This window comes from Protomyctophum parallelum, assembly GCF_964188405.1.
Source record: "Protomyctophum parallelum genome assembly, chromosome: 2".
Taxonomy (NCBI): Eukaryota; Metazoa; Chordata; class Actinopteri; order Myctophiformes; family Myctophidae; genus Protomyctophum; species Protomyctophum parallelum.
The window spans coordinates 53,385,891-53,457,979 of NC_139699.1; the positions used below are offsets into that span (position 1 = coordinate 53,385,891).

Here is a 72,089-nt window from a genome sequence, read left to right on the forward strand (position 1 = left end):
TTACTGCTTCCACCCAACAGTCCATGTTGACAGGTGCCACGTAGGAGTACTTGCAGTGACAAATATCACCCTCCCTACCCAGCTTCCCAACACCAATTATGTTCGTTTAGACACTCGACAAAGACGTATGGACCGTGGTGTATTTGCCACTGCACCACCCAAGCACGATCAGTCTAGTGGTTGATGCTAACGAACTAGCTTGCTATACCCTGGAGTTGTATGGTACTCTGGGTTGAAACACCCAGAAACTAGAAAGGTGTGTTTTGTGATGACAGTGCAGGCTGCATGCTGGTCTAGTTGTTTGACTGTAGCAGGTGTTTGCTGTGCTGTTGATGTGCAACAGTTATGGAACCAATTGCTTTAATTGATTACAATAAATTAGAGCTACACGGCCATCACACTTAAGTCGCACTGCTGATCTGATCTCTGAGTCATATAGTGTTGGGGGCTTTGTCAGAGTACCCATTGTAGTGACTGTACCCATCTGTCTGTGCCCATATATGGAGATACCTGATGTCATCAGTATATGCCCACATTGGAATGCCCATACATGGGCATATTGGTTGGATCGGCGGTTCTGGACAGATGGATTTCCAAACTATTCGATTGCGGGCACCGCAATCCCTCCAGTCCTTGCTGCTGAAGATCAACGGCCCCATACTGTACTGTATGAGATTGATAGATTTTCACTATATTTCCGCATAACACCAATCTGGGAACTCATTAGCATTTCTCTTAACCCATTCTGACCGGGCACCCATTTTGGTGTCAGCATCATGTTATGCTTTAGCTATTTAAAAATAGCAGATCTACAAGCTCATATCGCGCCACCGAGTGGCGCGATACGAGCTTGTAGGTCTGCTATTTTTGAAAAATCTAAGAGCGACTGACATTTTTAGAATCTGATCTCAGGTCAGAATGGTTTCATCAGACCAGTGTGTGTCCGGCGGAAACCTCGTATGAATCTGATCTCAGGCCAGAATGGGTTAAAACAGCGCCCTGTTTGGGGTGCCTATGTTTTCATTCCCAGTAACAACATTTTAGTTGTTGCATCACTAAGTTATTATATATATTATATTATCAGTTATACAACAGGTGTAAGGTAAACCGTACTGGAGCATATTCATATAGGTCGAGTGATTTGATCCTGCAAGTAATATCGGAGATTGGCCAACATTTTCAATATTGCGCATTCCTACTTATAGTAATTTTTTCCAATTACACTTTTCTTTTTTCTTTCTTTTTTAATGGCATTTGTTAATAAAATAAATAAAATCAAAACATGGCCCCCTCACGCATCAGAAGGTTAATATCAGTCACCAGAACCAGGGGTAAATATCTTTGGTCCAACATACTAACAGTCCGACACGCAATAGTCCGACACTCCACCCCTAATCCTAACCTATAACCCTAACCGCACACAGAAGCCGTGGGTGAGTCTTACCCGGCCATGTATGTGTCTTAACCGGCAATGCATGTCGGAGCCACGGGTGAGTCTTGAGGTCTTAGTTCAGTTTTCGGTGAAGAGCTGACCACCGTTGGTGGTTAATAATAACAGAGAGATGTGTTGCGTGAGTGGTGACCACCGTGGCGTGAAGTCACGTTGTAGTTTTCGGTGGTCACCTCTTCACCGAAAACTGGACTATGAATATGCCTTTAACCGTCCACGTATCCGTATGTCGTACTTATTTCTGACTATGCTCCCCCAAAAGTCTTATGGTTAAATGGTTAAACATGGTTAAAATGGAGACGATTTTTGATAAAATTGAATATCAAATATCTAAACATTGAAGCAAGCAGCTTAAAAACTCTGGGGTAGTAGTAGTTAGATTTTCTGCAGAAGTGCTTTCAAGTGAAACACCCCTTTAGGAAAATGTTGATGACCTAGCAACATGCTTAGGAAATGAAAGTGTGATTGTTCTCATCATCTCTTGTTTTATGTTAACTGAGATAAAACCTCATCATACACACACATCATCTGACCAGGGACAGCAGCACGTATTGGCCATCAGCCCTGCTTGACTTATTTTGGCTTCTGTGTATTGAATAATGGGACAAAAGTTGGAGGGAGTATACCGCACACAGCCAGTAGTATATGTGACAACTCTCAGATTGGCGAGGGCCAATCAAAAGCCACACGCCAATCTGTTATCATGGAGAGGGACGGCCCACACAGGTGAGTGAAGGTAGTATTTTTTCCATGGTAAAAGGAATGTTGTTAAAGAACATGAGAATACATATAGCTACAAAGGGTTTGTTTTTATGTCCGGATACCCCGGATAACCTGTATCTACAACAAGTGATATCGTCATCAGTCATGAATAAAATACCTAGGGTCTACTGAGTGAGGTCAGACCTACACAATTACAGGTAAGGGTCTAACCTCCAAATACATCACCCATAAAATCACAGTATTGTTGATCAGGACAAAAACAGGATGGACAAATCTAAAAATCCAGAGACAAAGGCCGATTTGGATGCCCCACAGTTTCTCTGTTATGTCCTCTATGGGTATTTGTTGTTGTTTTTTTTTTTATCACATTTTTTTGTTCAATCTTCCTACTGACACATTTATGCTAACAGGCTCTACACCAATATACTCACTCTGAAGGTCTAGAGGCCTTGAGTATGGGTACAATTTGTGCGCCTAATTATGTTAATTTCGAGAAGATTTATTTCGAGAAGTAAGTAAGTAAGAGAATAACTTTAACCATGTGAAGAATGTATGCCTCGTCCTCCCACAAATTCTGAAGTAAAATAAGCAACTACACTTCAGAAATAAGCCCAAACTATAAAGCAACGGGCAACTATGAATATTAAGCCATGTAACAGGACAACTAGCCCAAAGTCGCTTATAATAAGCAGACCTGGCAACACAACCACCTTACAGTAAGGAGTCGGACAAAGACAGAAACACATTAGTCTCCGAAGAATATGTCACACAATAGATGACTGCATGAATAAATCCAGATGAAACAGCAGTTTATTCAAAAGGGCTACCCGACATAATGGGTTGATTAGGGATTTAATTCACCATTGCAGAAACCCCGGTCTGATCTACTATAAGAGTAAAGAACAGGACAAGTCGATTGTAACTTATTGTAACTTATAACCCCATATTCCTATCACATCTGGTCAGTCTTCAAAAAACATTGGCATTTGCTACAGTCTGGAATGATCACATACAGTACTATCCAATTCCCCCCAGTCTTTTTTTTTAACAAACGTGGGAGAAACGTAAGAGATTCTCTCATCAAAGCAAACTTTTCAAGTGTCAGACCAGCGCAACTCACACAAACCCTACTTCTAAAGAGAATAGGCTTTTTGGATTTGTTGATGTATTCGAAGGTTAGACCCTTGACCCTTGTAATTTACCTTGTCTGATCCTCAATACGTATTTGGATATTATGTCCTCTTGGAACACAGCAATTGCGCTAGTAGTTGTTGATATATCCAATGTTTATATGCTGCCTCATTCAGTAGAGTAGACCCTATAGGTGTATTATTCATGATTGCAATACCTTTTTCTTCTGACTTATTTAATTGTATTTTTGCAGCTATATTTATTCTCATGTTCTTTTAACAACATTCCTTTTACCATGGAAAAAATACCACCTTCACTCACCTGTGTGGGCCGTCCCTCTCCATGGTAACAGATTGGTGTGTGGTGTTTGATTGGCCCTCGCCTCCCTGAGATATCCTGGCTGTGTGCCAGCTGCTTCTTTATGACTGCTGAAGATCCGAGTGACCAAAAGGTTGTACTCCAAATGTTTTTTGTACGTGGAGACAGTGTGCAGGACTCCCTCTCCCCGTTACCTGTTTCACCATTATTCAAGTTCATTACTCTGACTGTCTGTCTCCGTAGGTGTGCAAAAGGATATTTCTCTTCATGGCTTCTGTGTGTTGCTCATTATGCCAGCAGTGGCTCCCTATCGAGGCAAATTATTGGCTTAGGAATGCGACAAAAGAAAAAAGAAATATCCATGAATTCAATCCATTATTTTTGGGGCGAACCATCCCTTTTATTATACGTATTATTTTGAATATTATTTAAATACAAATCTAGATTTAAGGTTATTTTAGCAAATCTATATGGTAGATATACCATAGATAATCTGTAGGGTATCGTACAGTATACAATATAACTAGTACATGTGTTGTGCAGTGTCTGGAGGTGGTCTCCGTATTGTTCCATTGAGACATTTTGGCCCTGGTGTCGGCTAGTAGGGCACCTTACTGGTTGACAATGTCAGTGAAGTTTCTTGAAGCAGACATGGATTGGACACTATATGCTCCACCATCTTTATTGTAGTTCAGACATCGTTGTAACTACGGGGTGTAAGCGGGAGAAGGAGACAATGAACATATAATATAACATATGGATTGCAGCTGCTAACACTGAATAGTCAGATTGCCATAGAAAACAAATACAAATGTGCTTGTTTATATTTGGAATTCATGAGGAATGACAAGGATTTGGGAGAAGTCTTATGACAGTTGGTTGGAGTGCACTTAGCAACCCAGAACCTAAAAATGTATATGAACAGTCTATCTGCTCTATCAGCTGCAATAGGGAGGTCCATTTCACCATATTTATTAGCCATCCATTCTGAGTCAAGTTATAATTTTCAAAAAGACAAAATGGTAGTAATGATAGTGAGTCAAGTGCGTTATTGACAGCCAAAATTGACAGCGGCGTCATGTATATGACAACGTTGGAAGTGCAATTAATTTTCCCATTCATTCACAATCTCCAACAGTTTCCAACATTCTTGTTGATCCACCATTATTGATTCATTTTAACTACTTTTATTTTCTCACAAGAATATGAACTGTTTTTTTATTACTCCTGTGCAACGTTTACACATCTAGTCCAGTCCATCTCAACCTGCTTGCTGCTCCGCCAGGTTGTCACTAGCGGCTGATCGGCAACATGATGCAAGGTGTTTGTAAGCAAACATGGATGGTTCCTTGGTGTCAATCAAATCCGTGGTTCATCGCTTGTCTGCCTTAGAGTGATTCGCTGACTATCAGCTAATCATAGTAACGTAATGCTTATTATAAACTCTGTCATACGACAGTGTGTTGCACGATGAACATAGGCTAGCAGATCTGAAGGCTCACATGTCACGAGCGACACCGTTATACGCTGAAGTACAAATCAATCGGGTTTCACCCTCCCTCAACTTTCATCTTCACTGTATTTTCTCTTAACGTTTCTTATTAGTTTTACCGCATTCTGTTCTATTCTTCCCATCCCCCCCCTCTCCTTCTCTCTTTCTTTCTGTCTTGTGTCTTCTCTCTCTCTCTCTCTCTCTCTCTCTCTCTCTCTCTCTCTCACACACACTCATCCACCCCTCCCCTCACTTTTCAGTTTTTTTCCACCCCCCCACCTCTGTCTCTCTCCATCTTCTCTCTCTTTCATTCGCTCTTCTCCTTGTCAGTCACCTTCCATCTCTCTCTCTCTCTCTCTGTCCTATCACATACTTGTATCAAAGTCTGTGCACGGAACAATCTCCCAATACTTTTCTGTACTATAAACCCCACTTGATAAATGAGAGGGACAGACAGACAGACAGATAGAAATGGGGAGACCGACAGAGTGAGAGAAAGAAAGAGAAGAAAGGCTGAATATATAGACGTACAAGCTGCTTCTTAGAGCTGTAATTTCACTGACTGAAATTATTTTTACTTCATTTCAGTTTTTGTATTGTGTGTGTGTGTGCGCGCGCAACTTTGAGGCGACTTAATCTATCAGTCGGATATCAAGCAGCCGTCCTTATCAGTGATACATGATCTATGTTTTTAAGACGTACTAGTAGTTGAAAGTAAAGCTGTGTGTGTGTGTGTGTGTGTGTCTGTGTGCATGTGCATGCATGCTGCTGTCACTGTGTGGTGAAGGGGGTGGAGTCAGCCACAGGGCCCGCCTCCTCTCCCTCCTCACAGTATATAAATAGGAGTGTAGGAACAGACGCTGTCCTCACTCAGTGCACTTCAACGCCAAAGAATGAGGTCCCTGAAACACCTGAAACACCACAGCAGGCGGAACGGGGTGAGTGAAGGGTTGAGGCGGGCTGGATGGGTGGTCAGGTGGGGGGGGGTCAGTACTGGTGATTGGTAGTTGACAGCTGACAGCTATACTGTAGGAGGAGGCGACAGTAACCCAGATCGTTGTCTTCCACCTCGGGTGACAAAGTTTGAGGTTAAAGAACGAGGTTGTTTGTTTAATTAGTGTTTGTTTTTAAAGAATATGTGACATTGTGGTGGTGTTGTTAACTCGTTGTGACCCCCCCACAGCAGTTCTCAAAGACGTCCCCATTGCTCCCAACTCCTGCGTTGCTGTTCCCTCGTTCACTTCATCACTTCTTTATCTCTCGTTTTGTCTGGCTCTCATTTTGGCATTTTCTGTCTGTCTGTCTGTCTGTCTGTCTGTCTGTCTGTCTGTTTCCTTCTCTCTTTGGTTTTGCTCACTGCTTCTCTCCCTTCTCTCTCTCTCCCCCCTCTCTCCCTCCCCCCTCCCTTCTCTCTCTCTCTCTCTCTCTCCCTCTCCCTCCCTCCCCCCTCCCTTCTCCTCTCTCTCTCTCTCTCTCTCTCTCTCTCTCTCTCTCTCTCTCTCTCTCTCTCTCTCCCTCCCCCCTCCCTTCTCTCTCTCTCTCTCTCTCCCTCCCTCCCCCCTCCCTTTTCTCTCTCTCTCTCCCTCCCTCCCTCCCCCTCCCTCCCCTCTCTCTCTCTCTCTCTCTCTCTCTCTCTCTCTCTCTCTCTCTCTCTCTCTCCCTCCCCCTCCCTACTCTCTTTCTCTCTCCCCCTCCCTTCTCTTTCTCTCTCCCCTCCCTTCTTTCTCCCCCTCTCTCTCTCTCTCTCTCCCCTCCCTTCTCTCTCTCCCCCTCCCCTCTCTCTCTCCCTCTCCCTCCTCTCTTTCTCTGTTTCTCTTGCTCTCCCCCTCCTTTTCGCTTCTCTCCCCTACCCTGTCTGTTTGTCTTTCTGTCTGTCTCTCTCTCTCTTCTCTTGCTCACTGCCTTGCTCTACCCCTCCCTCTCCTCTCTCACTCACTCACCCACCCTCTCTCACTCTTTCATTCTGCCCTCCCTCCCTCTCTCTGCTCTCTCTCTCTCTCTCTCTCTCTCTCTCTCTCTCTCTCTCTCTCTCTCACTCTGCCTCTCCAGTGTCTCTCTCTCACCCAGCCTCCCTCCTCTCTCTCCCCCTCCCTTCCTCTTCTTCCCCTTATCTCTCCTTCACTCTACCTCTTTCTTTTTTTCACTCTCTCCCCCTCCCCTCCACTAGTCTGTCTTGCTTGCTCTAGCTGGTTCTCTCTCTCTCTCTCTCTCTCTCTCTCTCTCTCTCTCTCTCTCTCTCTCTCTCTCTCTCTCTCCCTCCCCCTCCCTTCTCTCTCTCCCCCTCCCTTCTCTCTCTCTCTCTCTCTCTCTCTCTCTCTCTCTCTACCCCTAAGCTGAGCTCTCTCTCAGCTCTCTCATTCTCTTTTTTCTCGCCTTCTCTTCTGTTTTTCCTGTTCTCTATCTGTTCCTCTGCTTTCTTGTCGTTGTCCCCATCTCTCTCTCTCTCTCTCTCTCTCTCTCTCTCTCTCTCTCTCTCTCTCTCTCTCCAATTCTCTTTTTAGTTATTAATCTCATACATTTTCTTATTCACACGTGTGTGTGTGTGTGTTTATCCCACACCAATTAATTGACACAAAACTCTCTCTCGCACACACACACACACACACACACACACACACACACACACACACACACACACACACACACACACACACACACACACACACACACACACACACACACACACACACACACACACACAGATCCACTGTCACTCAAACATACACACATTGCTCCTACTACTGAGTGACTGTGGATTAGGAAGCAGACTGTGTGTCCATGGTCAGATGTGAGTGAGGTCATGGAGGTTGGTTAGGACAGACATCACCTGAACCAATGCCCTGAGAACACACAGTCCTCCTCCCCTCTCTGTCTCTCTACATTTGTCTCAAGCCTGCTTTATGCTTGGTCGTACAACGCTGTCCCGTGGCTGTAGATCAGCTTCTTTTCACCGAGCCACACTGGCGTACGGCGGGACATAAATCAGACATCACTCTCTGTCTCATTGTCCCGCACTCTCTCACTGTCTCTCGACAACTGGCACAGACACACACTATGATTGGACAATGAGCTCAACAACGTGATCCCTATTGGATTAGAAAACATTCCTATTGGAGGACTATGCACTCCACTTCAAAGGGTCCTAATGCTCCATCCACCAGAAGATGCCACATTGACACTAACTGGGACGTTTCTTGACATATCGTCGGATAATGTTTTCGCAGACTTGCGATCCGTCAACAGATTGTCAACGTCAACAAAGACAGACTTGTTTTTTTTCTATGTATCGTAAATGTTTTCGGCAGAACACCTGATAGCTGCAGAGCTCTCCGCCTACCAAACATTAGGGGCCAAGTGCACCACCTCACACTAAGTTCAAACTTAGCCTAGTTATAGCTTAAATGGCTTTTCAAGGTTCAAGGTTTCTTTATTTTGTCTCCCAAGGGAGAAACTTGTCTTGGACCCCAAGGACCCGCCCTGCAGCATACAGATACAATACACAATACAAGACAACAAAGGGACACAGTGACCCTTACAACATTAAAAAACCACACACACCAACATACCTAGTGCAAAAGAGGAAGAACCACTTACAGAGATTAAATGGGGTGCATTTTGCATCCCAAAACGCAGTTTAGAGTTGAGGGACGCAATACAACAACGACCTCTGCATCCACGGGATGCACTACTGTACTACTGTACTGTTTTTTTATTCTAGTTTATTTTGCTAGCTTTAGTTATAATAATAATTTCTTCTTCTGTTTTCTACATGTCACATGAATATAACCACATTATAACCATGTAAAATGAAATTTTAGTTAAATGCTGCAATTTGTAAAAATGGCAAAATATGACTCCTATAACGTCGTTGAAGTGGGACTCATAAAATGTCCCTGGGACTCATCTAAAAGACCACCCCTGCATCCCGGGACTCATTACATTGAAAACCTATTTACATCACTGCATTTAAGATATAACTAGGCTAAGTTAGAACTTAGTGTGTGAGGTGGTGCGACTGGCTCCTAGCCCCTCCTATGCCCAGCTTTGTCTGTTTGTGTGAACACAAACACAATGGTTTGATTGGCTGATCACCCCATAGCGATGATTTTATTGGCTGAGCAAAGTACATATTGAAGATAAAAAGTGAGGGCGAAAGAAAAGTGATTGGCCGGAATGACATTTGTGATGATTTTGATTGGCTGAGCATGGAATGTGATGTATGATGATGAGAGCGCACTTAAAGGAAAACGCTCGCTCATCTCAAGTTGACAGTCTGTGAGGATTCAGGCGTTTGCTGGGTGCAGATTCAGGGAATACAGGACGTCTAGAAAGAGAATAAAATCCTCACTCTCAGTAATAGTAATGTAGTAGAGTCTGAAGATCCACAGCAGCAGTCAAAGTCAAACCAGACAGACGCGTTTTGGCGTGCAGGCCTTTGTCAGTGTCGGAATTACTGATGATAAGAGAGCCCCTCACTTCAAATGAGTGTGATTTATTTTTAAACAGCAGAAGCAATGCAAAAACCTTAGTGCAGTCCCTTGTATTGAGACGCTGACATGATTTGTTGCCGCGTCGTGATTATTGATTTATTTATTTTATTATTATTATTGATTATTTTCCATTGAGTGTGTGTCCTGTGCTCTGTGTTGCAGGAGGAGGCGAGCCGGCGCCTGGGTAGATGTGAGCCCAAGGTAATGGCCAGGCTGGTGGACGCAGGCACACAGACAGATCCCGTGGTCGTGCTGTCCTTGGCCCAGGCCGCCGTGCTAGGTCTTATCTCCCAGAATGAGGTGTTTGGCGCCACCATCGCACCCAACGGATTCTACACCGGCGAGCCCAAAGAGTCCCCCGCGCCACCAGTAGACGGAGTGGACTACGAGTACGCCGACCAGCTCATCGGAGCCAACGGAGACTACCTGGGCGACAACCTGGGCGAGGACGGCGGACAGATGCAGCCCAGTTGCAGCCAGCGCCGCTGGCAGCAGGGTCCCCCGCCGCACCCCGACAGCAAGATGGCGGTCCACCCGGACCGCCACGGGGGCGACGGACCCTCGTCACACATCAAAGGCGAGGGCGCCAACCCTGGCATGACGTCGTGCGGCCACATGCTGAACACCTTGGCCACCAGAGGGAGTCTGGTCCCGGTGGACCCCGCCGCTCTGCGAGGCTCCAACAAGAGCTGCTCCGAATGCGAGCGGAACACGTCCGGTCAGCAGCACGGACATCCCCCTCCCCCCTCGGCGGGCCACCGGGGCGGAGGAGGAGACCCGGTCCACAGGGGGGCCGGGGTACAGGCACAGCAGCAGCGCGGCATGGGGGGCGGAGGCCACGGGGGGCGCGGGGGGGGTAGGGGCAGGGAGGAGGAGGTCATGATGAAGGCCTCCAGCCAGCAGGAGGAGGCCATCAGCAGCTATTTCCAGACCAGCGAGGTGGGAGGCTACGACTCCGGGGAGATGGGGATGGGCGGAGAGTACGAAGACAGCGGACAGGGCATGATGTGGGCCGACGGCAGCGGGGGAGGGGCGGGTGCGGGGGGAGGGGGAGGAGGAGGAGGAGGAGGAGGGGCTGTGGCGGGAGGGGGAGGAGGGGCGGTGTCGGCAGGGGGAGGCGGGCCTCATCAGCCACACCCGCAGCACCCGCAGCACCAGCCCCCGCGGCGGCACGGCGGGCGGCGCGTGGACCGCCTGGACATCAACATCCAGATCGACGAGTCGTACTGCGTGGACGTGGGCGACGGCCTGAAGCGCTGGAAGTGCCGCATGTGCGACAAGTCGTACACGTCCAAGTACAACCTGGTCACGCACATCCTGGGCCACAACGGCATCAAGCCGCACGCCTGCCCGCACTGCGGCAAGCTGTTCAAGCAGCCCAGCCACCTGCAGACCCACCTGCTCACCCACCAGGGCACGCGGCCCCACAAGTGCACCGTGTGCAAGAAGGGCTTCACGCAGACCAGCCACCTGAAGCGCCACATGCTGCAGCACACCGACATCAAGCCCTACAGCTGCCGCTTCTGCCGCCGCGGCTTTGCCTACCCCAGCGAGCTGCGGGCGCACGAGGCCAAGCACGAGCGCGGCCGCTGCCACGTGTGCTCGCAGTGCGGCATGGAGTTCCCCACGTACGCCCACCTGAAGCGGCACCAGACCAGCCACCAGGGGCCGCACACCTTCCAGTGCACCGAGTGCAACAAGTCGTTCGCCTACCGCAGCCAGCTGCAGAACCACCTGCTGAAGCACCAGACGCCGCGGCCGTACACCTGCTCCCAGTGCGGCCTGGAGTTCGTTCAGCTGCACCACCTGCGGCAGCACTCGCTCACCCATAAGGTACTGACCCCGCCGAACCCGGACACCTCGCCTACCGCTCCCACCATCCAGACTCCACCCAGACTGCCGTAGTCACAGAACACACTACCATTACCGCACCATAAACTGTAAATATCAATGTCTAATGTCACATCCTTAGACTGTTTGTAGGGATTTCTTTTTGTTTTTGTCGTGTAAAAACAAAACAAACAAAAGACAGAATGAGTCATTAGTGGAGAGCGAGAGACAGATGTTAAAAAGAGAGGCACTTGTCGGGACGCCAGAGGAGGCTACGACACATTCTCTTTCCTCGGTTCATCTTCTGTCCTTCACCCTCTGAGCTGTGAGTGAAGCAGGCAGGTAAGAGCAACCTCTACCCTGGCAGCCAACCATCCTCCACGCTGCGTCCTTAAAGGAGCACTTCACTCTTCGTATAATTGGTCCCCACTAATGCTCATTAAGATGGCACCATGTCTGTGTCTCAGAGGTGGGCTGTGGACAGTTCAGAAACCTGGTTGATTTCAAACGTATTTTTGAGGGTCACTGTCCAGCTTTTAGTGTGTGTGACTGTGTGTAGACACAAACTTTGTCCTAACACAAACATTAAATGCCATTGATAATGAATGGCCAGTTTTGAGTGTGTAAACGCACTAATGATTGGCCAGAATGAGATGATGTATGACGATACACAGGTGTGATTTTATTCAGTAAGAGATAGTCTGTAGTTTCTATTAGGTTGGAATCCCCATTGATGATGTCATTAAAGTAAGGTTTCTGAACTGTCCACAGTGCACTTCTGAGACACAGAGCAAGCAGTCAGAAATGGTGCAATCTTACGGGGCCGTTCACTCACACCAAGCACTTTAACTATAAAGAATAGAGATATAGTTTTAAAAATCAAGCGGATGGCAGAGCCCATACCAATGGGTGAAGTGCTCCTTTAAAAGAATACTTCACCCTCAAAAATAATTCTATCAATTGCTCACCCCATGAAGCCTTGATATCATAATTATTGTGTTCCTTCACGGTGAATGAAGAATACAAAGAGAATATACTGCATTTGGTGAATTGAAGAAAGATTCAAGCGGAATTAAACTTTAGGCTGATTTTGTTTTCCATTTAGGCCTGACCTCTAAATTAAAAAAAAATCTTCTAAATCCTCCTGTTTTCTGAAATAAATATTTTCACGATTTTTCAAAAATAGCAGACCTACAAGCTCGTAGCGCGCCGCGCGCTATGAGCTTGTAGATCTGCTATTTTTCAATAGCTAAATTATAACATAATGTTTAAAACACCAAAAGGGGTTCCCGCCCAAAATGGGTTAAAAACAACAGCAGTAAGAAGAGTTAAATAATTCCTAGGACGTCTGTGGACGTCATGGGCACAAAATGTGTCAAAGGTATATTCAGTGATTTCACTTAATTCAAATATCACTTTTTTTGATTTGTTGTGATAATCCTCCCTACTATAGAGTGTGCTGACCATATAAGGAGTTCCTCCCTGTCCCCAGTTAACCCCTGGGAATAAAAAACCTTAGGGTTCGTTTTTGGCTAGGTGGCCCAGCCTTCATCCAATCAGGATAGAGAGGTGCCTTCATGATCGAGCGGGGGTGGGCCTTCCTTCTAAATCAAACCGTCTAATTATAAAAAAAAGATCCTGTGTTAGACGTCCCTCCGCTGTCCAGTCGCTAGTTGCGATAGATTTATTCTTACCTCCCGTACATCTAGCTGCTACAGCCACATCCGGAACAACATCCGGTCCGTCTGTGAAAGTGCTCCGTTGCTATAAATCGACTGGGCGCTATAATTTAATGGATTAAATAACCCCGGGTAATTAAGGTGTTAACAGGTGTGTCAGTGCAGATTGGCGCATTTAAATGTAACACACTCATTATTAATGTATCAGCTACCACTGTGTTGATGACATCACAGTGTACTATAAATTCAGTCGTAGGGCATGGTCACGCGTGTACTTCATATGTGTCCGAAGCATCAGCATCCCATTGTGGCGTACTCCAATTAGGCTCTCATAGCCAGACAACTATTCCACAATCTCCGTAATGCTATAGGCCCTCATTTATAAATTGAGTGATCGCAAACAGCTGATCCTTCCTTAATTTCGTTCCGATGTTAATAAATGTGATGGCTGAAATCTATCTGGCACGCCCTATGAAATCAAGCCTCGCCCTCGTTTTTGCGACAAGAACAACTGCAGTACGACCTTGGAAACCATAGTTACATTACATGACGAAAGAAGTCAATAACGTTTCCCCGCCTCACCCCCCCCCCCCCCCCCCCTCAGCTCTCATACACACACAGACGCACACACGCACACGCAACTTGCAAGCCCATGGTGTGTTAAATAAATAAAGAACGAACACCTGCATGAATTAAATAAAGCTGTAGGCCTACCCTATCTGTTTCTCCTCTCGCCTCGCTTGCCTTGATGCCCGCCTCACCCACACACGCACATATCGCAACTTAATTGCAAGAAATTGTCACTGTGTGTCACCGGCGTAGGGTCCATTGGGCCACGGGCCGACAGCTAACCTAACGTGATTTTTGTCCTAGCTCACGTTCAAGTTCAAGGTTTTGCGGAAATGATAAATGCCGGAAATTGCGGGAATTCCGGCGTGCACCCATATTTTGGCGTACGCCGCTTTGATAAATGAGGGCCATAGAGTCTGGAACTACACCTCCCTAAATGCGAGTAATCTGTTCCAAACAGTTCCACAAAAATATATTTTAAAATATATTTTTTATTTCCATTTCTGCTAAGCAGCAAGCTATATATTCTTAGATGATTTGAATTTATATTAGGATACATTTGCGCGACGAAAGGGAAGTGGGGAGGAGGTTTCACTTCCCCTTGTATTGTACTCCTGATCAGAGCTTCCGTGCTCCAGTCTGTATGTATCACGGAACCCATTGAAAATTGGGAGAGGCAACAGTCTGGCAACGCGAGACCACTCCAACCTACAGTAAAACAAACTACACACCAGAAAACCGGCACTCTTGCCTTTGCTGTCCACAACCTGGGAAACTGACACGTCTGAAGTCTCGGCTTCCGTTTGTTTTGAGTCACGATGCATATGAATCTCATTTTGACTGTGCCCTTATGCAGCCAGCCATGTTCTCAATTACCCCTGAACTGGAAAACAAACTTCAAAATCAGCCTATAGTTCATCGCCATTTAACAGCAAAACCATATCAAAATCTGTTTATAAACTCTCACACAACTCTTACAGTATCTTCCAAGTGTAATGTATCCAGTCATACCCTCAGTACTTCCCATACACTGCATTTACTCTCATCAGTACTTAAAAAAGCATTTTCTGTCAAACTTTACTATGTAAAGCTTTTTACTTTCTGTCAAACTTTACTATGTAAAGCTTTTTACTAAGTTAAAGCCATATATTCTGCTAGTAATTATTGCTATATTATAGAGAGTCTCCCTGTCTCTCCAGTTCTTTAATGCACAGAAAATACATTTTCAGGTGGCACATTAATTTTATCCATTCAGAATAAAATCCATTCACAATTATAGTGTGCCAGTTCCAATTTTGTCTGCTGTATGATTTTGTTTTGTCACTTCCAGTTGAACTTGTTTAACATTTATCCTGTATAAACTCATTCTACTGATATGATTAGATTAAATTCTTCTTGTTATTAAAGAGCTGGAGTGATGGGGAGAGGGAGACCCCTGTTATACTCTCTATAGCAACTATTACTATCAGAATATAGTTATTAACACTTATTTTAACAAACAAAGGTTGACACAGAGTGGATTCAAGACACTTGGACAATACTGTGAGAATTGTTTTGGAGTTTACAAACTGATTTCTGACATAGTTTTGCTCCCTATTCTCATCAATATAGGGGGCCAGGATTCATCATTCACCATAAAGGAATGCGACACAAACAATCTCCGACGTATTCAAAGCTTTGTGTGGGAGGTAATGGACAATAACAATTCAGGGGTGAAGTATTCCTTTAAGCCTTAGTTGTGTGCTGAGAAATAGCAGATCTACAAGCTCACTCGTAGATCTGCTATTTTTGGGTTGCGTTGTCCTCTTGGATCGATCGTACTGGAGACGAGATGTCTTACATGGCATTAAGATGAGATATTACAGCTAATGACAATAATTAACACAATAGCATGATTATATCCTATACACTTTTGATCTCAGTCCGTTGAGTCACCATTTGTCACAGTGAATATGTCCTCCCTCAGAACCCAGCCTCTAATCTGATCACAATTTGGCGGCACACCATTGACAGTGAATTGGAGACAGACTTAACATACGGTACTTACAATGTGATTGTGTGTGAGCTTTTGCATCCAAATGAGGACATTTAGTAGCCGCTGAATGTGGCCAAATTCACGCAAAATCACTCACTGGGTATAGTGTCTCCTATTGATGACATCATCAAGGGAGTCACCCAGGGTTCTATACTTGGCCTGCTCCTTATTTCCCTCTGCACTCAATCAAAACATGTCTTGTGAGCTTCTAGATCTGCCAATATCACAGAATATTTACCCCAGAATAGTGCCGCTCGGGTTTGAGTGGTTAAGATAGCAGATACTGTAGTTGGATAACCTGACGTCTCTTCAAGGACAAATTGAATCCTTGTTGATTGATTGAAATTTTAAAAATGTATAATAATAATATTTATTTGACTTAACCCATTTAGGCCTGACGTCAACCTTAGGTTTCTGTATCAGAGGTGCTCAATATTTCATGTCAAGGACCCCAACAATTATATGTAATATGCCTCCGCCCCCACCATCTGAAAATATGTTGTTCCAGGGACCTCCCCAGAAGCAAAGATTTGAGTTAAAATGTTCACTCCATAATGATATATATTCAAAGATTTGAGGCACATTTTCACGATTAAAAAAAAATAGCAGACCTACAAGTTCATAGCGCGGCACTCGTGCCGCACTATGAGCTTGTAGATCTGCCAGCTAAAGTATAACATAATGCTTTAAAACACCAAAATGGGTTACTGCCCAAAATGGGTTAAGTCAGCAAGAACACAAGATGCGTGACAAATGGATGTTTCCTTGTTATGTTTGGAGATAAGAAAGAAAATCCCGAACACCAAACCTTGAGAAATAATTGATCTTCTTTGCTGCAGAGCTGTGCAATTTTTTAACACTTAAACCGCTAGCATTTATATTGATAAATTGTGATGTAATTCACACCAGCATTTTTCCCTGGTCAGCTCTTATTTTGAAGAGCCACATTTCCAGACCGGAAGTGATGAACTTATGATAGGGTGTGTGACGATGCAAGATCTCTTTCTTGTTTAATGTCCGGTCTAATGGAGTCTAATGGAATGCAACCATAGACTGTAAAACAGACAAAGCATTCTCCGGGTCTAATATGGACGTAAGATGAAGCCTGTCAGTCCTTGAATTGTAAATCGCCATCTTTCTAGATCCGTTTGGGCCCAGCTGGCCATTGGCTGGCCCAGACAACGAGGCGGGACTTCCCCCCTTCTTCTTCGTTGGTTTTTATTTTGACTCGAGCGGGGGGTGGATCCCGATCATAGACTGTAAAGGTAGCCACGCCCCTCAGAACATACTCGACTTTATGGTAATGTTTTTAATAAATGGGACCATCATTTTCCAAAAAGAATATTATGACATGATAAATGAGACTTTAAATTAGTGACTAAAAGCAGAAAGTATTCATGACCATGTTTATTAAGGTAATACAGTCTAGGTGAAGTTGGGCTCAAATACATGGACCTCTATGGAGCTATGGGTTTTTTTGGGCCCAATGACAGCGCCACAACAGGCCATTATATTAACTTTCAGGAAGTCAGGATTTCCTACTGGCTTCAGACACTATTGGCTTCAGTGCCCCCCTGAACGCAACACAGAGTCTGCTCTAGGCTGTGGAATAAACCTTGCTTTGACCAAAAATGCCATCTGGGAGAAGGAATAGGAGATACAGGCGATTGAAAGAAACAGATAGAGTGGATGTTTATGGGCACAATGATAATGATCGCGTGTTATTGACAGCACCAGCTAGCAACTCGACGCTAACGTGAGTAGCATTATGACTTGATCAATCAAAAGCACTATATAAGCCCAATTGCCGTAGAGCTACGTCAATGGCGTTACGCGTAACATTGATCAATTGCCTTTAATTGATGTAGATTAATGGTGTTAACAATGTTTTTTTTTCTTTTTTTTTTGCTTGGCCACACGAGACAAACTACAAGAACAAAACATGAGAATTTGATTATGGTTGACAGTTGCTTTTCAGTCCTGCATTTTCACGGTTCATTTTCAAGGTTTCATGTTGAAATTGAAAGGTCTCATGAATAATATATTTGTCATATAGCAAGCCATAGCCTTCATTTTAAGACACTATAGTAACAGTGCAGTGCCCAGTCTGTTCAACATACACACACAAGCATGCACACACTTAACACAGCGGTTTGTAAACTTTTGGGGACATTCCATTGAACCATGCAACCTTATGAAACTTCAGTGAGATCTAATTGGGGACACCAAGTTTTGTCCCCAATTTGACATCCTGATCAACCCCAATCAACTGGCTTCATGTTAAACATTTGTCCCCAAATGTGGCCTACAGTATGTGTCAGGAACACACACAGTCGCAGTCACAGTGGACATTTGATACGTAATGTCATCACTAGCATCATCTTGTTAAAGGTCACTCAGAATACATTCTGAGTGACCGGCTACATTCAAAGTTGTAGAATGTTGAACTCATTCTGAAAGGGTTTCCAACGTGTACAGATACATTACATTGTATACAATACATTACATGTACAATACAGATATATACAGATATATACCAGTAAGACGCCTAAGGGCGAGAGGTTGCGTGCACACATCCGCCTCGTTGATGGCAGACTGCTGGGCGAGCGCTGGCGCTTTGGCATGGGGGGTCTGATCAACATGGAATGATTTATGTACTGGCCATTTAAGGAGCATGTCTGTACAGGGTTTGATGAGGTCAGATCAACAGAACAGGTCTGCTCCATATATGGAGATCTAAGGGTGGTAGCGGGGACATTCTCTTGTACAGGGTTTGATGAGGGCCGTGCCTTAATTTTTCGGGCCTGTTGAGAACTCTAGTTTTCGCCGGCTACCAGGCGCTAACCTGACTCCAGATGGCGGCAGCAGTGAGTTCCTCCTCCTGCTCCCATCTGGTCTGGAGCGATATGCAGCCGTATACGGCCACTAGAGGCGGGATCAACGCGAGACTGGTGATACTGTAGCTGTGCCACAGCGCAAATGTAAAGACAACCGAAATTATTATGGAGATATCAGATTTTTGTCTTGCTGCTTCGGGTACATCGTTTCTGCTTGAGAGAGACCAGATGCAGGCAGGAGGAGGCAACTTGTGAACTCAATACTGCTGCAATCTGACAAAGTCAGGTTAACCGGGCGCGGCTGCACTAATAACTTTGGGGCAGGCTCGTCTAGAGTTTGAATGGACAGGTATCATTCAAAAGGGAGACATCGAAGAGGATGGATGGATGGGAAAGGATCAACATAATGGAATGTTAGAACATATTCTGATATATATCCATATATGGAGATTTTGAGCTTTGAGGTCAGATGTGGAGTTGCAGGCCAATATTGATGACATCAGGGATCTCCATATATGGGCTTAATTACGACAGCAGATCGCATTTACTATGACATCAGATGTCATAGTGATGTCACAAGACCTGGGCACCATATATGGGGGCTTTCCCATTGGGGATTTTGAGTGATACACTGACTGACGGGAATTGCGCGTTTTCATAGTATCATAGTAAATGCGAACTACAGTACAGCAATGATTCTAAAACTTGGACCCCCAAATTAACATACATTAGCCCGCTGGCCCCCTTTTGAAAAGATGTACCAAATATAGATAAATATATACAGTAATGTGCAGATCAGAGAAACCCAACATTTAAAGCATGTTCTCAGATTAATTTAATGAGATACAATATAAATCCTCATTTGCATCAGGCAAATCTTAGAAACTTAAGCAATCAAACTCCTACTTAGCGATATATGAATGTATAATAATATGGTAGATGCAAAGGCATACAGTAGGTATCAGTAGATGTCCTGCTATATCTGATGGAATTTGGGTAGTAAAGCTTGAACCAGCTAACAACCCCTTGCATCATGTAGAATTTGTAGTATGACAAATAGCAGATCTACAAGATAGCAAGGTGTCGCATCTTGTAGATTGACAGTTTTGAAACATTTTGACAATATGTTAGCTATTATTATTATTATTAAACAACCTATAAAGACATTCCCAAAATAGGCATGGCATGTTGAATGTGCTTGAACATTGTACAACAGTCAGCAAGCTGAGAACATTCTGCTTTGTAGCATCCAATCACTGCTCCCTCTGCTGGCTGACCTAGGAACAGACCTGTGTAGTGCAGACAGTGTGTGGGATAGCGATCTGACAGCCTCGTCTGTAAGTGACCTGTAATTCAAACCACTCATATTACCACTCATATTATGTCTCACTCACACCGTTTTAATTGGTGTATCTTCTTGTTGTATGACTTCTAGACTGTGAGCTAAACATAACAATAAAACGATATGGTCCTTTTTAGTATACATTTAACATGAAATTAATCATATTTTACTTTAATTGATTCATAGACCAAATACTACCTAAAACATTAGAATACTAGTCCTTTTGGACCCTGTCGCTCTTTATATAATTCCGCAATATGAACTACTGCAATTTCCAAATCGAGGATGCAATTAGTGTCCAGTAGACGAGGATTTGTAGAAGAGAAAGGCCCTTTTTCAGGCATATTTCCTAAAATTGCTGCCATGTTGTTTTTATATGGTCATATAAACGAGGGAATACGTCAGTATATGGATATTTTAATTATGTGTGCATGAACATTTGTCAGCTGGCTCTTTAAACACCAGCCAATAGACTGGAAGACCATTGTTGGTCTTGTGCACTGGCCCAATGCCTGTTTCTATGACAACGGTATCAAAACTTCTGTAGCACACATGGCAAAATGTTCCAGGCCAGTGCTTCTCAAACTTTGTCATGTCAAAGGACCTCCAACTTAATATTTATTTGGCTGTGGAGCACCATCTGAAAATATGTTGTGCCACTGCCAGGGGACCCCATACAAGATTTGTGTTGTTAAAATGTTGCACTTGTCTATGTCTACTTTGAAGATTCTTTGAAAATTACTGTGCAGCCAATTGTATGCAGCCAATTGTATACACAAATGTTTTAAGTTGTCACTGCTGTTGTATCCTACTGACTCACCTGCCAGTGAGGAGCCACCACCGGGAGGACATAGGTCTTTCGCCTGTTCCTCCCATCCAACACTCGACAAGTCCCAGGAGTACATGCAATGACCAATATCACCCACCCCAGAACACGGGCCAATATGTACGCATAAACACCCGACACCATGGTGGTTTTGAACCCACAACCTCCGTGGTGATGGGCAAGGACTTAACCACTGCGCCACCCGAGCCTGATTAAACTGATTTTGATGCTATTCAAACTAGTTTTGCTGGGAACTTTGCTGGGAATTTGTATCCTGACCTGAAAATGTATATTCTGTTTACTAAAGAGCTGGAGAGACGGGGAGACCCCTGTTACTGAACACTCGAGTCTAGTGTCTCAAAGATTACTATGGGAATAAATAGCTATAACACTTACTGGAGAAACAGAAAACCCTCAATTCCTCCCACCCATACTGCTCAGTGACACTGCATAGAATAAAATAGTAAGATGATGAAATACTCATGGAAAACAATAACATCTGAAATGAAGATGATACAGTCAACCTCACCTTTAAGTGCGTCTACTCAAATATGATATGATTATGATATAGTACTTTATTGTCAGTTTGCACTGAAATTTGTCTTGCAGCCCAGCGGCCTTGTATGCAACACATATACACACATTTGACATAACACAAAACCAGAAATAAAAATACAGTTACATACATAGAGACATAAGGGCAAAGAGCGATGTCCACAGCTCAGTCTAGTGCTGGCCAAAAACCTGATTTAGCCTCAAAGTCGACTGATGGACATAAGATTTCTTCATTCTGACATTATTGTATGCTGGAACACCATATCTCCTTCCTGAAGGCAGCAACCTATACTCTCCATACAAAACATGGCTAGTAGAGGTGATATTCCTGGCTAACCTTAGGATGCTGTTATCATACGTGGATGTATAGTCTCTGAAGTGGCTGTCCAACAATCTTTGAACAAATGTTTAGTTGTTGCTGCATTTGTGACTTTGAGGCTACAGAGAAACATCCATACCAGGTGGTAATACAGTACTGAAGAACACTCATAATAACAAGTGAAAAACAAAAGTGAAAAGTGAAAAACAAAAGAAGAATCCATCTACTAGCACCAAAGGATCATAAACAGCGAAGGAAATAGATTCCTTGCTTTGTTTTCTTACACTCTGATTCAATCTGATCTTTCCACGACAGGAGATGAACATACCTGGTTAATCTGTTCAATAACAGACGAGATGCAGCAAACCTTCAAATTGTCTCTTTGTTTTTCAAGAAGTACCTGATTCTCTCAATAGCCAATGTTTAAATGCAGGAGCCTCCTCCTTTTTCTAGTGTCAAAATCATTTTTTATTTTGCTGTGATCAGACCATGAGAGGAGTTGTTTCTGTGCTCTCGTCAACATAGGAATGGAGTCTGACAAACCCACAATAATTACTACAGGATCGGGGTCAATGTGAATATTCAATATCAGAGAATGTCTCAAATATCTTAATCCAATATCTCTATCCGAGGGCAAAGCTGTGAAGAAGATTTGCCACTTACCGGTATTTTAACTAAAAAGGTATCACAACACATTTAACATGACCTGTAACCCACTCAATGTCATTGTTTTTGTGCTCCACAGGGGATGAAAGGCCACAAGTGTGACGTGTGTTCTCGTGAGTTCACGCTGTCGGCCAACCTGAAGAGACACATGCTGATCCACAACAGCATCCGTCCCTTCCAGTGTCACGTGTGTTTTAAGAGCTTCATCCAGAAGCAGACCCTCAAGACGCACATGATCGTCCACCTGCCCGTTAAACCCTTCAAATGCAAGGTGAGCGTCAACATTAAGATGCTAGATAACCGCTTATTGCAAAGTTTATATAGGGAACGGGCACAGGTGCGGAGACTTGCTTAGGATGACGTAGTTCCGGTAGGACATTTCCAGTGTCACTGTGTGATGACGGTTATAAATACAGAAGCACTGTGTCAATAATATGATAAAGCTACCGTTTGTCAAGTGTAATATTGCAACAGTTGCCATCAAAATGAAACATACATTGTATTGAATATTGCAGGATATTTCTCTCTCAAAATAGTCTGTGGCTGAGTCTCCTCAGCCACTATAAACATTTCTTAGACTGAACACAGAAACAAAAAGTAACTGTTTGCTCAATCTTGTATTTAAGCTCAAATCTCTAGATATTCTATTTTTTTTTATGCCAGATTTAGCTACTCCTACTGCTGCAAAGTGCTAATCAGTAGCCACTTAGCCGGGGCTCTGCTCATCAGACTTCATCATTGCTTTTTGTTTTTTTTGATTGTGTGAACAGTGAACACTGATTGTGTTTGCTCACTGTGAACATTCCCTACTGTTTGCATTGTTCATTATTTATTTTATTTTATTAGTTTAGTTTTTTTAAACTAGATTGGTGCTCGGATGGCGCAGTGGTAAAATACCTGCCCACCACGGCGGAGTCTAGGGGTTGGAATCCACCGCGGTGCATCCGGCTTTGTCGAGCATCATTCTATATACAAACACAATCGGCCCGTGTTAGGGGAAGGGAAGCCAGGCTGCCAGAGTGATATTGGTTGGGGCTTGGGGGCTCCACTGTCTCCACTAAACAGTAGGATACAACAGCAGTGAGATCACACAGAAATGTGGGGCGGAAGTCTTCTTTTTTTGCAAAAGCTTAATTTTTGTTTCGTTTTTAATAGTTTTAGTGTTTGTAATATGTGGTTTTGTCAGGAAAATAGCTAAACTAGCAGATCTACAAACTCACATTTTTTTTCCCAGGCAACAAAAATGTTTTGGCAATTCTAGTTTTCATTATACTGTTAGTTGTAGTTGACTATAATAACCCTGCCGCTTAGTAGAGGCAGTGTGTGTCCAAACGCTTCGCTCGACTAGACCAGTGCGTCTCAAACATTTTCATGTGTGTCTTCACTTACACAAATATTTATTGAAGAAAGAACGTTTTGGTCAACTGACATTCATCAGGTAGCTGCTGTGCCTGATGGTCAGTTGACCAAAACGTTATTTCTTCAATAAATATTTGTGTAAATGAAGACGGTGTGCGGGACCACTTCTTTTGATCTTTTGTGTTTTTATTTGACCTTTATTTATTCAGGTGAAGTCCCATTGAGATTCAAGATCTCTTTTACGAGGGAGCCCTGTTTAGGGTAGCAGCAGTAGAAAAACATATACAAACATTTACACAAAAACCTTTAAAATAAGAGTGCAACAGAGTAACAAGGAAAAAAAGAAAATAGCACCACTAGTGGTGCTATTTTCTTTTTTGCCTTGTTACTTGTTAAGCATTAACCCATTTTGGGTGGGAACCCCTTTTGGTGTTTTAAACGTAAATGTTATAATTTAGCTATTGAAAAATAGCAGATCTACAAGCTCATAGCGCTACGAGCTTGTAGGTCTGCTATTTTTGACTATCACTGACATAGAAACATGAGGTATTTCAGAAAACTGTCAGGATTTAGAAGACATTTTTTTTAAATGTCGACGTCAGGCCGTCGGGGTTAAAAAAGAAAGAAGGATGAAGTCCTCCGGCTTCAGATCTGTCTGCAAGTGATTAAAAGCTGCAACGGCAGTGTACATGGAGGCTTGTTTGGCAAGTTTAGTTTGAGCTTTATGGACAGTAAGTAACAATGAGTCACTTGAACTGTAGTTACTGGATTGTGTTTGTAATATCCCACCCAACCCTGGCATACAAGGTAGAATGGAGAGTGAGAGACTGGCAGCCTGTGACAAACCTGAGAGCACATTGTATCTAACCAGTGAAAGCATTATGGCACTGAGTGGTATGCATGTAGATCAGATCACTATACTCCAAAAAGGGAAAGAATCTAGCCTCAATCGGTTTTCTCTTGGCGACAAAGGAAAAGCACAATTTATTTCTAAAATAAAATCCTTCAGATTCTTTACCAAGTTTTCAATATGACATTGGAATGTTAAATTGTCATCAATTAGAATTCCCCCCAAAGTACATGCTTTTACTGTGAAACTACTTCTTCTTCAATTTGACTGCCCTACAAGGTTACTATGCCAGAAGGACAAGCCGATGTCTTCTTGCAATTGGAGAACAACATCAGTTTCTTCTTTGGGGGCATTCAGCATAAAGACGAATGCCACAAAAACATTGTCTGTTCTCTCCTACGCACCTGCAGAAGGTCTTTATTTACTATGCCAAGGCCTTCCAAGACCACATACCCCCCATTTGAAAATACATTTATTTTGTGCCAGTGACCCCGTAAGAAAAGACTGTTGTTAGATTAGATTCAATACATACATCTACACCTGTCTATAGTACTATAGAGTCGGTACTAGAGACGTGCCTGCCTGCGTGCGTGCGTGCATGCACACGTGCGTGTGTGTGAAATTAGTTGCAAAGATGCCATTAGCAGTAGCACTTGAGGTAATTGAAAATCACAACCCTGTTGATCTGATTCTTTGATTTCGGGCAATTTAACTTCAATTAAACTTAATTACACTCTGGAAAGTTATCCATCTAGGCCACAGAATGCGGAATAATAAAATGTGCTAATGGAAGAAGCTCTGGCATTGGTTACAAGATGTGACCCATCACACAACTAATGTTTGGCATTGGTAACTTTTCTTTGTACTTTCAGGATTAGAAATGAACATTATGATTTATCTTGTACAGACGTTCTGATGAATTCTACAGTCCACAGGACGGAAGTCGTACTTTCTCTTGCGACACGTTATCGATACGCTGGCGCGTATTGATATTCTATTACACCACTACAGTATATTACCGATTCTCCCGGTGTGAAGAGATTTTATCTTTGGTGGGACGGCAGGGGGTGTGCAATGACCAATGCAACACTGCATAACAGACATTCCCTAGTATATGACTTAGTCTGGACTCCTGACTGGAATCAAAACTTAACACATGGAGTCGTGAATAATCAAAGTCTATGACACATTATTTTCATACACTTTCTTGTGCATTCATATCCAGATTGAAGATGGCCCGGACCGCTAGGCCGGCCCGGGTCGTATTCTAGGTTTTTGAAGGTGTTGTGTGCAGTAAGTATGTGTGTCACATTATTTATCCACGTTAGTGCTGCACAATAATCAAAAGATAAATAAAAGATCGTGATCGAGATTCAGACACCTATGCGATCTCAATTCCTAAAATTTGACCAAGAATCGTGCAGCAGGCTGTCCTATTTTAGTTCATCATTTTAGTTCATTTTAGTTACTCTTCTGTTTTTGAGAGAGACTTTAACACATTCTGGCAGGAACCCCTTTTGGTGTTTTAAGCATTACGTTATACTTTAGCTATTGAAAAATAGCAGATTTACAAGCTCGTAGTGCTTGTAGATAGTGAGCTTGTAGATATGCTATATGAGAAATCGTGAAAATGTAGCGCAAATTTGGAATAATATTATATTCTTTCAGAGAGAACATTTTTACTCAAATCTTTGCTTCTGGGGAGGTCCTTGGAACAACACATTTTGAGATGGGGGCCGGAGGCCAAATACATATAATTTTTGGTTTCTGATACAGAAACTTAGTAGAATCGAGCTCAGGTCTAAATGGGTTAAGAGAGGTTTAAGTCAAGCACTTTGATGTTGTCTGTTTAAAGCCACAATAGGTGCCACATTTTTATGTAGTAATGTTCAGCAACTATAGTCTGAAGACAATAAATATTTTCATGGAAAAAATAAGAATCGTGTGAGAATCGTGATCTCAATTCTTGTGGAGGAAAATTGAGACATTTGAGCAAGAATCGTGCATCACTGATCCACATTTGTTTTTTCCAGGTATGCGGCAAGTCTTTCAACAGAATGTACAACCTCCTGGGTCACATGCACCTCCATGCTGGTAGTAAACCCTTCAAGTGTCCCTACTGCACCAGTAAGTTCAACCTGAAGGGCAACCTCAGCCGACACATGAAGGTCAAACATGGAATGGAGGTCTCGCCTGATGGACAAGGTAAGACCTGCCGCTCTCCTCTGCTTGTTATGTGCTTGTCTAATTGTTAAGGGCTAACCACACCAAGCAATACAACAATAATCATTTAAAAATGGGTCCACGTCACAACCATAACAACGATATAGTTATAGTGATTGGTGTGGACCTTTATGCCTGATTTTACTTTTGGTTTGTGCGATTCGACACTTGTAGATCAACTACAGTATGTCCGGTGTGCAACTTAGTGTAAGGGTCTGGTCACACATTCACAACTGGAAACAATTGCATCCCGTTCACTATGCCAGCAGGGGGGGGGTTCCGGTTGCAGCATGTATGGTACATGTTATGGTGCTAGCCTGTATGGTACATGTTAGCACGTCAATTGCAGTTGCAGCTCGTGCCATTTTGTACGATCTGTCGCACCACGTGTTGGTGAGGGGTGCGTTAAGACGACCGGATTAACCCATTTTGGACGGGAACCCCTTTTGGTGTTAGCATTATGCTATGCTTTAGCTATTGAAAAATAGCAGATCTACAAGCTCATAGCGCGCCACCGAGTGGCGCTACGAGCTTGTAGGTCTGCTTTTTTTGAAAAATCAAAGAACGACTGACATAGAAACATAGCTTTTTCAGAAAACTGTCAGGATGTAGAAGACATTTTTTGAATCTGATCTCAGGTCAATTGGTGAGGGTTGCGTTAAGGTTTGGGAGAGGGTTATGGTCAGGTTTAGGTGTGCTGCCCCGTGGGAAGTTAGGGTGAGTGTTTGAGATAGGTTGTCGTTATCGGACCAATGGTATGTCTAACCAAAAGCATGCACCCGCCGTCACGCCACATGCCATCACATCACGTAGACCAGGGGTTTTCAACAGATTATGAACCAGGGACCACCATCCTGACTAAGAATCAACCTGGGGACCACCACCCTGACTAAGAATCAACCTGGGGACCACTGTTGAGTTGGGTGAGGGGATATTAAAATTAATATAAAATTAAATCAAGTCCTTAACAGTCAGTAATTTAACTGGCATATGCTAGTCGTCCGGAGCTATTCCTTTCCGATGGTTGCCCTTACTCTGTTCTCTTAACCTTCCATATTAAACTCATAGATAGCAGACACATGCGATTGCATGGGCACATTTGACATTTCCTAATAGACTCAACCAGTCAATCCGGTTCACTTTCCATTGAAATTCTAAATCCCTTTCTGTGGAAGTTCTTGACATCCGACTTCCCAGTAACTGACATTGATGTCATCATACATCACCAGGTCACTTAATGAACTAGTTCGTTTCCCAACTAGTGGTCGATAAAAAACATACTAAATGCATGGCCAGGGACCACATGCAATACCTTCACGGACCACCAGTGGTCCACGGACCACCTGTTGAAAACCCATGACGTAGACTGACATGCTACAGTAATATCACAAGGGCACATGCCAGCAGTTGCACTCTGGTTGCACTCATTTTCAGAATTGTGGGTATTTATTCTAATAAACATTCACATTTTGCCATCTCCCCTGTTACAGTATGTTCTTGTTAAATGTCTTGTCGTGTGTACCACCATGAAGTAAATGATGCATGTCACAGCGCTGACCGTGGAGGTGCCTCAGTGATGCTGCATTGATTTTACAATGAATTAATGTTTCCAGTGAACATGAGGCTAATACTTTTTAGCTCTGGCATGTACAGACAAAACAGTATATTACTGCTAGGATGTTTAACGAAGCCTATTTCAAACATCGATCATTTGGAAAGTTTCCTAATGATTATTATACAGATGGCGCCCTACATCTTGTTTTGTTGTCATTTTTTCAACAATCGTACAGTATATGTTGGTCAACTACATTTCTTTTAAACTTCTGAGCCTTTATTGATTGTGTCAGACAGTGGAGATTGCCAGGAAACGGGGGAGAGAGCAGGGGTGTGACATTAAGCAAAATGATGGTCCACCCGGCCTGGGAATTGAACCGGGGACTCGATTCAATCCAGCCATTTTGAGAGTAACAAGGGTCTCCCCAACTATCCAGCTCTTTAGTAAACAGGACATTGAGTTTCAGGTCAGGATACTAACATCCAATCACGAGAGAAGGCATACAGGACACAGGATAAACAAGTGAAATTATAAGTTATGAAACAAAAGCAAAGGGCAGTCAGACAAAATTGGAACTGGAAGTTGGACAAATGATCTTTGTGGAGTTCTCTGATGAGGTGTTTTCTGCCGGAGAGATGAGGAGACTCCTGTTACAGAACAAACTACTAGGTCTAAAGCAATGACTGCTATTGGAAATATCGGATAGAGTTCTCAGTTCCAGCCCGGATCCGACCCGGTCTGATAATGTATATACTGTAGCATACTATATCTACAACCTATAACAAACAAGTATGCGCCCTCTGTTGCTAAAGAGGGATAACAAGATAGGGAGAACAGAACAGAGGAATATTTGTTTTGTTTTTTGTTCTTCACCAACTGCCAGTAAGAAGAGTGATGCTGTGGGCTACTTCCAAGTAGATGATCTGTAGAAAATCTGCGTTGACTAGTCATATCATTGTGAGTTTTCATTCTGAAATCCTGCCGCCAGCTCCAGGAACTAGTTTGTTGATGTTTGTTGTGCAAGATGCACCGACGAATGAATAGATTAAATTGATTGTGGGCTCGTTCAAATTAACTTTTTTACAATGTGTAAACCATGCACTGTGGAAGTACCATCATTTTTCAATTGTCTGTTGCAGTAGCCTAGTGCCTGGTGAGTCGTTTTATAGCATTCATCCATGATTCATGGAAGATTTTCGCACGTGCGTGCGTGTTTCCTCAGACTATTGGGTCGATCTGAGGTAATAATTGCCCTTGCCGGGCCCAATTCTGGTCCGGTTCAGCCCGGGCCCTAATTTTCATGCCCATTTAGAACTCTAATATACATTAAACAATTATTTTAACCAAACAGCCCCTTTAAAGGGTAAGACCACTTTTTTTGAGGTTTGGGTTGTGTAGTTACTTTGCCATGATGCAACTCCAAATGTGGACAAGAAATAAAAAATAACTGCTCCAGTGATTAGAAATTGATAATTCAAAATATGCTCCTCATTGACTTACATTGTAGCTAAAACAGCTCTCAAAGTCACTCTTTTAGTACGTAAACAAACACAAACAATGTTGATTCAGACAATATAGAGCATCACCAAAACTCATGTGGTTTTATTTTTTCATAAAAATGTTATCTTCCTGTTGATTTGTCCATTTTATTGGGAAGAAAACCCGGACTGGATCCGTGGATCCGGATCCAGATCTTCAAATAGTAAAATCAACAGGAATTTTTATTTTTACATTTTTATGCAAAAATAAAACCACATGAGTTTTGGTGATGCTCTATATTGTCTGAATCAACTTTGTTTGTGTTTGTTTACGTACCAAAAGAGTGACTTTGAGAGCTGTTTTAGCTACAATGTAAGTCAATGAGGAGCATATTTTGAATTATCAATTTCTAATCACTGGAGCAGTATTTTTTTATTTCTTGTCCACATTTGGAGTTGCATCATGGCAAAGTAACTACACAACCCAAACCTCAAAAAAGTGGTCTTACCCTTTAATTACTACATAACTGCAGTCTGCAGAAAAAAAAAGACGGGTAACGTGTTAATAAATACACAAAAACAACCACTTTTATTTACTTGCTGTTGTTTGGTTTTTTTTGCCCTATTAGCGCTTCCAGAACTGGAGAACCAGGGAGAATATGAAGGGCAAAACTTCAACTTCACCTCACCAGACAACATGGACAATAGTGGCTCCCAGAACCTCACTAAGCTGACCACAGCCAACATAGAGGACATGGAGGAGTACTACAACTTTGGGAAGGACACAAACGCCTACACTACACCATGAGGGACTGAAGCTCCTTCAGAGGAACGTGGTTCTTCTGAAGACCCCCATACCCCCACCCTCCTTGCTGGAGGTGCTGTCCGGGCTCTGGGAGAAAGACACTGAGATGCTTTTATCGTTTCTTTGTTTTGACCTCCTCCCAAGAGCCCAGAACTGCTAGAACTCTTTACGGGAGAGAGAGAGAGTGAGAGGAGACGCACTTAAAAAGGAGACGTTATTTCAACTCTGTTGTTTGATAACAGAGAGACGGAGACCTTTAGTGGTCTGGACGGGAGCTCCTTTTTGGATTTATTACTCCACCGGTATTAGACTCTTAAAAAAAAAAGAAACGTTTCTGACGGACAAATCTGTATGTCGTGTGTATCGGTTATTTAAAAGAAGAAAAAAAAGAAGAAACGAAAAAGTGTCAGTCACGGAGCATCACAGTTACATTTGATGTGCTTGGCATTTTGTTTACCATTTCATTCAGTCACAAAAGAAAAAAAATGTATGCCCTTATATTTTTTACTTAAAAGTGCCAGCCAGTTTGCAACTGGGCCTCCACCGTCTCAGCTATTTACTCTGTATATCCAGCATTTGATACGTAGTCACAACATACTCATTTGGTCATTCATTGGTTTGAATGCTCTTACTTAACAATTCCTAATAGTAGATAATTGTCTCCTACCCCTTCTTGAATACGAAGGAATCATGTGCTTTGTGTGTGCGTGCGGAGTACATTGCAAGCCATTTTCTCTCCAGGGGTCCCTTACTACCAAAGTTGCTACAGTTCAATGTCAGGTGGCACTAGACTACCACATCACTGACATGTGAAGCCCTCCCCACTGTACAACGATTACGCAGAGTTCAGTGTGTTTACCCAACGTTTTATTTAATTAAAACATGTTACGTGGTTTACCTTTTACATAAATAGCCTTTGACCAAGACTAACAGTGATGCATGTACAAATTCCAAATAAAAAGTGTTTAACCTAAAGCCACGGATGTTACCAGTCGCATCAGGCCATTCGTGTATATCCATATTGTTCAATAAAGAGGTGTTTTAATCCCATCTGTGCCTGAATTTCTCTGTATTTCCTCATTTCCATTGATTGTAAGACCTGCTGCAACAGCACCACTACACTCATTGAGAGGAATACATTGCTATTCAGGCATGAATGGGATTAAACATGGAATATTACAGAACACAAAGGGCCTGATGCAATGGGTAACATCTGTGGCTTTAGTGAAAGCACTTTATATTTCTGATTTATACCAGAGAAGTTAGGGCATTAAAAACAGCATCCAGTGTACTACAAAATGTCAGTAATATAAAAATAAAAGACAAAAAGTCAGTCTTGGTCCAAGGCTAAGTGGTTAATATATTTTTTGGTTTACCTTTACATGAACAATCTATCCCCTGTAGTACAAATACACTACTGTAGTAGAATAATTACCGAGTGAGAACAAGTACAAGTTAAGTACAATGCACTTTTCATCAAAAACCTGGCGTTTAGTTTTTTATTTTATTTTCCTGCAAAGGCTCAAGGCTGTTTTCTGTGAGTAACTGAGAGGAACTTGGTCTCCTCAAAGAGGAGGCTAATTGACAACTCTAAATTAAAAACCCCAACCCTAGTGTCCAAATTTGAGGCAAACATTCAGCAAAAATAGACAATTTGCAAGCTCACAACGTGTTGTGGGCTTGCATATCATCTATTTTTGGCAAAGACATTTCGTTGAGGGTCAACACTGGTTTAAGTGGTTAATGACAACGATATTATTGAACACAGACAGATGATCTGCCTTTTCCGTAGGTTTTTATAATGGCTGTTTCAGTGAGATGGATAGTTCGCTGTTTGCGAGCTCTTCGTACAGAGGATCAGCCATATGTTCTGTTCGTTTGTATAATCAGCGCTGGGTTCAATTCACGTTCAATTACGTTTCAACCTTTGCACACAAAGTCTGGTGCGCTCATTATCGTTTGACGACTGACAAAAGACGCAACAGATTTGATGTGCAGTGGTGTGCGTCATCCCAAAAATGTGCACACTTTCATGGACCCATTTTGTGGGACAGCAAGTGTGGTGAGCAAGATTTTGATTAGCGTAATTTTAATATCAATGTTTCATTTCATTGATATAACATGAAGATTGATATTCAATATATTGATATTTTATTGCTATAATTAAAGCATAATTTCAGGTGTGCAACAGTGTGTGTCATCTAAAATAATTGCACCCTTTCCCCTGGGAAAGAATAAAAAATAAATCCATCTAACTAGCTCATCATTTTTATTTTCATTTTAATTTTTTACTGTATGGTGGTGTCTGAATTCAAGCAGCACTTCACCTATTTTAAACCTTAATTAGTTGGTTCTCACTAATGCTCAGTATAAGATGGCACCATTTTTGTCTACTCACTCCTCTTTTCCACCGGGGTTGAACCGGTTATGTTCTTTTTTCCCTGCCTAATCTTGAACCAATTCAGTGTTTCCTCTGTTTTGGCTTTTTATTTTCTTGCCCTGAACTGGAAATTTGATTTAGATTTGATTTACCGGTATTTAGCACAAAGTATTTAAACCATAATTAAAAAAAAACCTTACACAAAATATAAAAGTAAAGTGCCAGGAGGAGGCAATAAGCCTATGTATAACACAAAAAACACGAACAAATTATGAATATAGAATTTACAAATAACATGATTGCAAATCGTAGTGGGTGTGTCACTATTCTACAGGTTGGAAAATGCAGATGCGATATTATTAACAATGGCAAAAGCAAAAAGGGAAACCGCCATTGACGATTGAATTTCCCCCGTGAAATGGACACTTCGACCGGTCATATTCGACACATTGCTGGCAAAGTCTGGAATTGAACCTAATTACAATGGCCAATTATAATGGCTGCTTGAAACTGGTGGAAACCTGGGCCGGTTCTGTGAAAGCCACCAAGGTTCCAAGAATCTAGAATGGAACCAGTTCTAGAACTAAAGCTATTTTGGTGGAAAAGGGGCCAAAGGGCTGTGGACAGTTTAGAAACCTTCCTACCACCATCTTTAAGCAGGTCATTTCAAGCTTTTATTATTATTATTACAATAATACAAAAGGCTGTACTCTGTATTAGCTTGGAATCCACATCGATGAGGTCATTGGTAGGCAGCTTTCTGAACTGTCCATAGCCCTACTCTGATATACTGTCTAGACAGAAATGTGTGTCATCTGACCAATTACAGTATATGAAGATATGGTTGAAATGAAGCTCTCATCACAGGGAGGTTGTCGGTTCTGAACCCTGTGACTTGTGTGTTGAATTGACAGTGGATGGACCCCCGTGCTGATGCTGCTCATAGTTGTGTTTTTGGGGGAATCCAGTCAGTCACCTCCCCCTGTCCTGCCATGCAGGACAGGCAGACAGTGTTGATATGCACACTAATACCACAGGAATGGTCTACTAGCTCTGTTTTTTTTGTTTTCTTTTTGGAATGAGGAATATCAAACTGAGACCTCATGGATATTGACCATGATTTATTTAATAAAGGATCTCTAGTTTAAAGGAAGGAGAATGTGTCTTTTCAATTTGTCCAAATATATATATATAGTATATATTGTTGCTCCATATTCTGCAGATCTACAAGCGCACAGTGTGTTGCATTGTAGATCAGCTATTTTCACTAAAAGGAATGGTTTTGAAATGCTTTGTTTCCCCAGTGGAACAGACTGCAGACTTAAAGGAAATCCAATTCACGTCAAGTCGACCTCTCAAGTCTTATCAGTTTGACTAATTAGCCGTGTTAAGTGGTCAAATGGGTGGGGCGGTGGTCAGTCGCTTTTGAGATTTTCAAGTGGGCCCTTTTCCAGAAAGGTTTGGGAATCGCTGCTCTAGCCAGAATGTGGTCAGTCGGTGGCCATTAAGCGTGCCAAAATAGGTCTGAAATTTGTGAAATTAGCACCCGTTCTGTTTTCACCTACACATTTCTGTGGTTTAATGAGAAAGCGTTCATGTTGTTATTCACCTTTTTGTTGGCTCATTGGCTCTTGGCAGCTTTATTTATTGTTGTACAAACAGTACAAAAGTTTATTTGGCTGGGATTTTAGATATTGGTCCCTAGAAGATTGTGTGTAGAAAGTTTCAACCAAGTATTTGTACGGACATACCCTTATGGCATAGGCCTACATACAGACTGAACCACTTACCTGCTGCTTTGGGCATTTGACCACTTCAAACCTGCACAAATAGCCAATCTATGGTGCAATTAATACATGAGCTAGTTATAAAATAGAGCATAGAGCAAAACGTTAGGAGTATGTATGCAGGTTCAAATCTGAATGCCGGTGTATTATAACAATGTTGTCATCTGGTGGTCAAATATGAGGTCGCATGGCTACTGCAGAACTTTTGGTCCTCTGCAGCTGATAATGTGAATGCTCTACTGTACTGTAGTACTGTTGTACTGACTGTACTAGTGTACTCTATGAACAGAAGATCATTTACTGTGCTTTTACACTTGGGAGGTTTGCCTTAAGGTGCGGGTAATTTAAAGGTAAACAGTTACACACCTGGACTGAATGCGCTACACTTCCTCTGCAGTTTAGAGACCAGCCAGGATTACTGCATGTTTTTTGTGAGGGTATTGATCTAAGGTTACATATCAAGCAGGACGTCTTTCCACAATTAAAATTGTTACAAATGTCTGCTGTTTCAATGTGAAGCAAGACAAGAAACAATACAATCAGGAACATGTATATGTAGTACCTCTGCTTTGTCACAAGATGGGACACTTTCCTAACATTCCATGTTGTCTCATTTGTAGGCCTATAGGCCTATGTCTGAAATGAAACATACTATTGTTGAACATTTCCATACGATGATGATTAGTATATTGCATGCAACCAATGTACCTTACTTATAGCATAGCACCTTATATCAAATCAATGCATTTAGAGTACAATATCTTTATTGTCATGTCTTTCATACAGCACAGTACGTAGACTACACACTGTACAATAGTGGAGCACGCATGGGTCTATTGCAAAACAGTACAATCTTGTAACAAGTAAGTGTCTTTGACTTTATTACATTTACACACACACGACATAAAGAAGTTATCAGCGCTGTACTCCAGCAGCTCCCAACCTTTTCTGGATCAGGGCCCCCTTGAAAATGTCGGAAGTGTGCCTGGCACACGCATGACCACTTAACACGGCAGCCATTTGCCTTATTAAGAGGTCAGATGGGTGGGCCGTGTGCATTTTCAGAGCATGTTTATTTTAATGATCAATCTATTGATTGTGTTCCACCTTGAATCAATGGAACTAACATGGAATAGAAGTGTACTTTAAGTTCCTATATTTATTCATATTACGACGATTAAAATTACCTTTCCAAGGTTTTAAAGAAAAATATCAATATCTTGTGTTTTGCCAATTGTTTGGGGGGCCCACTTGCAATATCCCCTCAACCCACCGGTGGGCACCAGCGCACAGTTTTGGAATCGCTGATGTACACAATTCTTAAAATACAAAAGCACCATTATTATTAATTTTTACTAACGTTGTCTTCAGTGAAATGGGCAAGATTACTTTCCACTTCCATAACCTAATATTAAATCCCTTTTATATGAATTAATTAATTAATTAATTCAGGCAATGGACCATTGGCAACCGGAAAAAATGTAAAAACGTCCATACAAACTGGATCTCTAAAAATAAAAACAAAAACAACAGACTTGTGTCTGCACCGTGTAGTTTGTTAGAGTGATAGTTATTGGCGGTTTCTATAATGATATGGTGTTGAATATAATGGTTGAATCTAAACTGTGAACTGCCGCCTCACTTGCCCAGAGCTTTGTCCAGGTTGGTCTTGATAGCGTCCAGGAAGTCTGCCGTGTTGACGTAATGTTCATTCAGCTTGCAGCTGCAAGGTCAGAGTTTAATAGCATCAATCGTCGTTAATGTCACATTCTATATTCCTTTATGGGAAGACATTTTTGAAGGTTGTCTGGGAGCGACCAAACACATAATTAGGCCTAACAGTGACATTGACCTATACGGCCTTATTTCTTTGTCTTTAGAGGTAATTAGTTGCTATACAGTGTATATTATACACTTTTAATGAAAAGTCTATATTCTATATATAAAATATATTTTCAGTTTGGGATACCAGTTTTATACAATCAGAAGAGAGAACCTCACAGAGATCCTTTTCAGCTCAATTGTAAAATTTGCAGCACTCGTGCAGGAAACTGGGTTCAAATCCCAGGTAGAAGAGGAAGGTTAGATAGTGCTGCTTTAACAAAAGTCTAGAAACTCACTTGGCCAAGCCGTGGATGCACCCTGCCAGATCTTTAGTCATCACACCGCTCTCCACCGTCTGCACACACACCTTCTCCAATGTCTGAGAGAACCTGCAGGGTTGACATGGAATATTAATGATTGCAGCAGGTAGGAAAGATAAATTACATAGAAAAGAAATATCAAATATCACTATATTACTTCATCAGATCAGGGTTTCCATCCAGTTTGCCTCTGTGCTCCAGGCCCCTGGTCCACGCAAAAATGCTGGCGATGGGATTAGTACTGGTCGGTCTGCCCTAGAATACAGAGAAAAATAAAGTCAATGAATAATTATTATTCTGAGTGCCAGTGCAAAATGTGATTTTGTCTTGGTGCGACATAACTAAGGCTGTGTTTCCTGTGTTGTTTCCAACCAGCTTTCTCTCCATCTCTCACAGAACAACCTGCTCAGGATTAAAACCGGCCCACTCCACGGAAACTGCACTATACTATACTGCAGTATACTGTATACTATACTGCAGTATACTGTATACTATACTGCAGTATACTGCCTCCCACTCTGCAGTCTTGATTCTTCTCTGGACCTACTCTGGCAGCAGAGTGAACCACCAGCTGCTCCTGGAAACCCTCGCTGACCTAGGCCTTGCTGGGACGGAACTAAAGTGGTTCTCCTCCTACCTGACTGACCGGACCTACCAGATTTCTTGGAAAGGTTTGCTGTCCAGGATCTAACTATTTCCATAGACAACACACTGGTGATTCAGGCAGCCAAGAACCTTGGTGTTGTCCTGGAAAGGATCAGACCCTTCCTCACCCAGGAGTCAGCCCAGCTCCTTATCCAGACATCAGTCATGTCAAAACGTAACTACTGTAACTCACTGGACGCCCGGCCTGTGCCTTTCAACAAGTCGCTGCAGCTTTGTGAATGTTTGTTTGTTTGTGTATGTCGGACTTCGTCCGTCATGGATTGTAGTGTGGCTACAGGCCCGTAGGTGACACACACACACTCGTGTATATACTTCTTTGTTTGCGTGAAAACGGCAAAAACGATTGTTAACAGGTTCCACCAATCCTAGTGTCCCAATGTGTAGCAACAGTGTAGAAAGGTGTAGCTCCTTACCTTCTGGTGTTCACGGTAGTGTCTGGTCACCGTGCCGTGGGCAGCCTCTGCCTCGATGGTTTTGCCATCAGGACAAACCAGCACTGATGTCATGAGGCCCAGAGAGCCAAAACCTACAGACACACATGCCATTTACAGATACAAAATACACAACATATTAGTCAATAGTCAACCCCCACTCAGTTCTCCGTCGTGACCGGAGAACGGAGGCTGCCCAATCCACGCAAGGGTCAGCGAGGATACATCAAGTATCAGTATCAATTCTCTTCCTCCACATGGCAACACTGTGGTCCAGCGATCCAGCTGTTTCACAAGTAATTTTGCTTCAAAATGATGCTGACTGAGCGAGGAGCGCTCTCATTCTTTTAAACATACCCGATAGATTCCTCCATCGTTGCCTCTCCTACTTGCCTTCACGCTCGGAAGCAGGGCATACAAGGATGAATGTTTAAGTATTGGGATTTGGCTATTGCGACATGTTTGTAGATGAGCCATTTTCAGCCATACGATGAACTATAAACCAGGTGAACCGTGAAGGCATACTCACCCTGAGCCAGAATATCGGACTGCACATCTCCATCATAGTTCTTGCAGGCCCAGACGAAGGCTCCAGACGACTTCAACACCTGGGCCACCATGTCATCAATGAGTCTGTGCTCATACCAGATCTTTAGCTTGTCAAACTGTGGCTTGTAGTTCCTGTGGAATACATGACAATAATGCAAGTTTGTTTGTCACCTGTATAGTAAAGACAGATGGAGTCGAGGCAGACATCAAACTAACTCCACTAGTAAAATAGGAGAGACAGTACCCCTTTTGTAATAATGTAATGATTATTTCCAACAGTAATGGACTCAATATAACATTACCGGTATGTGGTGATAAAACAATAAAGACGAGTAAAACATGTATTTCATTGTATGGTTCAATATTGGAGAACTTTGACCGTTGCCACCAATTGGCAGCAATATCTATTGTAGTTTTCTTTTAGTGAGCCAGCACTCTAACGTACGGTAAGTCAACCGGCACTGCCCACAACCACACATGACAACATGGGAAATTGACACGTTTGAAGTCTCTGCTTGTGTTGGTTACAGTGCATATGAAGCGGATGTGTGACGTGTGTCCAGCATCTTACTTCTGGAAGATGTCCTCAAAGATGTCTTTAAAGCGCCCATCGTAAGCCTTCAGGATGGTGTTCTTGGTGCTCAAGTAGAGAGGCCAGCGTTTCTGAATGGCATACTGGAAGCAACTGTGAGCGAACCCACTGATGGACTGTTGGAACACAAACACACACATGAAATATTCACTTAGAATGAAAGAAGTCAGTTGTGTCATGTCATCTGACTGATGTCATGTCGAGGCAAATCAAGTCAAGTCGAGGCAAATGTTACCTTACTTTAACTTGTTATTCTTTCAGTCACTTTGAATTGATCAATACTAAAAACATTTCAGTTTCAGCCTGAATAAACGTTGCTTTTTAACTTCATGCACACCTTTCTCTGGTTTAATTTTTCATAATTTAACATGCCTTTCTCAGTGCACAGCAGACTGGTGTACAGTAGATCCTGATCCAATAACGTACTCAATCGAGAATCATGCATCATTTCGATTCAAGAATTGTGATGCCAAGAATCTAAAACGAATCGTGAGATACTGAACAACTCACCTCATCTGTGTTGTACATGCCCATCCCACAGCCTCCAGCGGGGAAGTCGTACACCTCCCACTCTGTGGCTTTGCTTCCATCAGCTGGGCTGAAAATCATCTTGAACTTGCCGGGCTGGCTGACAACGAAGTCTGTGGCCCGGTACTGTGACGGACAGAAAAACAAAGACGCTTCTTTAAAACAAATCATTCCTATGTTTTTGGAAAGCACCTGAGGAAAAACAATGTCTCTTTCACGTGCCTACCTGATCTCCGAAGGCATGTCTGCCTATCGTTATAGGCTGCGTCCAACCAGGAACGAGACGGGGAATGTTCTTGCAGGTGATTGGCTCTCGGAAGACGGTGCCGCCCAAGATGTTTCTGATGGTCCCGTTAGGACTTTTCCACATCTTCTTCAACTTGAACTCTGAGGATATATGATATATACTGTATATGATTGCTGTCGAATGTGTGTGTAGGCTATTACAAGGGAGTAGCGGTGAAAGGCACCTCAAGCCTAATTACTCATTTTCCGCAAGCAACACCACCATGCACCGATGCGGTGGACTATATATCATGAGTGGACTATTATATGAAGCTTGAGCATGTAGTCAGGTAAAGGTGATACCCTCTACTCTGTCCTCGTCAGGTGTGATGGTGGCACACTTCACAGCCACACTGTATTTCTTGGTGGCCAGTGCAGAGTCGATGGTGACCTGGTCATCTGTCTGGTCTCTGTAGGGCAGACCCAGGTCAAAATACTTCAACTCCACATCAACGTTGGACAGGATGAGCTGTTCAAATACAAACCAGAATAGGGCTATTTGTATGTTTGGTGGTATCATATAGTATAGTAGTACTACAAGCTCTCAGTTCACAGTTTCATTTCATCGATGTCGGGCAGAAAAAAAAATGTTTTCCCCCCACACATGACTCACATACCAGTTAATTAGAGTAATGAACTACCTTCTCCTTGATGAACTCCCATATGATGCGGGTCATCTCGTCTCCGTCCATCTCCACCACCGGCTGAGCCACCTTGATGCGCTTTGTGCCATCTGCAAAACATTTAACAATTTATAGCCTTGTCTATGTGGTATATGTGGTCTTTTTTTTTTTTTAAGATATTTTTTTTGCGGCTTACACCTTTTATTGATTTTTGAAGGGACAGACAGTAGGCTGACAGGAAACGGGAGAGAGATGGGGGGATGACATGCAGTAAAGGCCGTGTCGGGTCCGGGAGTCGAACCCGCGGCACACTGCGACTGGATTACCAGTCCGGTGCCCAGACCGTTACGCTACGGCCTGGGCCGGTATATGTGCTCTTTGCCAGGTGAGACACTTTTATCATTTTAAAGAATAGAAATGGGGGAATCAGTGGCCCAGAGCTGAGTCCCATGACACCCAACAAGTCTCCCTTTGGAGACATTCTAAAAAACATATTCTTAACCTTTGTGAACAGGCAAACAGAATATGTAAATAACATAAAATGCATACTAGAAAACATATAACAAGAACTGAGGAGTGCTAGGGGGTGTGATAGTCTGAAGAGGTAAGGTTTCAGACTGCGGTGGAGGATGATAGTGTGTCTGCCGTTCTGACTGAGAGAGAGAGGTCATTTCACAGTTTGGGAGCCAGGAGGAGAGAGAAGAAGACATGTGGAGTGTTGGGCTGTTGGCCAGGGTGTTTTACTGGGGAAGGCTGTGTTAGCTTTTACTTTATTTGTGTATTTAGACGGGACACTGCATATAACCGGTAATGGCCATCACATTATGTATGCAACACAAATTAGCAAATATGCTAATTTACACCCGCAGTCCCTACAATACACAAAACAAAAACAAAACAGGCAGACAGTGGGACTGTGGAATACTACATTAGAAAACAATCATGGCCTGAAGGTACACAGTGGCATGCATTGCCCTTTGATTGCCTTGTAGGTCTAGTGTTTTGAATTGATAAGGAGGGATGCATGAATATTTAGGGAGATTGAAGATCATGCATCCATGTTGTGCTTATGTGTATAATAGAACATGATAAACCTGCTTCCCATAGGTCTGAAATGAAAATTACAACCAAGGGTTGGAATCTGAACTCATTAGACTAGTCACTATGGAGGCAACCTCAATAGGGACCCTCCAAGCTAACATTTGTACCTTTAAGGTAATAAATGCTTTGCAATATAACCGTTAAGCGTTAAACCTGTGCCGTTCTTTAAATAGAGCCACCATGATCATCCATTACCACCAGTTTCATCTTCCACAACTTAAGCAACCCGGGAGAGAGGGGCTTGTGTGTGTGTGTGTGTGTGTGTGTGTGCGTGTGTGTGTGTGTGTGTGTGTGTGTGTGTGTGTGTGTGTGTGTGTGTGTGTGTGTGTGTGTGTGTGTGTGTGTGTGTGTGTGTGTGTGTGTGTGTGTGTGTGTGTGTGTTTAGTGTTAGCTAATATTATCTTGCAATGCTGTTACGATTTTACGATAGATTAGCCTATATCCAGCGCTCATTCTGCCACCGCTACCGGTTGCATAATAGGCTATAGCTTTATCTTAAATGGCAGTCAGAGTCAGACTCATATCCATAATCGTAGGTTTATGATTAAGGAGCAAAATGCGACGGTATAAATAATGAGATTAGATGACGATGAGTTAGGATAAACTCACAGTGTCTATTCTGCTGCAGTAGGAGACTTTGATGATGCTGATGCTGATGGCTGAAGACAACCCCGACCACGGCAGCAGCGGCGCGGGGGGTCTTCTCCGACACAGTCGCAGCCGTCCTGGAGATGGACGTGACTAGAGCTCGGATGTAACCCGCCATGGTGAACGGCTGATCAATCAATGAAGACGGTCGATCCTTTTTATGAATGAACGGAAATTACGGAATGAAGAAAGCGAGCCGCGCTCGGAATTCAACCCGCTTGGAGAAAGTGAACGGAAACAAGCGCTGCTGTTCAGCCAATAGAATGAGCGTAGAGACCATCGCTTGCACGGGCGCGTGCGTGTAGCCTACTGCTAGGAGGCATTTGAGGACACTAGTGACTGTTATGATCTGGTCAGTGTTTCCCACGATCCACACTGACCACACACCACGTTTGCTCTTTAATTTGCATCTCAGAGATGTAATGTAATGTAGCCATGGTCAGTGACAAAACCACGTTTCAAGGTAGGCGCTAGGCTACTTTATTTTTTGTCTCCCGTGCCAACTTCACGGACCTGTCGACAGCTGATCATATTTATTTACTTTAATTGAGATGAGATTCAATTTATTGTCAATGTACAGTAGGCCTACACTAGTAGTCGTCTATAATACTACTGCTGTCCCAGTTATGGGTATGCTGTAATATTTTATTTTGCTTATTTTTCTGAAACTGCATATGGTAAATTGTATTTTTTGTTTTGGGCAACAAACTGTATATTTTGGTATTTGTATGGTAAATGCATGGTGAGATAGTGCCATCTACTGTGCTCTGTATTTGTTGTCTGTTTGTCTGGTTCATGGGCAGGTTGAATTAGGCTCACCTAAACTGCAGCAGCTAATCACCTCATTTCAATCACCTGTTGGGTTTGGGCATGTTTGGGCAGAGGTAGCCTCGATACCCAGGCTTTCATTTCGTCTGCGCGAAAGATGAAAGCCTGGAAAAAGCCGTGGGCTGAACCAGTCTAAAAGTGGGAGTCAACCCTTCCGGGTGGGCGTCGCTCTAAATGATGTGACGTAGCGCTGCACTAGGGGGGGGAGGAGGGGCCGGGGGTGACGGACAGATCGATGAGATCCAATCAGGGTGCGCGCATTTCTGAGGCGCGACCCGCCCCTCTAGACCAGAAATGTCTCTGCTTAGGTCAGGCTAGGGCAGAGGTGAAGAGAGGAGCTCTTTCATGTCAGAGAGTTTCCACAAAAGATAAGAAAGAAAATAATATAAAAAAAAGAACAAGAACTTAACTGAACTCCTAAAAGTCTGTGCAGAAGGCGCATACGGTATGTTCCCAGTTGTTTTGTTTGGTGTCTGTAAAAGTTATATTGCCATTGTAGCCTATCGTGTATTTGTTTGTGTTTGTGACATGTGGACATTTCATTGTGAGAATATGGACAATTCATGGTCATTTAAAAAGACAGCATGACTGACTGACAAGGGCATTCATAATTTCATGTGGTAATAATTCATTGTGGTTAAAAAATATTATGTGATTTCTTTGCAGTTTTTCACGTTGTCGCTTGGGATAAATAAAAAACCTCCTGATATCAGTTGGGACGTTGTCTTATTTCTGCACCAGATGAAGATGGTTTAGGAGCAGTTACAACTACTACTACTACTACTATTAATAATAAAAACATTGTTCAAGTTAAACATATGGCCTATTTGGTGAGTAGGCCTAATTATTGCTATACTGTACCTGTACAGTAGTCAGTAGCCAAGCCAATACATAGTGTAGGCTACGTGTGTTAGTCTCAGAATCAGAATCTCGATCTCTCCAGACCTTTAGTAAAGTTCAGTGGGTTAATTTATTCCAATCAGGAGAGAACCAATGTATTTGCTTGGAGTTTGACAGTGTTCCAGTTCCAATTTTGTCTGCTCAATTCTTGTTTCATCACTTCAGATTCACAATCAGTTTTATTGTCACAGCAGTGACACCACAGGTTTACAGACAGGTGTATATCAGTGAGTGAAATTCATTTTTGTGGCATCATTTAGTTAGTTTCAGAAAAGAACGAATAGGGGGTGTGCAGAGAGAGCAAGGAGAAAAGTAGCCCTGGAACATGACTGCCATCGATGATTATCATGACAGTCATGCAGAAACTTAGCCCTCCAAGCAGGACCCAATGCTACTGAAGTTTCTGACTTTTTGACGACACAGAGCATTGCGTCCTGTTGCAGCAGTATCCTGCCACCTGGTACGCAGACTACATAAAACATAAACAACGTGTTTATGGCCTGTCTGCGCTCTTTGACGACATTTTTTCGTGTGAGGGTTTCTGAATATGTGAAGTATAAGTACCCATACATGCCGCTGCGAATATCTCCTGTGGCGCGGAAGCCGTTAAGTATTTTTAATCTTTGTTTGACCGATTTGGTCTCTTTGATTCTCCTCTTCCTTCCTTGTTTATTGACACCTCATTGTACCGCCTATCTGGCTAGCTAGTGGCGCTATAGCTATGACAGAGCAGATCAGAGGCAGGGACGTAGCCGCACACCGGGAGGCGGTACAATAAACGGTAAACAAACAAGAAGATATAAAGCGACCAAATCGGTCAAACAAAAATACTTAACGGCTTCCGCGCCACAGGAGATATTCGCAGCGGGATGTATAGGTACTTAAAGTTCACGAATTCAGAATAACACAAACAAAAAAAGGACGTCAAACGCCGCAGATACGATCTCAGAGAGAATATTTATGTCCGCGTTCCAGAATTCCCATATGAAAATATAGTCATGAACAGGGACCCTACATAAAACTCGTCCAAATTTCAGAAAAGCTTTATGGAGGGTCCAGAAAGGGGCTAGCAGAAACTTTGCCCTGTTTTTTGCGCTCGCTGCATTTACAACAATTTGTCCCACGGGTGTTAGTAGCAGCGCCAGCGATTAGAATTGCTGCGTCCCGCGTTGTTTAATAAAAAGCATTTTTGTCCGAGCTCCCCGGCTACTTTTTTCAAACGGGGTTCGTTTGGGAAATCCACATCCACAGTTGCACACCGGGAGCGCACTCGCCTATTAGTCTGTATTGGCAGGGCGGTCAGCATACCTATATCGAACACACCGAGTGCCACCCTCCTCCCGACCGATAGGGGCGCGTAGTTGAAAGCCAATGGCAAAATAACAGCTCGTATAAAAATGCTTTTTATTAAACAACGCGGGATGCAGAAATTCTAATCGCTGGAGCTGCTACTAACACCCGTGGGACAAATTGTGACTACTTTATATTTGAAATCTGTTTATACAGAAATCTTGTAAATGCAGCGAGCGCAAAAAACAGGGTGAAGTTTCTTCATGACTCTCGTATGAATACAAGTCATGAACCATGGCTAGGAGAAAAGCAGAAAAATCTAAATATATTTACATATATGACACGACACAGTAAGCTATGTACATGAGGTTACATAAGGTGCAACATGTAGCAACGTATGATGGGTCCACATACTGTAGGACTATCAAAATAGTTTTGAAACTGAGAAAAAAGCCCAAACAGTAAATATCCTTTTCACATATAGGTTTATTTGACCTCTCCACAGACAAAGCATTGCTTTGAAGCATGAAGAGACCCACACTGATCAATTAATAACAAACAATTCAAGACAGAAACAGCATCCAATCTAACACTTCCCTTTATGAAATATCATGGACATCATGGTTGTTGGGGACATCATTAGACGTATGTAAACAAACCTGTTCAACAACCAGACAGCGTTGACATGTACAGTAACAGGACACCAAGAGCAGTAAACATTCAACTTACATTTTGGAATGCAAAAAAAAAAGAAAGGAACAGTCTTGTAAATTCATGTGTGGGAAAGGGCTAGAGCAGAGTAGGCCTGCAAATATCTTCTTTTATCAATCATCAAATCGATGACCAAGAAGCTTTATATTTATATATCAACATGAAATAATTCAAATACGGTAGATTTTGTATCACCTTAGTCTGAAACATTGTCGTACAGTGGACATTGGTGTCATGCAAAATAATGGAAATAGCTGATTTACAAGCTCACAACACGTTGCATCATTGTGAACTTGTAGATCCTCTATTTTTGCAAATCGATAATTCTATTAAAATTATTTTATTTCTTTCTATTCAACCAAACATTCTGATTAACCATTGCACCCGTATAGAACAGAGCTCAACAGAGCTCAATAAAGCAGTAACAAAATGTATAATATAAAAAATTTGAATTAAAACTAGGCCTTTTGGTTGCTACTCACGTGCCACTTTCACTGGAATTATTCTAATGCCACGAATTCAGAGGTTCTCAACCTTTACAGGATCAAGGCCCACTTGAACATATTGACCACTTAACACGGTAGGGCGAATGGCTGCCGTGTTAAGTGGACAGATGGGTGGGCAGCCTGCATTTTCAGAGCATGTTTATTGTATAGAATAGATCAATCAATTGCTTGTGTTCCACCTTGATCAATGGAACCAACATAGTACACTTCAAGTTCTTATACAGTATATTGGTATCCGTTTTTAATGCAAAGTGTGTTTTGCTAATTATTTGGGGAAACACTTGCAATACTCTCCCGGCCCACAGGTTGAGAACCACTGCACTACTTGATAAGGCAGCAGAACAGACTGCAGCAACTTGACCTCCGAGACGAGAAATAAGCAAGAAAACAACTACTTAAGTATGTGCATGGTTTGTTACCAGACAGAACTGTCGATTGAAAAGTATTTTTCATAAATATATATTCTATCTCTGTGGGGTAGGGAGACAACCTAATCTAATCTACAGCTCATCATGAGTGTAGCGGAGTGGGAAAACATCTGGTGTGACTTCACAATTACAGCACATGTTTAAAGTTAGTTAAAGTTTGTATTCTAGACTAGAGAGTACATCTGGAGCGGTTGTGCTCTGCACGACACGTCACAGCTAGGATGAAAGTGATGTCAATCAATCAATGTCAAAATGACAAAAATGTGTTGTATAACTCTGGAAAAACGTATGGATAGACGCCTTAAACTTGGATAAAACCTTAGTCTGATTTTGAATTTAGTTTTCCAGTTCAGGTTGAAAACAAGGCCATGCAAGTAAAAACATGGTAGGCTGGATATAACCGTAAGGTTCTACACAGCTGTAGTTTATCAAAGTAATAATGGGTGTGTTTGATTTTGGTGTGTCAATGTGCATTGGCAATACTGATCAATATGTCTATACTTGCACATTGGAATACTAATGGCATGGACACACTTAAATGTAACACGCATTGTTATTAATTTGAATAGTGGTAGCGGTGTTGCTTATTAATCTGCTGTAGTTTTGAACCTGAACTGGAAATTAAATTACAGAATTAGCCTGGAGTTTAATGCCCCATTAGACTTAACAATTTGTGCTGAAAAGTAAGGCTTGATTTATACTTTGTTGCATGCCGTTGTCGTGCGTCCAAAATAGAGCTGATCTACAACCTCAAAACGTGTCGCAACATGGTGCATTTTGAGCTTGTACATCGGCTATATCCTGTACACAACCAAGCATAAATCTGACTTAACACAGGATGTGTGCCGTCACCATTTACACTCGCCAGTGTGGAAATCCCATCGGCCCACTCTGACTATGTGCTGGCCGTAACGGTGCCTTTCGGCTCGGTGAAGAAGCTCCGCAGCAACAGGACCTGTCCGATACTGACGACAAACAGCAGGATGGCCTCGCCGATGGACCAGTACCCCACACGCTCACGGAGGTCCTCCGCCCGGATGCGGTCGTGGGCTTCCCTCAGCCGGTACCACGTCTGGGAGTCTGCCACCACCTTCAGGATCTCGTGGATGGAGAGGCACGAAGACTCCATCTGGAGGAGGAGGGAGAAGAATCCATTTAAACCAAGGTGGCCAGCCACCTTTACCAAGGTGGCTGGCCAATCGACTGGCCAGTATAGACCACAGCTATTGATTGAGATCAGCAGGAGGAACAATAACATTGCGTCAATTCAATTCAAAGGAGTCACAGGCAAGTCACAGTCAAGGCGTCACAGAAATCCATACAGATATTAGTTGCAGAATTTGTGACTGGATCACACTAGTCATTTTGGGACAAAAACTGTCTTTTTGCCATGTGGAAAGCCTGGTGACACTTTGGAAGGCCACTGGGAGGGACAAAGTAGCTGCAGGTTAGCTGGACTGTGAGAAGCAATTTACAGACAGCAGTAACGACAGTAATGGATGTTATGTAAGCTTATACAAAGCGATTTTATTACTCTGCTTTGGTTCTGCAAAATACAGATGCATTGTGACAACTCACAATATATACACGTGACTTTGGAATTCAGTTACAGTAGAGAGTAGACTAAAGTTTGTATTAAAAAATAAATTTCTGTTTTTTTTGTTTGCTTTTTTTATGCCAAAATGCTATGATTATTATCCTGGTGTTGGCTCATTTGAGTAGTACATAATTGTCTTTTCGCCAGGTGTCCGCCTGGGTGCACTCGTGCACTCTGAGATACTTGGAGGTGGAAAAAGGGTGACTTGTCTTGTTACCCTCTGGGGGGGTTGTTGGGGTTGAAAGTATTTTTTGCCTTTCCATTTGAGCCAAGTACTAGATTTAGTACTTTTCTCTGCCTGAGACACAGCAGTTCCATGTAGGGCCAAGCAGGGCTGAGACGAAACTAAATGGTGTAATGCTGTCAGATAATCCTCACTAGCTACTGTACACACAGGCAACTATTGAATCTCGCAATTTGTGGTTATTACAGCCACAAGTTATTGTTTTATATTTGCATTTTTTATTTGTGAGGACGTCTCCCGTGTGTAGCCTAATTGCTGGTGTTGCAGATGGTCTGCAAATGGTTCCTGGTTGTTGTTTGCTTAGTACAGACAACTCACCCCGCCATGTCAGAAAGTGAAGACAGTATTCCTCCCACCACCACCGGTGGGCACTGGGCTCTGTTATTTCTGTTCCCCATGTAGTACAGCAGATAATAGGAACGATCTTTCACTTGGTGATACAAGCGTGAAATTTGGCATGAACATGCCTCTGGGTCAACGAAACCGAGCCAACGAAAAATCCAATATCGCGGTCATTTTTCAAGATGGCCGCCAAATAAAAAAGGCCTTTTATGGCGGTTCTGGACAACCATGGGTGCGGCCGACTCGAGACCGGGCACTGCACTCCCTGTGGGTGTGTGGAACGTGTGTGTCGAATTTGAAGTCGGTGGGGTGAACGGTTCTCGAGTTACGTGGATTACAGATTTGTGCAATATAGCAGATCATTGGAACGGTTGTTCGCTTGGTGATACAAGCGTGGCATTTGTCATGAACCTTCCTTTGGGTCAACTCTTTAACTTTTTTAACCGAGCCATCCAAGAATCCAATATGGCGGTGCTATTTCAAGATGGCCGCCACATCTAATTGTTAGCCTATGTCTACATTTCTTACACATTTTAGGAAAAAGTTCACCATTATAGATAGATATAGTTGTTTTTTTGTTTTTTTTCCTTTTATATTTTTTATATTCTTTATATATATATATATTTTTTGTTATTATTTTTAGTTTTCATACTGAAAATGGTAGCATGCTAATGCTAACTTAATGCTAACATGGTAGCATGCTAATGCTAACATAATAATGCTAACATGGTAATATGCTAGCATGCTAACATAGCATGCTAACATGATAATGCTAACATGCTAATTAGCATTAGAAAATGGTAGCATTAGCATGCTACCATTTTCAGTATGAAAACTAAAAAGAATGACAAAAAAATAAAAAATAAATATAAAGAATAAAATATATATATATATTTTTTTTAATTAAATAAATCTATCTATCTATCTATAATGGTGACAATTTTCCTAAAATGTGTAAGAAATGTAGACATAGGCTAACATTTAGATGTGGCAGCCATCTTGAAATAGCACCGCCATATTGGATTCTTGGATGGCTCGGTTAAAAAAGTTAAAGAGGTGACGCAGAGGCATTGTATCACCAAGCGAACAACCGTTCCAATGATCTGCTATATTGCACGAATTTTGTGTGCGTGTGTACATCTGTAATCCACGTAACCCGAGAACCGTTCGCCCCACCGACTTCAAATTCGACACACGTTCCACACACCCACAGGGAGTGCAGTGCCCGGTCTCGAGTCGGCCGCACCCATGGTTGTCCATAACCGCCACAAAAGGCCTTTTTTATTTGGCGGCCATCTTGAAAAATGACCGCCATATTGGATTTTTCTGGCTCGGTTAAAAAAGTTAAAGAGGTGACCCAGAGTCATGTTCATGCCAAATTTCACGCTTGTATCACCAAGTGAAAGGTTCTCTCACAATATGGCTGTTAGCCGCTGTACTAATGGGGGGTTGTTATTGTATATCTATCTCCCTGTTCTTTATGTTTAATGATGGTGTTTAATTGTGCCGAGCAGGGAGAAAATTGCAGCAGAGCCGAACGCCAAGATAATATATTATATGCACATTCTGATTCTATAATAAATATTGGTCAAATCTATTCATGAGTTCTGACTGAAATGTAACTATGTCTAGCAATAAATGGACCATTGTATTGCATTCATTTAGTTTGAAGTCTCTTTGTGTGTGTTCTGTTCCCTTATGCTCACTGTTTTAGAGTGGATGAAGCATAACTGTACAAGGTGACAGTGAGTGGGATGGAAACCCAGAGTAAACTGTAAAGGCAAGGCGAGCCGATACTATGTATTATTATTACCGTTGGTCGCTCTGGATTAAGAGCGTCTGCTAAATGCCTAAATTGTAAATTGTAATTCTAATAAAACGGGTATATTACCTGGGTGAGTGCCGTTGCTCGGTTCATGTCGGGGAGGAGTGGTGTCTCGTCCCCGGCTCTGAAGTCCAGGTAGACGGTTTTATGTGAGAAGGTGGAGAACTCGTTGCTGAAGCAGACCTTGTAAGCTCCCTTCATGGTGGTGGTGTGACTGAAGCTGTCGTACTGTTTCTTTTTCTCCTGGTAGAGAGCGTTGTTCAGAGGGTCCGTCACAAAACAGTCCACGTCGTAGTTACCCCCAGCAATGACCTAACAACACAAAGAGGACATTTCACATTTCACTCTACTAATATTTTAATATCTGACCTGTATTCCCCTGTTCTTTAATTGATTGATAATTATATTAACAGTTTGTAGAATTGGTACAATTCAAGGAGTCTGCTAAGAGGAAAAAAACAGAAAAAGCACTAAGACCAATTTGTTTTGGGATGTTTGGAACCTTGTTTTTAGGGCCTTGAATTGCTGTGGTACCATGAGATGCATGCATAGTTGATCGAAGAAAGTAACCTTGTATGAGGGCTCCTGTTAGGGTCTTCAAAGTTTTTTGACGAGTGAGGAGATCCTGACTGGAATCTTGTTCTTTGGTTGACTTTTTTGATTATATTGTTAGCCATTTTATCACGTGAAAGATTTGCCTCCACGATTTAACCTAGGTTTTCTTGCGATCACATTGTCACCCAATTTAACTGAGAAGCCTCAGCCTTGCTGAAGTTACTACAGTATTTGATCCAAAGAGAATGGATTCAGTTTTTTCCCCAGGTGTATTGACAGTTTGTTATCAGCAAGCCAGGTGCAGATTCTACTGTGTTCAGAGCTGAGGGCCTTTTCAACCTGCAATTTATCCCTGTCTGAGACCAGTAGGGCAGAGTCATCCGCAAACAGAAACAAATTGCAGCCATAAACTGTCATATAATTTACAACAGTAAAGGCCCTACTATGCTTCCTTGTTCTCTCTATTCTTCTTCATTTTCCTAAAAAACTAATCACAGAATAGACTATGATTGCTATAGAGTCTAATATGTGTCGTATTGTAGGCTATACACTCAAGAGTGGATTAAATTAACACAGGATTAAATTAACAGAAATCATTTTACAGTAGGCCTATGTTATTAATACAACTTAACAGTGGAATAAAGTAATATAAGTACATTTATCTGATGTATAGCCTAGCACACACATACATTAAGTTATAGTGTAGGCTATTATTATATAATTAAGTTAGCACCATAACATTAAAATATTCAACAGCCGTTTATAGCTGGTAAAGATTTTGTTTTAATTTAATTATCAATTAAAGTGATAAACACTTTAATGCATTTAATAATTACAATCCAATGATATATGGATCATTGTGCAGGTAGGCTATAGTTAGTCCCATACTGTATGTGCCCTCTCTCCCTACGCTCATTCTGTAGCTCGGAGCTACAGAATGAGATTCTGTAGCTCGGAGCTACAGAATGAGCGTAGTGCTGAGGGAACATACTGGGGCTACAGGTATAGTCTGCTTTTAACTTAGTACTAGTAGTAGTAGCCTTACTGTTTTGTAAATATTTTCATGTCAATACTTTTCTAGGCTACTTCTACTGGTAACAGAGTATTTCTACAGTCATATTTAGTATTGCTACTTAATGAAGTAGCCTAAAATGTTTTAGAAGTTTACTTGAAAGTCGATGTCAAACTTGACGCCGCTGTCCAACTCCTCGTAGAAGCACTGCTTGTCGTTGTCATTTAATTCAAACGTCAACTCCGTGCCGCACGCACACGCGACCAATAAAAAACACAACACAACCGTGACACGCATGATGATGCAAATCAAACCACAAACAAACCAACAAATAAATAAAAAAAAACAACAACAACAGCTTGTATTGAACTTATCTACGGTGACTTCTGGAAACACGTCACTGTTATAGGCATCATTATTTATACTTCGTCGTACGACTGGGACCGCGCGCTGAAAATAGCTGACCTACAAGCTCACAAGGCGTCACGTCCGCGGTGCCTTGTGAGCTTGTGGGTCAGCTATTTTCAGAGCGTGGCCCAGTCGTACGACGAGGTATAAATCCGGCGTCACCCCCGTGTAAAAGTAACTATTTACTGTTCAGTGCTCACATGCGGTCTAGAGCCCGCCCTACAGTATCCGGACATGTTGACTCCTTAGAGTATATATTAATAATATATATTAATATTAACATTATATATTAATATTATGTATTAATATCAATATTATATGTTAATATTAATATATATATATATTAATATATACTCTAAGGTTGACTCACTACATGCATGCACGTAGGGCGGTTTCCGTATCCGCTCTAGACTGGATATGCGAATCGCAAAAGTGAATTGACCCCAGTTTAATAAACCGACGTGGCACGAAAGCACTTCCGGTGCAGTTTTGTTTATTATTATTATTTTGTATTTAACTTGAAAAGTGTATGTATGCTTTCAAAGGGCACTGGATGACGGGTGATTATTAACGTCGACTCCAAAGTGCCGAAACGTTTAAAATAACAAACAGAAAGGATGGCTCTTCTGTTCACAGCCACTTGCAGCCGTCCCGACAAGTGGTCAAACACCGCCACCGAGTGGCAGTTTGCAGGTCTTGCATGGTTGCGTGTGTATATTCCTGCACTATACCTGCATTGAGTGACCTTGGTACATAGAATTTGATCTATTGAAGATTCTGACCTTCAAATGTACATCATTTTTGTTTTGATTGTATTGCTGTATTGTTGTATTGTTCTTTCTGCTTTGGCAATGTAAACGTATGTTTTCTCATGCCAATAAAGCCCTTTGAATTGAATTGAATTGGTTGCCTGCAGTGAATGGGAATGGATTAGAGAAAGCCACTATAATATAATATTCCGAACCAAACTTAAAAGTGCAACCGTGCAAGTGATTTTTTTTGTGATGTTTTTCTTTGGTTGTTCGGTTGTTTGTATATTTAAATAAATGTTGAATAGCTCTATACTGTGAAAGTATTCGTTGTGATACAATATTCTCCCTGTCTGTCCAGCTCTCTAAACAGAACATTAATTTTCAGGTGGGTAAGTGCTTACACATAATTCATCCGATCAGGGGACCTTACAAAGAACATTTTAGCTTGTTAGGCCTCATCTAAGGGTGACCAGCTCTTTGCGTGAGACAGACCCTCATTTCCAAGACTTTTCAGGCGTCCCACAAATTGAGACCCTGTCCCATAGTGACTGGCAGGCATCAGTGTTAAAATGCTATTTAGTCCCCTAATAGTTGTCTTTCTGTTGTAAAGCTCTCTCATTGTCCTTTTTCCTGCAATATGCATTTTTTGGCCTGTTAAAATAACATGAGAAATATCCCCTTACAGGGCTACAGGGCCATACCACCCATGACCAAAATTGGAATTTTAACACAAAATGTGAGACGCGGCAGACACCAGAGGGGTTTAATATCAAAATGATAGGAAATATTAGGCAATTATGTCAAATATGACATAATTTAACTTAAGTGTCTTTCCAGACAAACGTCTGGAAAAACATGTGTCTGTGTCTGTGTAGACTACACGCTCCACACTGGCTGTTGGTAGATTCCACCAGTGAATAGTGCCTTCTTGTATGCAAGTGCATAGTCCACAGAAGTGGACACACACACACACACACACACACACACAAACACACACACACACACTGATTTATTTATGTCCAAATAAGAGATACAATACAAGGAAAGGACACAAATATTTACAAGGTGCTGTACAGAATGCAGTCATCAAATCCCGGTCAAATACCCACACACCCTTCAGGGGTACAACACATATATAACAAAATAATAATTTTAGCGGTCCTGATCTGTACAGAGTACAGACTTGCCAAACTGCCAGCCCACTGTGCTTCTCCTGTCATAGAACTAAAGGCCACATGGCTTTATCCTCCCTGCATGCGTGCACTGAAGCACGTCCAAATGGTCTGTATATTGTAATAGCAGCCATGGGCACACTGTAATATTTGAAAATGTTTCATGCCCAAAATATGGACACCAGGTTGAAAGTGTTTAATGAATGTACTGTAGCTGCAGACTTGCAGTAAGAAAATGTGTCTATAACATGGTGTGTGACATGTAGATGGATGGGCAGTGGACACGGATTGAGATAAAATAACACAGATCTAAAAAATCTGATTAATCTGCAAAAAAAACTGTAGAGGGGGTTCTAGTGGGTCCTCAGCAAAATTAGTTATAGCATCAAAACCAATGAAACAACTTTAACATATACCCAACAACTATTTGAAAATAGCATATCTACACAATCTTCTGAGCTATTTTCAAACATTTCGAAAAAATATGATTTCTTTTATTTTCTTTGAAACATTTTAACACGTCAAATCCTTTATGGGAGCAGCTGGCACAACATCTTTTCAGATGAGAGTATGCGGCCAAATTCATATACATTTGGGGACGACATGAAGATTGAGAACCACTGAGATATAATAGAGAACTTGCCTGCTGTATTTGAGAGAGGAAGCTGCAGTCACCAACCACCTACACCTCCTCACTGAATGTTCACAATGCACAGCTGCTGCTTTTTAACTTAACTCTCTCTCTCTCTCTCTCTCTCTCTCTCTCTCTCTCTCTCTCTCTCTCTCTCTGTCTGTCGTTCTTCATGGTCCTTGCAAACGCCCCTAGCCACTGCGTTTTACTGAGTTTTATAGTTTTACTGAGGTTAGGGTTAAGGTTAGGTTTAGGTATAGTTTTACTGAGGTTAGGGTTAAGGTTAGGTTTAGGTATAGTTTTACTGAGGTTAGGTTTCTGGTTTAGGTATCGTTTTACTGAGGTTAGGTTTAGGGTTAGGTTTAGGCTGTTCGTCACAGCGACGAGTGAGAGAGAACAATAAAAAATGTAATTCACTTATATGCAACTCCAATCTAAATGTCTAATCCAAATCCTAACACTTTTCCTACGTGTAAGCCTACAGTAACTTTCCTTTTTTTTAAACCATAAAACCACAATTTCTCTTGTTAGGAACTTATGACTGCAGGATGCAGGGAAATGGTTCTCACAAGGTTTATTTCTCAAATTCTACTACAGTACCTTTGACCTTTGACCCTCACAACTAGTCTATAGCAATACAACACGCACGCACACGCTCACGCACGCACACACACACACACACACACACACACACACACACACACACACACACACACACACACACACACACACACACAGAGGGGTCTGGTGGGAATGTGTCTGGTTTAATCCCCATGAGGGACAGAAGATGTTTTAACAGATCTCCTCTGGTGCGCATGAGTGCCTCCCGGGGGTCTGATGCACCCAGGAACTCCGGAACTGGATAAAAGAGGAGGCGACGGACGGCTGTTTGGTTAGTGCCAGACTTTCACACCAATGGGAGGAACTCAGCTAAAATAATTCAGGGACAAAGGCAGCAGAGAGGGCTGCTGGCCTTCCTCTGCTGATGGTATGTTAAGACATCACTAAACATCACCAACTGCTCAGGCGGAAGAGTGTGGAAGAGTACTGGGTCCACTGGTGGAAGAATAAGTACTCTGAATTTATTATACATTTTACTTGCATGTAAAAGTTGCAATACCACACAATGTAGAATGTTTCCTTGTACAAGTAAAAGGCCTGTATTCAAAATGTTACTTCAGCAAAAGTACAAAACTATTGGCATCAAAATATACTTAGGCTAACGTGTCAAGTGCTCATTATGCATATTGTCCCCCATTTCACAATGTTGTGGAGCAGAAAGTACAGTATTGGCCTCTGAGATTGAGTGTTTTACTTGAGTAAAACAAATTTGTTGTTAAAACCAAAAGTTTTGTATTGAGATAATAGTATTGTAATAATAATTGCTATTTAGTATTTGTTCAGTAACAGGGGTCTGTCTGTCTGTCTCTCCATGTCTAGCCTCGCAGTGGCCAGACGCGAATCTGCTAGTTTCCAAAAAAATAAAAAAAATGCCTCGGCGGTGTGATATTAGCCAAGCCAGGCTACTTCATCTCTTTAGTAAACACAAAATACATTTTCAGGTAGGTTACAATCTAATTAGACAATGTTCCAGTTCCAGTTTGGCCTGCTCATTTGTTTTTTCTTGCATGTTGTTATCTCTTGCAATCCCTTGCAAATGTTTATTCTGTGTTCTGTTTATTCTAAATTGAATTGTATCCTCTAGCGGTGCAAAAAGAAAATATTTACTGGAAACTGGAAAGGCTAGAGAAAAAGAGGCACTGAACTCAGGATAGTAGAAGTATGTCAATGTTAAACCATGCATTTATACAATACAGTATAGCACCTTTATCCAAAGCGCTTTACAATGTGCATTACATATTCACCCAATCACCCACACATTCACACACAGGTGGTAGAAAAAACCAACCTGCTCACCAGGAGCAGTTAGGGGTCAGTGTCTTGCTCAAGGACACTAAGCCAGAGGGATCAAGGTTCAAGGTTACTTTATTTTGTCTTACAATACAATACAATACAATATTGTTGTGATATGGCATAAGTGTATAAAAAAGATCAAATATCGGATTGGGATCGGTATCGGCAGATACTCAAAATCAAATGATCGGAATCGGATCGGGAGCAATAAACGTGATTGAGACATCCCTACCCTCCAGCATAACAGTCAACATAACATCAAGAGCAACACCTTCACCTTAGCACCACCTCAAACCTTCAACCCTGCTGTTTGTCCTCCGTAAGGAGCGTGAGGAGTGTAATTGGCAGAGGGACAAATTCATGCCTATTATAGCTCCACACATCTCCTCCTACCTAAAGGCAGTAACTCTGCTCAGGGTATAGTTAGTACATAGGAGGGAGCCAGGGATCGAACCGAGAACCTTCCAATTCACTCACAAACATTCTGCCACCTCATGTGATGTAAAAGTGTGGCCATTGAGCCTATACACGTGTATGTGTGGGTGAATATACGGCGAGAATGAGTTTGAAAATCTGCTCTATATTTAGATATTTGTATATTTTGGAAAAGGAGTGGGTCTTGTATAGACCGCTTAGTTGACTCCGGTCAAGTACAACTAAGTGTTTAACCGCATACATCTCTACCTTTCTACTTAAAGTTATACTTTGTAACGTTTTTAAATTAAATTATATTTTGGATTAAGAATGTCACTGCCATATTTTATAGAATAACCATTCCAATCCACGTGTGACCACTTTTATTCGCAATCACAAGTGTCTGTGGGTGTCTGCCCCACAACTCACAGGACGTAATTTGGATCTGGAAATATATTTATATTGGAGATGTATTACCAGCGAAGCCTGCAGCAAAAGAGCCACCAGAGGTTTTGCCAAAAATACACAAAGAAAAAACAACCTCAAATGTATATGCTATACATACATGTTTTGATTTGAGTTATTTGTTCTGTTGTACTTTACTTACTTCAATTAAAGTCAGTGGAAAATATTGTATTTTTGGCGTTGGTCTTCAGGCAGAGACTCTAAGCCACTCTCACGTGACGTTGGTTAGCTTCACCTATATCCCTAAGTCCCTAAGTGCAATAGTGGATGTGAATCGACGTCACTATAGCAAAAGAATAGGAGATGTCGACTCGCAGTCAGTGTGGCACCGTGTTGAGGAGCAGCGCAGCGTGGGTTAAACGAGGTGGACAGCTGAGTCAGCACCTGCCCTGGCTCTGTGTGTGTTCACTGACATGGTGTTTATCCCTGGAGACAGAACACAGCCCCAGGCAACCAGCACCTTACACTGCCCTCCGCAAATCCACCCGCCTGGGCCCTGCCGAGAGTTCTCACGCTTAACTCACTCTCTCTCTCTCTCTCTCTCTCTCTCTCTCTCTCTCTCTCTCTCTCTGTCTATAGGAGGAGGTGCTGGTAAGGTAACAGGGTGACACATCTTGGGTGCGTTCGGATATAGCGCACTGAGTGCACTGTGCTATACAAACTAATATGTGAGTGCGCTCCCGGTGTGCATATACGAACGCACCCCTTGTATCGGCTATACTGTAGGCCGGTGCGGTACAGGCAGAACATGGGAAGGTTTAGCCTGTAGATCTGCTGCAGACAGTGTGATTTGATTTGCAGTGTGCAACAGTCATATGAAGTAGGCCTAAAATGAAGTATAAATCAGGCTTAGCCACCTTAAACAATAGATAGGCCTTTATTTGCGGCCTTTGTGTGTGTTGATGTGCTAGCTGATATTGTTGTATTGCTGTCATCAGTGCTATGTGCTGTTAAATGGATTGCTGTGGAAAGGAATTTCCCCTTAGGGACAATAAAGTCTCAAGTCTAAAAGGTCATGGGCAACTTGACTTGTTATATGTACACACCTGCTTATTATGCAGGCGTTAACGTTTATCTGCGTTTCTTTCTCCTTTCTCTTCTGGTGTCACTCTACCTATAGCCTATCCTCTCTCTTCTCAAGGAATACTACAAGATGATGGAGCACAGAAAAAATGAAAAAAACTTCTTTGCACCTGTAAACCTGTGATGTGACATGAAAGCTGATTCTGATCTGAACTTAATTTTCACCTTCAATCAATTGAAGGTGTTTTATTCATGAACTCTTTTCGCAGTTCTCTCTAGTCACTCATTTAGCTTTATAAGCATTGCATGAAAGCCAGTGCCATTATTGTAACATCTTTTCACATACATTTTATATTTTTGAGGGGCGCCAGCTATATCCAGCTTTAGTGTATGTTCACAAACTTTGTCCTACACAAACATTAAATTCCCATTGACAATGATTGGAAAATGTTACGTCATAGTCTCTGAGCAAATAGACATAGTGTCTATTTTACATGATGATGTACGATGATAAGAGCGCCCCTCACTTCACACGGGTGTGATCTTTGGACAACACGGAGCTTTGATTTGCAAGGTGATCTGAAACCTTGCCCAGATTTGGAGTCATATGTTATTGTGACCGAAGGTCGCATTTACTATGAAAATCCTCCGTCTCGCGTCCGTCACACCACCATATATGGTTGCCAATCCATAATGCCTTGTGACATCATGTGACATCATGGAGACCCTTAGATCTCCATATATGGATCTAACCTCGTGACATCACGTGACATCATGGAGACCCTTAATGGGGGTTCAGATCCATTATGTTGATCTGACCCCTCATGCCAAAGCGCCAGCCCTCGCCCAGCAGTCTGCCGTCACCCAGGCGGATGTGTGCATGTGATATCACGGACTGGTCACATGAAGTCTAATGGAATGAACTTCCACTTTCCTTATAGGGCAGCTAGAGTCTGGATGCCTTTAAAAAGCTGCTAAAAACCCATTTGTTTTGTAAGCATTTTGGTTCGTAATATTGTTTATATATGTACTTATTGTATTTGTATTGTATTTATAGGTATTTCATTCACTGCTCTACATTCACTGCTCTACTCTAATTGTATTGTTGTTTTTGTTTCATTTTATTGTGTTGCTCTTGTTTTATTTCATTTTATTTATTGTAGACCTATAGCACCTTGTAACATTTGTTGTGAAAGGCGCTCTATAAATACATTTACCTTACCTTACCTTACCAGATTAACATTGGAGCTATATATAGAGAATGTAGAATGTATTCCTACCCATGTGTACACTGTTTCTACACACACTGTGTAAACTGTTTCTATGTGGATCCCAAGATTCACATTATTCCATTTTCTTAATAGAAAATGCATTCATTTGCGCTCAACATTAAATTAATCTGTGAGAATGCCTGCTTTAGTCTCATAAAACGGCCAGAAGATTTCGTCCTGTGTTTAGTAACTTTTGAATTCCTCCCCCATGGTTTGATACTATAGGCTCTCTAATTTCCCCTGTGCACCAAATCTCATTGTCGAAAATAGCAGACGAGCCGCAATGTGGCACCCAGTGAACTTGTACATTGGCTATTTTCTCTGAAAGTTCACCCCCAGAATACAGACGCTAGGGCTCATGAGACAGAGAGTGAGAGGAGAGACAGACTCAAGTGACAGAGCTTCGTCACTGTGGCTGCACTGATTCAGCTGTGTGCTGAGCATGCTCAGGCTCGCTATAATGGCAGCATTGGGGCTACGCTGCTGCTCCAGGCCTCATCATGAATGCTGCAAACCTGCATTCCCACAAGAAGGAAGGAGCAAGGAGCCTCTGGCGTCCACATCGTCCTCTGTAACCCACTGAGGGACAAGACACCAACTTACACACATGAACACACAGAGAAAGACAGGCAGACAGAGACAGATACACAAATAAAAACAGGCGAGAGAGGGAGAACTTGAAGGAGAGAGAGACAGAGAGAGAGAAAGAGACCGTCACACACATGAGTTGACTGCATGCACGCAAGCAGAAAACTGACAGAGATGAATTCATGTTTATTGCTGGGTGTAGGGGGGGGGGCGGGGGGAGGGAGGAGGGGTGGTGTCTTGCCTGTACCTGTACACTGGTTCCCAAAACAGTGATGCCAATCGGCTCACCATTTGGGCAGAGTTAGTGCATTTCGATGGATTTATAAAGATGTTTTTAGTCAAATCTACAGGCCGATTTGATTCAATGAGTACTGCAGAGTTAAATGAACATTCTACAGTGTGTTATGGGAGACGGTCCCTGGTCCCCACAGGCCCCATGCACATGGAGAGGGACAGCGAGGACAGGGCGGAGCGCATGGTCAACGGAGGACGTGTGTTTGTAGGAGCTGCAGAACGAACGGCAGCAGAGCAGAGCTGACAGGTATGTATGTAGTATTGGAATGTGCTTCTTCTCAGCCACACCTGCTATACCAACACGCCCCGCCAACCACGGCCTCTGTCATCCCACTGGCTGATCACCCCATGACTGACAGCCAGGAGTACTATTTGGCTCCTGGCCCACAGAAGCCCCGGGGGCAGGTATGGCGAGTATAGAATCTGAACCAATGGCTGCCCGGGGAACGCTCAGAGCCAGGCGGGGCTGCGGTGAAATAAAACTCATCCAAATGGGGTGTGTCTCAAAAGTTTGTCTGCAGTCAAACGGTGAAGGGCTTCTGCTGACGCCGGTGCCTATTCGGCCTCCAGATGATCAGCGGACCACATGAGGGATCTGAGCTGTTTTCACCTCAGAGTCTAGGACATCAGAGCATGGAAGACATGGTAGAAAGCAACCAACAAGGACTTATTCTCCACAACAGCACCTCTGCAGTGGTTCCTGGCTCGCTGGATGGAAGTGAAGCCACATTTCTCATCAGCTCCTACAACAGACCCATCGGTTGATTTAGGACCACAAGTCGGTGGCTCCATGGACGGTGGCTACAACGGGGACATCAGGACCAGATCTGAGTCACGTTGCATTCTAGAAGAAAAACACTTTCCTCCACATAGAATAATAGTTTTGTTAACACATGCAGGACTATGGCTAGAGATGTATTTTACTGTGTGGTGGAACTGTGGTCGCTCACATCTCCTTATCACTTTTCCAGCCCAGCTATCGATTGCGTATCCGTTGGACGGAGAACTGATAAGGGCATGTGTCTGACATTAACTACAGGTAGCTACTGAAGAAAGAAACATCAGACATTAAGAGACAAGGTTCTGGGGTTGTTACACTATAATGGTACATTATACAATTAAGCCAAAAAAATGCGGATCACAAATAGCTGCTCTGCAACCTCACAACACATGTGATGCATTGTGAAGCTTGCAGAGTGGATGTTTTCAGTTCAGTTAATCAGTCGTTGAGTTATTTGCATTAACACTTGTTGTATGTTTATTTTCTTCTTTTTTGGGGGCTTTTTCTGCCTTTATTGATAGATTGAAAGTAATCTGACAGGAAATGGGGTGGAAAAGGCCGTCGGGATCGGGAGTCAAACTCTCAGCACGCCGTCAGGCTGGCTAACAGCCCTGGACTAACAGTCCAGGGCTCCAGGCCATGCTTGTTTATTTTCAACGTAACGTGATAAATCTATTAGACCAATGACTGAAAGTACAGTATAATATTGGGAATTACAGGTAATTATAGTAGAATTACAGTTAATTTGTGTGAAATGTTTAAAAATGACTTCAGTTTTTGTCACAATTATTACATAATCGCCTGAGCACAATGAATTGATCTAATCGTTGAGAAATTGTTTTCTAGTCAGCTGAATAAAAAACAGCTGGATGAAATTAACATGACATCGTTGTCCATGGCACACTGTTTTAACATGGACACCTCTATTCTTAGGCATTAATCACAAAAAATACTCATTCATACATTTTCAAATAATTTCAAAATTAGCGAAAAGCTCACAATACATCACAATGCAACTTGTAGATCTGCTAATTATTATGTTTTGGTCTGCTTTGGCCATGGTACAGTGCTTTGATAATTGGTATAGGCTGCTGGTCATTGTCAGTCATTTCTTTGTAGTTATTTGTCATATCTGCTCTGTGCAGTTTTCTGTTTACAAAGCTTCCAAGTCAAACGTTAATGTAAATCTTACTGCTCCAATGTTGAATGCCATAAAACATATTTAGTCATTAATTACAATTATTTGTATGACAATGAATTGTCAATTGTGACAATAGTTCATAAACATTTTATTATAATCTGACTGTGCACACATGCAGCCATATGCTGGGATGGGAGAACAAATGTTTCTTCATGTTGCAAAAGATGATCAAAATGCTGTTTCACTCTTGTGCTATTTATTTACATAACAATGTAACGTGTTGTGAGGTTGTATAGATCGGCTGTTTGAAATATCTTGACAGATCTTTTAAACTTTTGAAAAATGTTTCTTTTGTTTTACTTGTATTTCTACATTGTGTTGTTTCTACTTCTACTTATGTGAAAAATCTAAGTCAATCTAACTTGGCCCATTTACGTGTGGATTGGGCACTGACCTCGAAGTGACAGACATAATCCATCAATAGTGGTGGAAAGTAAGTAAGTACATGCACTACATGTACATACAATTTTGAATATTTCCAATTTTCTATACTTTTAATTCTTCTCCACTACACCTCAGGGACAAATATATTTTTACATCACTACAAATATTTTAACACTAATTGCTACAAAACATACAAAACATTTTTTTTAAAGATTTGTTTTTGAGGGGAGGAGAGACATGCAGCAACGATTGTCATGAACGGACTCGAACACATGACGTGCTGTCAGGCCAGAGCCTATATGCGCCTGGACCACTAGGCCAGCGGGTGCCCCTATACGAAACATACATTAACCACTTCAGCCCTATTTTAACTTTGGCTATTTTAAAAATATTTCTTAATACATTTTAGACATGATAACTTGTGAAACTGAACATTCTGTATAATGAGTATAAATTTACTTTTGGTACTTTAATTATTTTGATACCAAAATCATTTACTTTTTCTTGTAACAGTGTATCTACATTGCAGTATTGACAAAAAAAAGTAGTTTTTCCACCACTATTAAAACCGGAATACTAAATCAGGTAAGTTATCTCCATAATCGTCATTGAAGGGTGGAAACATCATTATGTTCAAAACAGTTAGGCTACTTTTCAGGATTCAAATATTTTTTTTGCTTCCCACTGCGTTTCGAGCTTGTAGATCTGCTACTTTTGATATTTCGGAAAAACACAAAAAGTAAAATATATGTAGATAATTAAGTAATTTCTGCCTGATATGTTGATGGGTGGTGCTAGATAGAAAGCTCATAACTTTTGATGTAAATAATGAGATCCAGAACAGTTGAGAATTAAACAGCAGTCACCCTTCCCTTTACAAATGTTTTATATCATCACTACATCAGCACTTGAATGAACAGTATCCATGTTCCTTTGTCATTTCATAAAAATAAAAGTTTGACACATGTACTAAAGAACATGGAAAATCCACAAAAGAAAATATACAAAAACATTAACATTTAGTAAATGTACTTGTTTGTTATACACAACATTTTTTCCACAGTTATTAAATTGATATACTTTTTAAAATAAAAACAAAATCAAATTTGTACTATTCTCTTTTTTTGATATCCTTTTTATTATTTCAGTTCAGGGTCAGCAACTCTCATGCACCTCTAGCACCTCTGCTGGAACACTCCATCATCGCAGTTCCTGTTTACACTGCACATGTGCAAACCTCCCGCAGGAGCCTAGGCCGCACCTCCGTGCTCTATGCTCTTTGTTTGTCCTAGTCCTTGTGGAGAGGGGGAGGCTGCATGGAGGTGTGACTTTGTAGTCCCGGAAGGACGTGAGACCACATTTTCATGACAGGTTTTGGTCATGAACATGAACATATTACACATATTACAACCCAGGAAAGTGTTTCTTGTGTCCTAAATATCATTAAAATAAGCTCTGGTTGCAAAAGGGGTGAAGTGAAGTTACTTTCCACCACTGGTGTCAACATAATGCGATCATGCATTTATTTGTCAGCCACAGATGACTACAGTATGATTCTGTAATTACAGCTCAACACCACTGACCATCTCCTCTTTAATGTACAAGAATGTGCTTGTTGCTGGAATCATCTAAAATAGTCAAGAATCCGAACAGAAATTTCTGCCCATGAATGGTAACGAATGTGTGAAGAAGAGAATTCTGAAATAAAAAGACCCTGATATCATCGCTGTCATGTGGAAATCTCATGTCCAAAACTGTCAATTTTCAACAAATATGGAAAAAGGAACCTGTGTTCTAATGGATCCAATGTAAATTATTTAGTCTCAAGCTCTCGTTAATACTTTTCATTGGTAAAATATTACACCGTAATAGCAAAAAACTGCCGATCTACAAATCAGCTATTTTTGCTACTTTTGTGTGACACTATGACGAAGTAGGTCATCAATTTTAAAAACAAAACCTAAAAAGTTGAAATATGGAGATATGAGGTTTCTGCCTGACATCAACGACATATAAACATGAATTGATTCATGTCGACCTAGAAGAGAATTCTTTGAGTAATTTTGAAAAACAAAACATTAACACCAAAACATCTTCAACTTTCTATATCATTTCACTTTGCATTGCCATATCTACTGGCCATGGACTTCAGATCAGAAAGATCTTTCTAGCACTAGATAGATGTCAAAAGGCCCATGGAGACTCACTGCCAATCCAGCAATCAAGGCTGAGTGGCTGGCAGCTTGCTCACTGCACACAGGTGTGGGAAGCTACAAATAGGACTAGCTGCACTCACTCATTCATGCATGCTTCACCACACCGGCTTGTTGTCTACCAACCTCCAGCACCATCTCTCTCTTCACCCTCCAACTGTGTGCGTCCACGAACCAAACGTGAGTCAGAAAGCCTCTGGAAACCCAACTGTTTATTCATTGCCATAATCACCCATCATGGACTCACTGCACTGCCCATGTGCTTTGTAGTTTGGCTTGGATGTTTGCCACAGGTTATCGTTTATACTATGACCAGCAGTTCTTTGAGTTTATTTACTTAGTGGTTTATTTAATTGAACTGTGGACTAATTGACCTAGTATTTGGCCTGCCTAACTGCATCACACATATGTGTTTTTTTATATGTATATGTATATGTATATGTATATGTATATGTATATGTATATATATGCGTTATATATGTGTATATATATATACTGTGTATTCAACATATTATATTCCTATATATACAGTAGATATGTGTGTATTGTGTATGTGTTTGATATTGTATAATAGGCTGCCCTTGAGGCTTTTATCCTACACATTAGGCCTACCTTATTGATGATCATGACTTATTGGGATATTAATTCTTTCATGATATGAATATGATTTTCTATTGAAGTTATTGGATTTAACTGCTATTTATGATTTGGTTTGTTGGATATGTTTACTGATGCCAAACATTGTATATTGTTTGTTCCCTTTGCACACACACACACACACACACACACACACACACACACACACACACACACACACACACACACACACACACACACACACACACACACACACACACACACACACACACACACACACACACACATTAAAAACCTGAAAAGGAATTCCTCTGCCTCTTCTGTGGCCAGCCTGCTCACCATTACTGTCCATTCCACCTATCCGAACTATTTCCGAGTGCCACCACTCTTTCAATAGATTTGTTTTTCTTACCTGGTTATCCTCCTCCTATATTAAAATTGCCTAGGGTGGATGGACGGTGGACAGTCACAATTTTAACATCCATTTGCGAGGCGCACGGATCCATGACACACACACACACACACACACACACACACACACACACACACACACACACACACACACACACACACACACACACACACACACACACACACACACACTGTTCAGGCCAGGGGTCTGCCATCAGAAGAGGCACACCAGGGCCAACGTCAGGGCAGGGCCATAGGAGGGCCACAGGCACCCCGTGCTCCCCCATGGGTCTGCCATGAGAATAGTCACACCAAAAAGATTTGTGGGTTTGTGTGATGAGCATCACCTATACAGATTAATGCACATGAATGCACATGAATTGGAGATTGTGGTGGATCTCAAGTCAATTTTGAATCACAGATTGACATACTGTACATGGCAGGAAAAAAGTACAAAGACATGCACATCCAACCCAAACGTGGGCAGGTGCCGAGCGATGACATAAAGCAGGCCACAGAATACAAATACATTCTGACAATAAACTTTTTTGAATACTTCTTAAGGGCTAGCAGCCCTCACAAATATAAAGTTCGTATCACACAAAGATTTGTCAGTAACTCTGGTTTTTAACGTTGGCAGTAACTAGATCTGAGGACCCTTTAGAGGTCCCGGACCCATGCGCTATGCTAATTAATGACTCATTAGCATGTGTCATTAGTGTTCGAACAGAATGTTCGGATTCTTGTATAAATATCAATATATGAAATTAATTATGTACTGGCCATATGGAGCGTGTATTGAGTGCAGATAAACATATGGAATGTCAGAACGGGTCAGCTCCATATCTGGAGATAAGGGTGGCATGCAGCGGTGGCAGTGTCTTGAGTGTACAGGGTTTGATGAGGGCCCAGGTTTCGGGTTTGATGATGTCAGAATGACATATGGAGTGTGTGATGTCACGAGGCATGACCATGGAGGTGTGATGTTATGAGGTGTGACCATATGGCCATATATTGACATTCCCATATATGGGGAAGGGCACCTGTCGATGTCAATACTGCCACCATCTGGCAGAGTCAGGTTAACGTGTACGACCATGCATTGATAAAATCACACCTGTGTGAAGTGAGGGGCGCTCTTATCATCATACAGTCCAATTATTAAATGGCAGAGGTTGGACAAAATTTGATTATCTTGTTTCTCACCTGATTCTGACAGGACATTAGGTCTACTAGCCAGGATAAAAAATCTACCGTAATCTGCTCACTGCTAATACCGTAAATGTGCCTTAATCCAAGATGCCACCATTGACAAGCTATTATAAGGCAATATTTTCTAGATTTCAGAATGCTTTAAGTATCATGTGACGTGTCAAACTAGGTGTTTTTCATCATTCTGAATCCATTCCAAGCATTAGTTTTGCACAAAAATCAAGTGGCTATGGCCAAATTTAGTCCAAGGTTTTTTGTGCAAAACTAGTGCTTGGAATGGATTCAGAATGATGAACCCCCTAGTTTGACACGTCACATGATACTTAAAGCATAATGACATTTTGAAAATATTGCTTTATAATAGGTTATCAATAGGGCCATCTTGGATTATGGCAAATTTAGGGTATTAGCAGTGAGCAGATTATGGTATATTTTTTATCCTGGCTAGTAGACCTAATGTCCTGTGTGAATTAACATGGGAACGAGTCTAGATGCATATCAAGAGTCCAATGTGTGACCTGTTAACTCCTGTATTGTAGGTGTTAAGTGACGTACTGTACATGTGACATCATTAGAATAGAATCCCCAAAGAAAAAATCACTAATACAACACTGCTGATTGGCCATGGTTGGTGTGACATTTGTGCTCCCTTGACAATATATAAGTACTTGTTGCACTATTGCACTTAATTCTACCATTGGTGTTTCCAATTTGAAGATCGAAACACCAGCAGAACCATAAGGTTCAAAAAATACGCTTGAGAGTTTTAATTGAACGTATTTATTGAATAGTCATCACTGCAAACATGGATGATAAGGACAGACTGAATGATACACGCCTGAAGAATTTCAAGAACAAGGGTCGTGATTTAGACTCTATGAGAAGACAGAGGACTGAAGTGGCAGTGGAACTCCGCAAAAACAAACGAGATGAACACCTTCTCAAAAGGAGGAATGTGTCCGAAGATATCTCTGACGACTCGGATGCTGATGATGGAGACTGGAGATCGCAAAACATCTCTCTTGAAGAAATAGTAAGGAATTCTACCAGTGAACACCTGGAAGTGCAGCAGAGTGCTGTTCAACATGCCAGGAGGTTGCTGTCTGGTGCCCATAACCCCCCCATAGATGACCTGATCAATGCTGGCTTCCTTCCCATTCTGGTTCACTGCCTTGGGAAAGATGACTGCCCCTCTCTCCAGCACGAGGCAGCCTGGGCTCTGACCAACATAGCGGCAGGGACCTCAGAACAGACCCAAGCTGTGGTCCGGTCCAACGCCATGCCGCTGCTGTTGAGGCTGCTCCAGTCCCCTCACCAGAATGTGTGTGAGCAGGCTGTGTGGGCCCTGGGCAACATCGCCGGCGACGGCCCCCAGTGCAGAGACTATGTGTTCAGCTTGGGTGTCGTAAAGCCCCTTCTGTCGCTCATTGGTCCCTCTATTTCCATTGCGTGTCTTCGCCAAGTCACCTGGATGCTGCTCAACCTCTGCCGCCACAAGGACCCTTCACCGTCAATGGAGGCTGTTCAGGAGATCCTGCCGGCTCTCTGCTTCCTGATCCAGCACACCGATGTCAGCATCCTGGCGGACACTGTGTGGGCTCTCTCCTTTCTGGCAGATGCTGGAGACGAGCACGTCCAGATGGTCATTGACTCAGGTATCATACCTCGCCTTGTTCCGCTGTTGAGTCACCGCGAGGTCAAGGTCCAGACGGCTGCACAGAGAGCTGTGGGGAACATAGTGACCGGTACAGATGAACAGACCCAGGTCGTCCTGGACTGCAACGCTCTCAGCCACTTCCCCTCTCTCCTCGCACACCCCAAGGGGAACATTAACAAGGAAGCAGTCTGGTTCCTCTCTAACATCACGGCAGGGAACCGGCAGCAGGTGCAGGCGGTCATCGATGCCAGTCTCGTGCCCATGATCATCCATCTGCTCGACAAGGGAGACTTTCCTACACAGAAGGAAGCGGCGTGGGCCATCAGCAACCTGTCGATAAGCGGGAGGAAAGACCAGGTGACGCACCTCATTGAGAAGAACGTCGTCCCTCCGTTCTGCAACCTGCTGACGCTGAAGGACGCCCAGGTGCTGCACGTGGTCCTGGACGGCCTCTGTAACATCCTCTGGAAGGCTGATGACCAGGTTGAGACTGTCGTACGTCTCATCGAGGAGTGTGGCGGTCTGGAGAAGGTGGAACAGCTGCAGAGTCATGACAATGAGGACGTCTGTAGACTGGCCAATGAAATTATCGACAAGTTCTTTGTGCCATCAGACTTAATATTTGATGCTGCCTCGAATCTCCCCGTAGATGTCTTCTTGCGTTGAGCCACAGCTGACCTCACAGTCAAACCACCTGTTTTTTTGTTTTCAAATGCCTGTATTGTCTTTTATTTGTTTGTGTCAACAGAACCTAGAGACGTAAAAACTTCTTAAAGGAGTTAAAACACTAACACTGTGACCTAGAGCTCAATTGGCTCATGGTCTTTCATTTGAGCTGTGTGGTAGTGCGTTTCAGAATGTGTCATGTGGACAGAATGGTTTGCAAACTAAACGTTACTTTTAGTTTCAGGGGTTCTCAAACGTTTCCATACAAAGGTCCTTGGTCAAAGGACCCCCAAATAGTCCTAGCTTATAGCTGTGACCTTTATTGTGAAATGGCTTATAAAAAGAAAAGGCAAATATATAATCAATACATTAAAAAAATAACATTAACGGTTGGGCAACAGATAATGATAGCGTATAATTTTCATAACAATATTACTTTCTTTTTTATATATAATTATATGGAAATGCAAATGATAACATTTCTAAAAAGGTGAAGGGTATAGCAATGGATCAGTTTGAACTGCAGAGTAATGGCATCACGATTGGAGGAAGTTGCTAGTTGTACATATTTACTGTACTGTATGATAAAATGATAAATGATAAATATAAATTAAATATTAAAATTAATGTTAAATGCCTCGCATTCAACTTGCAATGTACTGGAATCCAATGTAGTTATCTTTTTGGGGGACCAAAGGTATTGGAGATTTTGAGTGTAGGATAGCTTTAAGACTTTTCCAAGTGTAAAAAGTCTCTTAATTAGTGAGCAGTTAGTGTATGTCTGACTCACAACTTCCCAAGCCAAACCAAATGACATGATGATGTTATGATGACCAGATCACAGCCCATATGGGGATGATCTTTATGTCATCACCAGGACATCATGACCTTTTTAGTTTTTTTGTTGACAGCCATTGTGGGTGATGAGAGCGGCAGCCATGTTGCAATCACAACGTGGTTCTCATCACCCACAATGGTTGTTAAACAAAAAAAGGCGACGATGTCCTGGTGGTGACGGGTGGCAGACTTTTGTTCGACATAGCATTGGTTGTTGTTTTAGTCCAAACCGCCCGGTGTTCAGATGTAAACAGTGATTTCTCAATTTCTGATCACATTGCGCCAGCCATGTTACTGCTTGTGAAACCTGAGACATGGCCCCTTAGATAGCACTTTATGTAGACTGATAGCATTTTATACAGACTTATAGCATGTTACGTAGACAGCACTAGAATTGCATTGTATGTAGTCATAGCACTTTATAGTACATAATGTATAATGTATAGTATGCATAGTTTTATATAGTTTCATTATATAGATACTCCACTGTTACACTCTTAGCTTACTCATGTTTCATGATAACTACTTTTTATGTATGTGATGTATGCCATTGCTTAATGTAAATCGCTCTGGATTAAGAGCGTCTGCTAAATGCCTACATTTTAATTGTAATTGTACATGTTGGTTGCTGCTCGAAAATGTTTTTGCACCTCTCGTTGTATTGAGCTGTATTGACGGTAATAGAATGGCGCA

General features: G+C 42.2%; 4 protein-coding genes across 4 annotated transcripts; 2 read left to right on the forward strand and 2 right to left on the reverse strand.

Moving 5' to 3' along the window:
• The first annotated feature begins 5,974 nt into the window (after positions 1-5,974).
• znf710b (zinc finger protein 710b) lies at positions 5,975-34,066 on the forward strand. Its single transcript, XM_083759352.1, has 6 exons — positions 5,975-6,052; positions 9,767-10,640; positions 10,701-11,437; positions 22,343-22,534; positions 26,506-26,677; positions 30,358-34,066. Exons 1-6 carry the CDS (start codon positions 6,008-6,010, stop codon positions 30,534-30,536), a joined length of 2,199 nt encoding a protein of 732 aa, XP_083615478.1. The 5' UTR covers positions 5,975-6,007; the 3' UTR covers positions 30,537-34,066.
• A 2,272-nt stretch (positions 34,067-36,338) lies between these two features.
• Positions 36,339-40,620, reverse strand: LOC310878766 (isocitrate dehydrogenase [NADP], mitochondrial; the record flags this gene model as incomplete). Its single annotated transcript, XM_083793150.1, has 10 exons — positions 40,537-40,620; positions 40,199-40,364; positions 39,837-39,997; positions 39,593-39,736; positions 39,062-39,198; positions 38,471-38,622; positions 37,924-38,036; positions 37,002-37,099; positions 36,821-36,913; positions 36,339-36,423 (listed from the first exon to the last, which is right to left on the reverse strand). Exons 1-10 carry the CDS (start codon positions 40,585-40,587, stop codon positions 36,339-36,341), a joined length of 1,200 nt encoding a protein of 399 aa, XP_083649276.1. The 5' UTR covers positions 40,588-40,620.
• A 5,131-nt stretch (positions 40,621-45,751) lies between these two features.
• On the reverse strand, positions 45,752-52,931 carry tmed3 (transmembrane p24 trafficking protein 3). Its single transcript, XM_083793859.1, has 3 exons — positions 52,662-52,931; positions 51,005-51,250; positions 45,752-48,059 (listed from the first exon to the last, which is right to left on the reverse strand). The coding sequence occupies exons 1-3, from the start codon at positions 52,800-52,802 to the stop codon at positions 47,826-47,828; spliced, it is 621 nt and encodes a 206-aa protein (XP_083649985.1). The 5' UTR covers positions 52,803-52,931; the 3' UTR covers positions 45,752-47,825.
• A 16,110-nt stretch (positions 52,932-69,041) lies between these two features.
• On the forward strand, positions 69,042-70,559 carry LOC310854678 (importin subunit alpha-3-like; the record flags this gene model as incomplete). The annotated part of the gene is made up of 1 exon (XM_083759353.1): positions 69,042-70,559. The coding sequence occupies one exon, from the start codon at positions 69,042-69,044 to the stop codon at positions 70,557-70,559; it is 1,518 nt and encodes a 505-aa protein (XP_083615479.1).
• Between the last annotated feature and the right edge of the window lie 1,530 nt (positions 70,560-72,089).

What these genes read in the sequence shown, in the direction of transcription:
- znf710b (XM_083759352.1), top strand. Translation starts at nt 6,008, where the DNA reads ATGAGGTCCCTGAAACACCTGAAACACCACAGCAGGCGGAACGGG. An exon ending in TTAAACCCTTCAAATGCAAG is followed by an intron (nt 22,535 to 26,505) that starts GTGAGCGTCAAC and finishes TGTTTTTTCCAG; the next exon opens with GTATGCGGCAAGTCTTTCAA. An exon ending in GGTCTCGCCTGATGGACAAG is followed by an intron (nt 26,678 to 30,357) that starts GTAAGACCTGCC and finishes TTGCCCTATTAG; the next exon opens with CGCTTCCAGAACTGGAGAAC.
- tmed3 (XM_083793859.1), bottom strand. Translation starts at nt 52,802, where the DNA reads ATGCGTGTCACGGTTGTGTTGTGTTTTTTATTGGTCGCGTGTGCGTGC. An exon ending in AGTTTGACATCGACTTTCAA is followed by an intron (nt 51,251 to 52,661) that starts GTAAACTTCTAA and finishes TTGTGTTGTTAG; the next exon opens with GTCATTGCTGGGGGTAACTA. An exon ending in GAGCAACGGCACTCACCCAG is followed by an intron (nt 48,060 to 51,004) that starts GTAATATACCCG and finishes CTCCTCCTCCAG; the next exon opens with ATGGAGTCTTCGTGCCTCTC.